The 72089-nt window shown below is 38.3% G+C and overlaps 3 protein-coding genes across 6 annotated transcripts; 2 read left to right on the forward strand and 1 right to left on the reverse strand.

The window, feature by feature from the left end:
• Positions 1–482: 482 nt before the first annotated feature.
• srfbp1 (serum response factor binding protein 1) lies at positions 483–11259 on the reverse strand. The gene is made up of 3 exons (XM_028461334.1): positions 11165–11259; positions 7653–8075; positions 483–2221 (listed from the first exon to the last, which is right to left on the reverse strand). The coding sequence occupies exons 2-3, from the start codon at positions 8049–8051 to the stop codon at positions 968–970; spliced, it is 1653 nt and encodes a 550-aa protein (XP_028317135.1). The 5' UTR covers positions 8052–8075; positions 11165–11259; the 3' UTR covers positions 483–967.
• A 31-nt stretch (positions 11260–11290) lies between these two features.
• Positions 11291–33396, forward strand: maco1a (macoilin 1a). Of its 4 annotated transcripts, none has more exons than XM_028461702.1 (11): positions 11291–11547; positions 12800–13007; positions 13995–14121; positions 16180–16303; positions 16423–16601; positions 18889–19426; positions 20631–20789; positions 23536–23718; positions 25915–26035; positions 28578–28752; positions 31104–33396. In XM_028461702.1, exons 1-11 carry the CDS (start codon positions 11468–11470, stop codon positions 31304–31306), a joined length of 2097 nt encoding a protein of 698 aa, XP_028317503.1. In that variant the 5' UTR covers positions 11291–11467; the 3' UTR covers positions 31307–33396. The 4 variants fall into 4 exon arrangements, with proteins under 4 accessions (XP_028317503.1, XP_028317505.1, XP_028317504.1 ...); XM_028461704.1 differs by having other exon boundaries at positions 12800–12962; positions 31104–31306; XM_028461703.1 differs by having other exon boundaries at positions 12821–13007; positions 31104–31306.
• A 1579-nt stretch (positions 33397–34975) lies between these two features.
• Positions 34976–59677, forward strand: ldlrap1a (low density lipoprotein receptor adaptor protein 1a). The gene is made up of 9 exons (XM_028461920.1): positions 34976–35136; positions 46923–47065; positions 48558–48670; positions 48843–48957; positions 49158–49230; positions 49374–49469; positions 51281–51390; positions 56123–56157; positions 58948–59677. Exons 1-9 carry the CDS (start codon positions 35052–35054, stop codon positions 59093–59095), a joined length of 918 nt encoding a protein of 305 aa, XP_028317721.1. The 5' UTR covers positions 34976–35051; the 3' UTR covers positions 59096–59677.
• The last annotated feature ends 12412 nt before the right edge of the window (positions 59678–72089 follow it).

A 72089-nucleotide genomic window follows, 5' to 3' on the forward strand; every position in this document is an offset into this window, starting at 1 on the left:
ATGCAGTGGCATGAAGACAATCCATCCTGAAGCATTGCAGGTGTTTTCACCAGGGTCGGTGTCAATTATAATTGTAATTGGGTATAATTGTAATTTTAAAAATGTGTTGCAATTGACTTCAGATAATTGACTAATTGCCATGCAAATTCTGTAAAAAAATTGTCAATTATAATTTCACGCAAAACTGAGGAACCATGTTACAGTTCTATACATCTGTAATTACCAATTATTAAAATGTTTCATATCAAGCTTTCCCACATTTTACCATTTAAATTTTTTTTTAAATCTAGTTGTATACTGACACAAAAAAGGCTGAGACGCCCACACCAAGAATATTAAAACCTATATTTTCATTGATTAGGAAGCCTAACATGGTAATCAATAGATAGGAAAGACATTAGATGATAGATATTTGTTTTTAGTGTGTTTTACAGCTGATTTAGGACCCGTTATCATAAGAGATGCTAACAGAAAGCTAACACAAGAGGAAGGTTAACTTTTATTAGGTTAATTATTTCAGTAATTGTGATTAATTGTAATTGAACTTTAGAAATTGAGAATGTAATTGTAATTGACTTTCTGAGAATAAAAAACAGTTGTAATTAAATCGTAATGAAGTTGTAATTGAACATGACTAATTGAAAAAATAATTGTAATTGAAAAATGTAATTGACCCCAACCCTAGTTTCCACAGAAGGTTCACATAGTATGTGTATGTTTTATGTTTATTTGTATTTCTGATGAGTTATTGTATCGTTTTCTGCTTTAGTTTTTCACGATGTGAAACCAAAATTATCGATAAGAAACCGGAGAAAAAAATCCTGGCAATCATCAGTTGGAGCGTGACTTTTATCTGTCAAACAAGGAAACTTTGGGAGCAGTTACAAAACTCTTGCTATAAAGGAACAACAAACCCATCCACATCACATTTTGTAACCTTTAAGAAAAAAAAAAAAATCATATTATTTCAGTCATCGTCAAACTTGATCTTCTTTCCCTGGAAGGCCAGGATTTGTCCCTGCTGCTCCTTCTTTTTCTTACTGGCCTCCCAGGATGGATGCAGCGTCTCCTGGGGGGCCCTTTGGGTAAAGACACCCCTACCTCTCGGGCCCCTTTGCCTTAAGCCTCCCCCCCTTCCTCTCCTGGCTGAGGCAAGGCCCTTCTCTCCAGATTCAGACGTCGTCTCCTTGTGTCTGAACCCTGAAGTCATTTCAATTCCTTTTTCCTGCTTTTGATAATCAGATTGTTTACTAAACTCTCTGTTAACACTGAACGCACCCCTTGGTTTTCCGCGGCCCCTGAATCTATCGGCACCCCTCCCTCGGCCCCCACCTGTTTTGTTCCCACGCAGTGAGGAGCAGAACGCAGACTGAAGCGGTCTTGCTTTAGACTTGAGCCTGGACTCCAGCTCGTCCAGTTCACCCTGCAGTTTGTCTGATGGCTTTTTGTCCTCTGGAGAACTTTTCTTTACACTTTGCTCTACGTTTACTTTCTTCTTTTTCTTGTATTTTCTCACTTTTCCCACAAAGAAGTCGTCCTCTTCGCTCTCGTCTGATTGGGAGGAGAGTTTGAGGAAACGCTCCTCTGTGCTGTCATCAAAGTACTCCTTCTCTTCATCCTCAGACGACTCTGAACCACTGTGGTCATCATGTGTGGGTCCGTGGCCCTCCACAGGGTCACACTTAAGACTGGGCTTCTTTTTCACTGCTTTACTTTGAGGTTGACTCTTAGTGGTAACGGTGGCATTAATGTTTTCTTCCACTGTTGGTCTGACAATATTAAAGTCTGATGCAATGTTAATTTTTCTAGCATCAACCACCTCAGCTGTAGATGTTTCTTTAGTTTCTTCTACATCACCTTCAACAACCGGTGGATCCTCCAGACTTTTAAAGGCTTCGGCTCCGTCTGTACTCTCCCTACCTTTGTTCTGGATCACAGCAGCAGGATCTGACCTTTTCTCACAGGTTCTGCTTCCTCCTTTCTCTGGCATCTGTGGAGTTTGCTTTTCAGCCTGTTGTTGCCCCCTCTCTCTCACTCCCTGCCTTCCAGTCTTCATTCGCTCAATTTTGAAGGCTTTCACAGCAGCTTTAATGCTGCTGATCTTCTTCTGGAATTGTGGGTGTGTGGCGATGCGAGCGGTGGCCCGATCGGCGATGGTTGACTTTGGGTTTTTACACACAGCTTCAAAGTTGAGGTTTGTCTGGAGGGCTGTTTTGGTCACCTGTCACAGGAAGATATCAAATCAGATACATAGATGATTAAAGCTGTGCAATAATTCATCACATTTTAATCGTGATCACAGTTTTGGCCTCCATGATTAAATTAACCTGATCTTCTGCAATTTTTACGTGTAAAATGAGGCCTCTGATTGATATAAAACTGGAGTTTTAGGAATTTTTTTAGGGTGGGCGCTCGTGTTGAACGTCGACACACCCCCATGAGTTGATTGACATAAGTACTTAATTAATTAGTATTAATTAATCCGGCAGACACCGAAGCAAGAAAATGCTGACAGGCTGGTGTTTCTTGCTCAAAATCTGAAGGCTAAACCTAATGTTTTTACCTTTTCTTTATAAGCTGTAATTGCTTTGAAGTAGTTGTACTGTGTAACAGTCAGGGATGTAACGATTAATTGTAAGGCAGTTAAAAATCGATTCATAGGTATCACTGTTCACATCGATGCTGTGAAAATTGAATCGCAGTACTTTTTTTAAACAGCAGTGTTTATCCAGAAGTGTTGGAAGTGATGAATCTGCTTCTGCCCGCCTTCTACTCTCAAACATGTTCATAAATGATTCCTTACCCCTTTAGCACCGAAAGAATATCTGTAATATTACGTGAATATCTGTAAAAGTCACGTTTTTCTATTAGCTCTGTCTGCCAGCATAGCATCTCCTCTTCACTGCAGGATATCTGCATGCCAACTGACCACTGGGTTACCAGCGCCCTCTGATGGTCCAAACAAATATCTGAACTAAATACAGTGAAATTACTGTTTTTTTTTTTAAAGTCCAATTGTTAAGGCACAAAATACATTTTTAGTTGCATCTTAAAAAGAAAAATAACTTTTATGAAGTTTTGCATTGTTTACTATAGAACCAGAATTTAAATTAATAGGCTTCTTCTTCATTTGTATTATTCCTTTATTTATTTCATTCAAGATTTATTTTTAGTTACATTGCATTGTTTTGAATAGTTTATCAAATGATTATTTTGACCATGAAAAATAAAAAAAATAACAGTATAGTTTTGAACCCAAAAAAAATAAAAGAATATTTTTCAGTCATTTGTCTACAGTCCCATTATGTAAAATAAATCGTGAGAGAATCGTATCATGAACCCAGTATCGTGAATCGAATCGTATCGGGAGTTGAGTGAATCGTCACATCCCTAGTAACAGTGTATTTATATTTAGCCCATAGTACATTTAGGCAAATTCTTGGGTACATTTGAGTATTTATCAATATTCTTGTGTAAAGCTTTTCTTTTGCACTTTAAACTGTTCACATATTGTTTGTTAAAAAGTAGTTAAAAATACTAAAATTTTCCTTAAAATTGTGAATAACCGTGATTAAGATATTGATCCAAATAATGGTGATAATCATTTTGGCCATAATCGTGCAGTCCTATTAGATTAGTTCAATTTTAATTCTTTAAATACGTTTTTTTAAATCTGAAAAATAGTTTTATATAGGAGTCAATCACCCATTTCTTTTTTCTAACTGATGGCATACACCAGAGATAAGCAAGATGATCCATCACAGCAGGGGCCACAAAAATGTGATGGTCTGATCCGAGGTCCACATTATCAACACTTATGTCAGCACTTAGAAAAATGACCATTCTGAGCTTTAATACAGGAAACTACAAAGGGGTTTGTCTTAGTTGTCCTTTTGTGTGGTTTCCCCAGTGTTTTAAAAAAAATAGTTTTCAGATGTTTTGTGTATTTAAATTCATTTGATCTATTTTCTTGTCAATATGGCACAATTTTCTTGTCTTTTTGTGTTTTTCTTATTTTTTTTGTGTTATTGTATTCATTTTGTGTATTTTTCCCATCATTTTGTGTAATTTTGTTGGCATTTGGTGTGTCTTTGAAGTTGTTTTGTATATGTTGTTTTTGTAGTCATTAGTGGTTGTTTAGTACATCTTTTTTGTCATTTTGTGTGTTTTATGAATCATTTTTTGTATTGTTTTTAACCTTTTTGTGTTTTTGTTGCTACTGTGTGTACTTTTGTTGACATTTCATGCACTTTGCTGTTTTGTGTATTATGTTGGGCTTCAAATAACTTCATGAATTACAATTTTGTTTCGGGGACTGAACCAAATTTAACCGAGGGGTACATGTGGCCCCCGAGCCGCCAGTTGCCTATGTCTGTCATACACCTCCAATGTTCCAAACTTATTTTATTGTTAAACATTAAACAATACCCGTGAAACCATACAAACTTGTTTTAACTACACATGAGATCGATTTAGCGCATTGTTGTCCAAAATACTAAATTATATCAGTTCCTTTCGTCTTTCATTTTTACATAAAAAAAAACAAACATAAAACAAGTTAAACTACAGACCTGTTTTGAACTCTTTGCCAAAAAAAATCAAGTGCACAGCAGTGTTTTGGTTTTACAAATAAAGAAAATCACACTGAGGTAGATGTAAAAACAATCTACAGGACCTGAGTTTTAAGTTTTTGTAGAGCAAAAAATTAAAAAAAAAAAAAAAAGGCCTGATTTAAGCATAAAAATATAAACCTAAAAATTTGTCAAATATTCTACAAAAAAATGAAGTGTAGCATGTGTAACATTTTTTTAACATTAACATGGCACAGGCAAATTGTCCCACTAGCTTTAGCATTAGCTTGATTGCTAGCTTCAAATGCTGCATACTCAGCGGTGTGGTGGCATCATATTTGATACATGAGTTATGGAGCTCTCTACATGATCAGTGTGATGTTTATTTCCTGAAAAACCCGATGTATATGATTATATACATGCAATACAAGGATAATCCACCATGGGGCAGTAATTAGTTCAGCAGAGGCCTTTCCAGCAACTCTACAAGATTGTTATTTATGAGGAAAGATGCACATGTGGGTTTAGAAGAACAACTTTTCCAATTTGGAAAAGATTAAAGTAAGAAAGACGTTGACGCAGTGTGATATTAGTTTATATTTCATAATCTCCGTTTTAGTAAAACCGAGTTGAAAATGGTGCATCAGACTTGATTCAGCAGGTATCGGAGATCATGGAACTCTAAATCAGTCAATGTGTCATTTTATTACATTTTACATGTCATCAAGCAACAAAAAGTCTGAAATTGCATAAATGTAAATATAGACCATTAATTAAAATAACATACTTTGCAAAGAAATGTATACTTTTAATCTGGAAGGATGACTCTCCTCCAATTTTTAAAGACATTTCTGTCCAAAATATCAGAATTTTTACCAATAAAGTTTTATGATTTATGAAACCCAATACTTTCAAGCATGGACGTTTTCTCAAAAATGTAATCATAAATAGACCTTGGTGTTCCTGGTACTGAAAGTGATGATAATAGAGATGAGTCTGGTGTCTAATAAACACAGCTATAATATGAATGTTTTGGACCCCAAGTTATGATGTGAAACTTTTGTAATCATCCCTATTATTATTACGATTACTATGATTATGGTTATTATAATTATATCTACCTAATTTGTAATATTTGCATTAACATATTGATTGTATTTGACTCTTTTTATTATTTTTATTTATTTTAATTTATTTTCTTCCATTTTTTTATGTATTACGTTAAAATATATGTACATTTCATCATTACATATGATTGTTGAGGGGGAGAGGGAGGGATATGAGGGAAAATGCATGTTTTATCTGTATATCTTTTTGGCAACTGTAAAAAAAAGAACAGAGGGAAAAAAAAAATTTAAAAAAAAAATTGCAATAACCAACATGGGAAACAGACAGATGTAAGACCAAGGACAGGAACTGTGAATTTGATTTTTTTTTTTGGTTGTTTATAGAGACAAATAAAGACTCTAGTTTCAAAATATTGGAATTTTCCGTCTATGAATGAATGATTCAGGCTTTACAGGGTTAAATGATGAATGAGGTCGTGTTTTGTTTGCAGCACAATCAACTCATTTCCATGTTACACAAGTTACAAATTGTGCTGCTTTGCTTTATTTTTATGTGCAATACTGTGAAATCTGTCGACATGCTAGGTTAGCCGTACTACAGGTGACTGTTGTTATCCATCAGCGCAGATTTCCCTCATTCATAATTTTATATATATTTATTATTTTAGCAAAAATGTTGTAGCCCTTTTATATAAAGCGAATACATTTAGTTGGCACATATATGGGCTGAGATTTGTGCCACTAGAAAATTAAATTTGAATAGTTGGTATTGAATTTGAAATTAACAACTTGAAAATTATTTCACTGTTTTGAAACTGAATTAGAAAAAAAAAAAAAAAAAAACCCTCATCATATTTCTGCTTCTCAAATTCAATTTCACTATACGAAGACACACTTCCTGTCCACAAGACTGAGCAATCAATCACTGATTCATGGAACTCTGTTTACTCTAAGTCCACAAAAACTCCTTTATGGCCCGTCGAGGGAGTGACCATATATATTTATTGAATCTTTTCAAAAATACAAACTCTCAAGGACGATAGTAAACTCAACTTCTAACTTCTTCAAAAGCAAAGAACAAAAAACAAAACAAAAGGGCAACATTAAAGGAAAATTAAAAAAACTAAATATTGCAAATTGACAAATAATGTGCATTAGGGCTCCCATATGAATTGAGCATACAATAAATATATAGGAATATAAATTGGAGCATAGGCAAATTAGGAGATGATCATTAAATAAAGCAACAAATGGTCAGTCTGTAAACACATACTGATAAATCTGGGACATTTCAATTAAAGTGTCTTTGTGGGTTTTGCCAGATTACTAGTCTGACCTTTATTCAGACTACTAAGGGCCTTTATTGTAGATATGGTAAATGGACTTGATTTATATAGCGCTTTATCACCACACTGAAGCAGTCTCAAAGCGCTTTACATATCAGCTCATTCACCCATTCACTCTCACATTCACACACCAGTGGGACAGGACTGCCATGCAAGGCGCTAGTCGACCACTGGGAGCAACTTAGGGTTTAGTGTCTTGCCCAAGGACACTTCGACACATAGTCAGGTACTGATCGAACCCCCAACCTCTCGATCAGAAGACGACCCACTACCACCTGAGCCACGGTCGCCCCAATATCTATAGTCACACCCTTAACGGGCCGTAAAGGTGTCTTTCTAGACGTAAACAGGAGTTTGATGAATCAGTGATTGATTGCTCAACCTCGCGGACGCAAAATGTGTCTCTGTGTAGTGAAATTAAATAGCGTGCAGTGAATCTGAATTTGAGAAGCAGAAATATATTGAATTTTTGGAATGTACTAAGTTTTATTTTTTTATTTTTAACAGGAAAAAATACAAATTTCAAGTTAGTCATTCAGTTTCGAAAACAGTAATTTAAATTTCAAGTTTCAAATTCAGTTTGTAGTGGCACAAATCTCAGTGCACTGAAAGGAACACCCTACCCACTCAGGGAGAACATGCAAACTCCAGGTGAGGATGACACCCACCAGGTCAGGTGAGAGGTTCTTCATGGCGTGGACCTCCTCCAACAGTCTGGCAGCTCTCCTCTGATTCCTCTCCACTTCTGCCTCTTTTCCCTTCTTCTTCCTCAGCGCGGCGATCTGACGCGTCACTTTCCTGATGATCAAAGCCCTCAAACGCTTCACTTCCTTCCTCATCCTCACCACCTCGTTGTTGAGGTTCAGAACACCAGCGTCCTTTCTGGCTTCATCGGGAGCAGGTGCAGGTGGTGGAACCCTTTCTTCTGACTCGGCGTTCTCGTCCGTTCTGTCGCTACACTCTTCCTCTTCATCCTCTCCCTCACTCTCAGATTTATCTTCCTCCATTTCCACACTTTCATCCAGGACTTTTTCCTCTTCTTCAGGAGAAGGTGCAGTTTGCTCCATCTTGTCCTGAGTGCACGTCTTCTGCTGCAGAAGGAATAGAAACCCCCCAAAAAAGGCAATAAAATATGTTAAAATGACACCAAAACAACAAAGTTGAATGAAAACTATAGATTATCAGTCTAGTAATAATACCATTTAAGACTTTAATCATTAGGAGCACCAGTGCATCAACCTAGAGTACACATTTACCCAGGATAAACCATAGGGGTGTCCCAACCCGATATTGATATCGGTCCGATATCAGCCAGAAAACGAATATTGGATTTTAATACACTGCATCTAAAATCTCCAATATAATATATATTGTTTTTTTGGATTTATTTATCCAATATCTTATTTTATTTTTTTATTTATTTTATTCAATCACGTAATATTGTTATTCTAAAAGGTTAATTATATGTAATCATTTATATATGATAAATGGGTCTGTTTTTTTTAATAATCAAGCCTTTTCTAGCATTCCACACTACAAAATAAATATTAAAAGTATGTATGATTTGTGCTGTTATTGTATCGGATAGATATTGGTATCGGCCAATACTCAAGGCTGCCATATCGGTATCGTATCTGAAGTGAAAAAGTTGTATCGGGACATCCCTAATGAACCAACAAAATGGCACAGAAAAATTACATTATTTCACAATAAAGGAAATAATTTGTTTAAACAAATACTGTGTTGCACTGCAAATTATGACAATTCTAACAGTAACTGCAAGTCTATTAATGGGTCATTCCATGTCATTTCAACATATTTTCAGGACATCTCATACTTTGGTCTCAAAAATTTCTGAATTTTTCCCCCAATTATTCTGTAATTATTAAATATAGGCACACTGTAATTTTTTTTAGTTTGATTGGATGAATACTTTTTGGTTTATTAATACAGCTTCACCTACTCTCTCAGAATATGTAGAAATATCTGCTATACATCATATCTGGTGGATGTGACAGCACCTCAAAATTGGAAAAAAGTTAGTTTGGGGTTCTCACATGTTTGGGTCTTCAGTAAACAACTCAGCATATGTCTCAGCTCCCTGTAATTTAATCAGCTTTGAGCTATGAACATAGACTGTTCACATCAATAATGATTAGTCACATATATGCATTAGTACTTGGGTGACAGTCTATTAAAATCCAAAAAAAATACTGTTTTCAATGGTCCATAACTACATGTGGGAATGTAAGAAAAAAATCTGATCTGTTTTAAGCCATAGTATAAAAGTTACTCTTTCTAAAACACGTTTTATTCATGCAACTTTTTCATTCTTGTATTTGGATCACAGCTTTGGGGTTATTTCACCACTCGCAAATGTTTAAAATCCTTTAAATGAGGTTATTGTAGCTCGCCTCTGTATCTTATGATTCATAATTTATTGTTTATTAGTTTTTCACTCAGTTGTGGTGTAGTTCCTGAGATATTGAATATATTTAAATAAGGGCGCTAGGGCTGCATGATTATGGCCAAAATGATGATCACAATTATTTTTTCTCAATATTGTAATCACGATTATAATCACAATTATTTATCATGTTGGGGGGGAAAAAAACAATCAGTTTTTAATTACACTATTTTTAAACAAACAATATACAGTGCGAAAATGAAGTTTTAATAAGTTATTAGACTACAAAAAATATTTTAAACTAACAAGAATTTAAAATATGCCAAAGCCTAACAAAACAAATGCATTATTACAGAGTGCAGAGCCCGTATTATAAATGTAAATATTTAAATAAATTTAAATAAATGTAAATAAGATTTATTTAATCGTTTCAACCTAAATCCTGATCACAATTAAAATTTGATTAATCGTGCAGCCCTAAAGGAACCACAAAAATTGACACATACCCCTCACTACATTGGCCATAACTTAAAAAGTATTAATCTGATTTAAACTAAAAAATGTACAGTGTGCCTATTGAATTATTAAGGAATAATTAGTAAAAATGTCAGAATTTTTTTTTAGACCAATGACGCTAAAAAAAAAAGAAGGGAACAACTCCTATAAAACAGTTAACTTCACATTGCTGTGCCTGTAACAACTACCATTATAAGTAGGGGTGAGTATTGGCAAGGACGTTGCAATACGATATGTATCACGATACAATATTATCACGACATATCACAATATTCTATCCAGTTAATATCAAAATTAATTGTAGAAGTGAAAAATCAAGTTGCTGTATATATTCATCAGAAGATATTGATCATTCAGAGGACAAATTGAGTTAAAACTATTTGGTTCAAAACATCCTATTTATTATTATCAATTGTTAGTGTTTTTGCACATTTTCACTGAAAAAAAGAAAATGCAGTGTTACACACTGCCATCATAAAATAAAGTGCAACAATTTTCTTTTCACTGAAACCACTGTGTAGAAGTCTAAAAAAGTAACCATGACAACATAATGACAGCATTGTAACAACTGTAAATGAGAACATTAAGGATAAATCACCCTGAGTTACTGACAAATGCACAAAAATAAGAAAAAAAAATCCACAAAAATATTTATTAAATGTAAAAAAAAATTGAATATATATAGTTTTTTAAATAGATAAAATCTATTTCAAATCGGCACTCAAAAAAATATATAGTGATATATTGTGAAATCGAGGTTTTTCTTTTACAGCTCTAGTTATAAATCAAAGAATATCACAAATAATCCTGAAGGAGCTTTGGGCCTGTCCCTCTCCAGGACCTGACCACGTCCCACATTTTGAGAATCACTTTTATAAATACTCTATACTTTGATACGGAACTGAGATTCTTCATAACCATTAGTTTAATATTTATTTTTGGTTTTTATTCTATTGATTCTCTTAATAATCTTTTAACATGCTGTTGTAGAATTCATTAACTTTAGTGTCGAAACGGTGACAACGGCTTCATGCTTAATCCACCAAACCCTAATATTGTTTAAAAATGTATATAATAATAAAGTGTAAGTAAAGCTACACTGATAAGGAAAACATAACTTTTTTAGGGACAAAAACACACATGGACGAGCGCCACGTGCATTCAGACACGTCACTACGTTACAAAAAAAAGCCACAAAACGAGTTACGATAACAGCAGTTAGTGCGTGGCTATTACACGTGTTAGTGAATCACTTACCGTACACAAAAAGCGATTTAAAACTAAAAACGGAGAGGAACGCTATCACCAGGAGGCATCCGCCATCTTTTCCCTAGTACGCTGGAGACGTATGGGTGACGTCAGACGTCAGCGCGAGCACGCAGTGCGTCGTGCACGGGGGGAGGGCCTTCTGTGGACTGTTTTTATTTATTTCTTTGTTTCATGTGCATTTAACAACAACAACGGTACATAATTTCAACACGCGTGACCACTAGGATGCTCGGATGACATTTCCAGTCACGGTTACCGGAGCCTCGCGACGACTGAATCAACAGGGGGAGGATGAAGCGGCGCAATGCGGACTGCAGCAAACTCCGGCGGCCGTTAAAACGGAACCGAATCACCGAGGGTATATATAGCAGGTACTGAAGGGGCCGGAGAGGGACGGTGTTGTATAACAATGGCGCCTCTTTGCATATGTCACACAGGCTCTGCTGCGCTCACGTTGGAGCTCATTTTCGCTTTGTTGTGCTTTATCCAGAGCCGAGCTTTGTCACAATAATGGGCCTGTACACAATGTCTATGTGGTGGAAAATATGAAAATTATTGATATATAATGAATAATTTATGGTTCTGTGTTCGGTCACTAGGACTAGGACTGAGTGGATAGATGTATGTGTGTAGATAAGAAGGATAAAGATAGTGTGAACTTGAGAAAAAGATCCGGAGCTGCTGACAGCGACAGGCGCGCTCGTTTTAAAGCCCGGCGAGTGCCGACGTCTGCTCTCACCTGTGCTTTGTCTGGCAAACACATCAATGAACCATAGACTGGAGCTATCACCGCCTGTAACACTACACTCTGTCTGAGCAGCAACAGTAAAACCAGCTGTGCTTTATGTATGACTTACTATAAGATATCTGCTCATTTACATGATAGAATATTCATCATCAAGGTTCAACAACTTTTCTAAAACTTTTAATGTAATTAATAGATATTATAAAAGTTGCATTGCAGTTTTAAAGGTGTTGTTCTGCATGACATTTTTTATTTATTTATTTGCATTTAAATAATATCATATCTTGATATTTTTATTTCAAGTGAAGTCTGAGCAGAAAGACAATTCTGGATTAAATTTGCTGATGCAAAATGCCACAAAGGCTCATTTATTAACAAACCGCTGCACAATATGTGCCACTTTTGGCTTTTTCTCCTGTAAGAGACAGCACGTGTGAGTGAGTTCTGTAGTGTAGCTTGTTATGGGGAAGGTCTGGGTTAGAATGCACTCTTTAATCCATCTAACTGAGATTTACATGCTGTTCTGAGAAGTAAAAGCAGCGACTCCTAAAACAAGTATTTTGATACAAAAAAAAAGCTATATATATTGTTTTTTTAGTCTGTTTTTTTGTGTATTCTACTCTCATTTTGTGTATTTCCGTGTGTTTACTTTGGGGGGCCGCCAGTTGCACGTCTGCACTAGACACTAGAAAAACATAGACCCTAATCATATGCTATCGATGTGGTGTTTTTTTGCCCCAATTATGCTTACTGTGAAGTTGGTCTTGAATTTAATTTCAAATGTCAATAAAAATTCTTGAATGCCTAATGACTAAAGCTGTAGGAACCCTTTCTCCCCGTGACGTTCTGAGTCATACTGTTTTCTTCTGTCTTTGCATGTGTGTGTCTCATTTTTGCAGCACTTTCCTGTATCTGAAGTTCCTGGTGGTGTGGGTCCTGGTCCTGTTGGCTGACTTTGTGCTGGAGTTCAGGTTTGAGTACCTGTGGCCGTTCTGGCTGTTCATCCGCAGCGTCTACGACTCCTTCAGATACCAGGGGCTGGTAGGAGCTCAGCTGTATGCTCAACATTCAACAGCTACTGCCAGGGTTGGGCTCAATTACATTTTTTCACTTACAATTACCTTTTCAATTACCCATGTTCAGTTACAATTCAATTACGATTACAGTGACCCGCAATTTTTCCGATTACAGTTCAATTGCAATTATTTTTGATCCTCAGACAGACAATTACGTTTTCAATTACTAAAGTTTAATTACAATTAATCACAAAAAATTACAGTATCGCCTATATCGATATATATATTTTTTTCATAGTTTATTTTGTATTAAAATACTTGTTTTAGGAGTCGCTGCTTTCACTACTTCTCAGAACAGCATAAAAGACACATTTGAATGGATTTCTAAACAAGCCACACAACAGTCACGTACACTCACACGTGCTGTCCCTTAGAGGAGAAACAGACTAAATTGGAACATATTGATCAGATGTTTGTTCATAAATGTACCCAGAATGATCTTTCTGATCAGATTTCATTTAAGATAAAATTATCGAGATTTATATCGTATATCGCTAATTTGAGAAAAAATATTGAGATATGAGTTTTTGGTCCATATCACTCAGCTCTACTTGATAAGCTTCCTGATAAATTAAAATATTGGTTTTACTATTTTTGGTGTGGGCGTCTGAGCCTTTTTTGTGTCACTATACGCCTCAATTTAATTTTTTTAATGGTAAAATGTGGGAAAGCTTGATATGGAACATATTTTAATAATTGTTAACTACATATGTGTAGAACTGTATATAGAACTGTAACATGGTTCCCCAGTTTAGTGTTAATTTTTAATTGACAATTTTTCTAGAATTTTCATGGCAATTACAATCTAAACTCAATTACCAGTACAATTTCATTACAATTACAACAGCAACATATTTTAAAAATTACAATTAAAAATGCACCATATTTGTAATTAATTTATCAATTTACGCGATTACAATTATAATTGACCCCAACCCTGACAGCTACGGTACATACATAACCAATAATGTGTGTTTTTCTCCCCCTCTCGCTTTAGGCGTTCTCTGTCTTCTTTGTGTGTGTGGCGTTCACATCAGACATCATTTGCCTCCTCTTTATCCCAGTTCAGTGGTTGTTTTTCGCTGCCAGCACTTACGTCTGGGTCCAGTATGTGTGGCATACAGGTCAGTCCACGTTTTATAACTGACTTCTTTTTTTACCATGTTTGATGATCTAAATTCACGTCTTTCTTTCTTTTTACTTTTTTTGTAACATCAGGGTTGAGGTCAATTACATTTTTAAACTACAATTCCGTCTTCAATTATCCATGTTTAATTACAACTCAATTATGAGTACGGTCACTGGCATTTTTTTCAATTACAATTAAAAATACAGTACAATTATTATTTTTTCCCTGTAAGTCAATTACAATTATGTTTTCAATTACTAAAGTTCAAATTAAATTAACTAAACTAAAAGATATTTTCTATCATCTAATTCAGTGTTTCTCAAATGGGGGTATGTGTACCCCTAGGGGTACACGATGGCACTACAGGGGGTACTTGAGAGGTGGAGAGAGTGGAAAATTAACAAATAAAGTGTCAGTCTTGGTCCCACCCCAGGGACAGGTTTTTTCAACCTTGGGGTTGGGTCCCTAGTGGGGTCGCCTGGAGTTTAAATAGGGTTGCCTGAAATTTCAGAAAAATTTGAATGGATTTTTGAATTATTCTTTAAAAAAAAATCCTAACTGTATTTCTATACTTTCACTTTATGAAATATAAATCTAGTTCAATTAACAATATATATATATATATCTGAGCTAAAACATGATAAACAAGTTCTGATGAACTACGGTTGGGCCCGTAGTTCACGTTCTACGTTCCTGACTCTGTTCCACCCAGTAAAAAAATTATCTGAGGCTCTTGACATCCACTCTTAAAATATCCATGTCAAATTACAGCCTGATTCCACGAGCATTAACAGAGGAATAGTCATTTGAAAAATGGGGCCCCCGGGGTCCTCGTGGCACATACAGAGTAATGGGCCCCATTAATGGTATGTGTCAATGATTCGGTACCACCAACTGTCACAACATTTGACTCACAAATGAATCAGAAATTTACTTTATTAGAAATTGCAGAAAAAAGCCCCTCGGGCCCCTAATCGATGTGTGTGAGGCATAATTGTAATCTATGTGGAATTACCTTTGAAACGATATATCACACGACTATGTTCCCATAAATTTGGGAATTACCGGAAATGCGAGTATTCATACCAAACTGCATTCCGATATAACGAGAACTAATAGAGGGGTAGTCATTTGAACAATGGGGCCCCCGGGTGATCCCCTGGTGCCCCCGTGACATGTGCGGGTTAATAGGCCCTATTTATATATTGGTATGTGCCAGTGATTCGGTACCACCAACCGTCGGAATATTTGACTTGCAAATAAATGATAAATAAACTTTCGGGGGTTTTTTTTTAAATTATGGGGCCCCAAATTGAAAATCGGGCTCTGAGTGTTGATGCGTACACATCCATAGATTATAGCTACCAAATTTCAGCGCAATCTGTTCAGTAATAACAGAGGAGTAGTGATTATAACTAATCTACACAACAAGAAGAAGAAGAACAAGAACAAAGTGAGCAGTGTTTTGAGTCCCGTAGCCCGGCTTAAACTAATTTTAGAAAAAAATGTCTTTGGTGTTGCCAGAAATTCTTGATATCAGAAAACGATACAAAAAAGGGTGAAAACCACTGAACTAAATACTGATATTTTTTCCACTTATTTACAAAATGACATTTTAAAAATGTGTGTTGTCACTCATTTATTCCGTCATTATGACCAATAGTTGTTTCTAAATAGTATTCTAAGCAAAAATGTTGTGGTAAAATTATCCTTAAGATAACGGACAGGTAGAGGAAAAAGTTGATGTGAAACATATTTTATTGAATGTTAACTATGTATGTGACATAGAGCCATAGAACTGTGGTTTGCTTTTACTTAAATTGTAATTGATAGTTTTTTATGGAGTTTCCATGCCATTTACAACGACAAAGTCAATTATCTGTACTCAATTACAATTACAACAGCGGCATATTTTTACAATCACAATTATATTCACGTCGTAATTGTAATTAATGATCAATTACGCGATCACAATTATAATTGACCCCAACCCTGGATGCAGTACTGCTCCTCTTTTAACAATTATTAATTTCTCGTTCCTTTTTGCCCACAGAAAGAGGGGTGTGTCTTCCTACGGTATCGCTCTGGATCCTGTTTGTTTACATCGAAGCGGCCATAAGATTTAAAGATTTGAAAAACTTTCACGTTGACCTGTGTCGCCCGTTTGCTGCTCATTGGTAACTGTTTTATTACTACTGTTTATGTGTTGTTTCCCTATATAACGTTTTAGGAATCTATCATTGCAAAATCCATTATTCACTTACATGTTTGTATGTTTGTTTACTTTACTCTCCAGTATTGGATATCCAGTGGTAACGCTGGGCTTCGGCTTTAAAAGCTACGTTAGCTACAAGATGCGACTGAGGAAACAGAAGGAGGTACAGAAAGAGAACGAGTTCTACATGCAGCTCCTACAACAGGCTCTGCCTCCAGAGCAACAGATGCTGCAGAGACAAGAGCGAGAGGCAGAAGAGGGTAAGACACCATTGTAACAGATACACATCCAGGGTTCTCACCAGGAAGTTCTCACAGCATGGGGGATCCCATGGTGTGCGAGCGAGCGCCACGGCGTGGAACATTTTAAAATGTACAACTCTCTTTTTTTTTGTTTTTTTTTAATCCACGTCTGCATATCAGTCCATTTACAGCTTTTTATGGTCCGTTTTTACTGGAAACAGACTGATACACTGCTCCCTCTGTTCTTCTTTCGGTGAACTACCACAGAGCGATCACGCCGAGTTCGGACTCTTCAGTCAGAATACGAACGCGACCGCTTTTGAACAAACTAAACGTGCTGATTTGGTAACGTTATGCTGTTAATCGTTATTTTTTCTTCGGTCTATAATGCGCTACTTTTACTGTAAAGCGGCGGACCCCAGCCTGACCTACCCAGCCCTCAGAGCACCAATCACTCCTGAACAAGACTAACGCGGTGATTTGTTCCCTTCTATTACAAACTGGCTGACTTTTACTTTATTTCTTTATACACCGCTCTCTCTCTCTCTTTCTCTCTCTCTTCCATGATGAGGGAGTGTGTATCATGACAAAATGACTGAATGATTCAATGGGAGTGCAAACATTTTAATGTAAACAGTTTCATTGTTCCACCTGGTCTAATGTGACGGAGCTCAATTTTTTGGCATCATGAAGCTTGAAAACTGGAAAAATCTAAAATTTTAAGCCACAGGGTTAAAAAAGGAGCAGCTTATAGACCGGAAATTACGGTACAAAAATAAATTCAGTCTGATACAGTTGAAAGATGAAAAATGTGACACTTGTTCATTATTCGATCATGAGACAATGTAACTGGCACGTCACATTATTTCCCATTGTCGTCTTTGGTTCCACAAAATGACACACAATACATTTAGTTTGGGTTTTGAAAAACAAAGTTGGACACAGCAAAAACACCATCAAACACTGTTACTGTTAAAGCTGCAGGACTTTCTAAGGAATACTGGATGTAGGAATATATGAGCATGACACAATGATTAGAAATATAAATTTGATCCACTGCTTGATTAAAATTGCATTATTTGTGCATATAAAGTAAGCCCTCTGATCACAATGAGTTTAGTTTGGCACTGTCTTCCTTATTTATGTTTAACAGATGCACTATTCTTTAATGTGCTTGTTCTCCTTTTTATTTTATTATTCTATTGAAGACTTACACAGTTCTTCCTTTATTTAAACATTCCATGAAGATAAAAATCAACTTTGTTTTACTAACCTAATTCAGTTTTAGGTAAGTTATTGAAACTCCCGGTATCCCAAAGTTATTACATATGACTATGTTTGCGTTTTTTTTTACAACAAAGTTCCCCGTGACCCTAAAAAGCAACCAACAGGTTGGAAAATGTATGAATGATACAACAAAGTTGTATAATAAAGTTTAAGTTTTTAAGGTTAATTTTTGTTTTGTCCTGCATGCCCAAGGTGATTTATTCCACAAGATCTCATTTACAACAGTAGCTCTGTATACATAGTAAATGCACACACTTGCCGTTTTTACCTATTAGAGCACACGTGTCAAACTCAAGGCCTGGGGGCCAAATTCATCCCTTAAGAGCATCCAATTCAGGCAGCAAATGCAAGCAGAAAAAGTCATAGAAATGACCAACTAATTCAGTTTTAGATATCTCCAAATTAATTCAATGAAACTCCACAATATTAGCATATTACATTTTCCCCACTCATAACACAATCTCAGTCATTTATAATCTAAAATTGATAAAAACAACTCTCAATTTTTCCCAACTTCCCTCAATTTTCTACAATTTTCTTCAAATTATTTCATAAAATGTTCCCAAATTACAAAATCAAATCAAATCAATTGAAAGTGAAGATCTTGCAAGAAGTGATATGTCACTTATCGCTTTGAATTTACCAGTGCCGTACATATTTTATAATTTATTTATACATGGAAGTGCATACTACAGCACAATAATGAATGAATTACTAATTTTCCTGCCTAAAATCTGCAGCCCACTTATGATAAACTGCGTAGTATTTGGCCCCTGAACTAAAATGAGTTTGACACCCCTGTATTAGAAGCTTAGCTAATGATAATTACATCATGTGTGGGAAGGACAAAGTGAATACCATTATTCCTCTCTGACCGCCTCAGGTCAGGTCAAACTCTATTATTTTAAGAGTTGCTAGTCAAAACAGTTCCTCAGTTCCCTCTCGGTCAGTGAAAAGTGTAATTCTGACAACTGACTGTTGACACTAATAAATAACACGTGTAACAAATGTTTTTCAGCTGCTTCGACCAAAGGGATCTCAGAGGTAGAACCTACAGCAGTGTCCCAAAACGGAGCTCCTCCAGGAAAGAAAAGCTCCTCAGTCCCATTACCAGAGCTGGAATACCGAGAAAAAGGGAAGGACGGCACCACAAAGGAGCGCGAAGGCCGAAAACAAAACACAATTGGAATCAACAACAACAGTATTATACATTCACTGGACTCCAAACTGCAGGAGGCAGAATATATAGAGAACTACGTCGGGGCAAAAAGACTGAATAACGACTTAGCAGGAGAGAACACACACACCGATAGCAACACACACATGGCTTCCAAAGAGGAAGCGGGGAGCACGGGGAAGAACTACAAAAATGCCAGTGGAGGTGGGGGGAACAACTCGTCTCCACGGAATCACAGCTCAGCCAATGGCAGCGTGCCCTCGGGCTCTGCAGCCAATAAGAATGACAAGAAGCAGAAAGGGGTGGGGAAGGGGCAGAAGGACCCAGTGGAAAACTGCATCCCTAACAACCAGCTGGGCAAACCTGATGCTCTGCTACGGTAGGAGATAATCCACCATGTCTGACCCCAATAGGTCGCTCACACCAGGGTTGGGGACTATTATAATTTGAATGGCGAAATTGATAATTCATTACAATTATGATGTAATTATTATAATTGTAATTGTATTTGAAAAACTCTCTGGCTGTTGTGATCATAGCTAATGTGTAATTGAGTTCAGATAATTGACTTTGTATTTGTAATTGTCATGGAAATTCTATAAAAACTGGCACGAAAACCAAATTATGAACATTTTAAGATAAGGCTATACTGTAGTAAGGCATACAAATGGGGGGACGTTTATTTTTTTTCTGAATTAAGGTTATAGTAAAGCGTAGAAATAGAAAAAATTCTGGATATTTTTTTCTAAGGCTTTCATAAGAACATAAAAACTAGCTAATTATCATGAGCACACTTAAACTGGGGTGAAAATCCAGTAAGGCATGAAAAATGTGGAAAAACACCCACATTTCAGAGTCAAGGCAAAATAAAAAAAAAATGGATTTTTTTTCTATCGATGCACAAAAAATGTTTCATGGGGTTTTTTATTTCAGGCTCAGTAATTGTGGTTAATTAAATTTGAACTTTAGTAATTAGGAATATAATGGTAATTGAATTTCAGGGGCAAAATAATAATTGTAATTTCAATTGTAATTGGAAAAAATGTAATTATAATTGAGTTGTAATTAAACATGGACAATTGAAGACGTAATTGCAATTGAAAAATGTAATTGGCCCCAGCCCTGACTCACACTCACAGTCTCAAATGTTGTTCGTGTGTAAAGAATCAGATACACCAGTAGTTTCCAAACTTTTTCTGTCACGCCCCCCTTTGAAGTATAAAAAATGTTCAGGGACCGTCCTTCGCAAACAAACTTTATAAAAAAAAAAAAAAAGGGTAAAAAATGTAACCGTAATTGGAAAAAGGTCAAAATTCAGATTTTTCTTCTTCAAAACTCATATAATGTGCAATCACATCTTTTAAAACAGTAATAATAAAGGTCTTTGAGTGCAAATATTTTTTTGCTCAATGCTCAATTACCCCTGCGCGCCCCCTAGTTTAGGAACCACTGATATACACTATCCAAAGTTAATCAACTTTTATCAGCTCTTTAGTTTTTTTATTTGGATTCCAATGTCTATGTCTATAGTAAAGTTGCTGAGTAAAATCATGACTCATGTCTCCCCCTGTGTTTTGTCCAAGGCTTGAGCAGGACGTGAAGCGTCTGAAGGCAGACCTGCAAGCCAACAGGCAGCTGGAGTCGGAGCTGCGCAGTCAGCTCTCCTCCATGAGCAGCCAGGACCGCAGTCTGCGCTCTGAGCTGGGCCAGCTGCGCCAGGACAATGAGCTGCTGCAGAACAAGTACGTGCTAGATCTCAGTCTGGGACTAAATGTAGAGATATTCACCAAACACCAAACAAGGATTTAAACATCCACAGGCATGAAGGCCTGCTGGCCAATGGGAGGCAAAAGAAGCCTCCTTCATTTTTGCTCTATTATATGGTAAATGGTGAATGGACTTGATTTTATACAGCGCTTTATCACCACACTGAAGCAGTCTCAAAGCGCTTTACATATCAGCTCATTCACCCAATCACTCTCACATTCACACACCAGTGGGACAGGACTGCCATGCAAGGCGCTAGTCAACCACTGGGAGCAACTTAGGGTTCAGTGTCTTGCCCAAGGACACTTCGACACATAGTCAAGTACTGGGATCGAACCCCCAACCTCTCGATAAGAAGACGACCCACTACCACCTGAGCCACGGTCGCTCGTATGTTGTACTTCAGTAAGGGTGCAGCAATGATTTGACTTTGTCAACAAAAATCAATAACAGAATTAGTCACTGACAATTGTCGGGTTACGTCATCACCCATTTTTTACCCTCGGCCTCTGCCAAAGGGTATTGTCATCAGTTCATTGTCCGTTTGTCTGTCTGTGTGTGTAGAGTGGTGTAGGTATTTTAATGCAATACCCACCGACCATTCTCACACCAAAACATTGGTACTAATGGGGGGGATTCTAGGTAAATTCCAGTTAGTCAATTTTTGGCAAAAATAAAACAGCATTTTTGAGGATTTTGAAAAAAACTTTGTCGTGGACTGATTTTAAAGAAGGAAAGGAGGCGGACCATTGATACCTTGCTGTAAGGTGACATTCACTCAGGGCTTTTGATTAGTGGCAATTTTTTTAATCTTTGTGTTTGTCACAGAAACTACTACGTAATAAAATTATATGCATAAACAGGTGAGTAATCATATTTAATAATGTTTTATTCCCCTACTGGTATTACTAATGTAATGGATTAACCATTTCCAACTATAAATTGACTGAAGTGCTTAGCTTGGTCACAATAAATCTATGTAAATTGTTTTTCGTGACAGTTAATATTTTGAGGATTTTTCAAATGTCCATCCACAGTTTTCAAGCTGTGGATGGAGCTGAACATTGTTTTTTATGAGGAGTGGCTCATCTCGAGCTGTATGAACATTACGGACGTGATTAGCGGGAAATATATTGTCAAAAACATTCCCACTGGTAAGAATATGTCATCCCACGATAGGAATAATAAATTCTCATGTCGAAAATTAGCAAGGGCCACGGACCATATAGCCAAGAAGGCCCCTAAAAACCTTGTTCCACGGGCCAAAATTGCCTCCAAGTATTTTGTACACACACACACACACACACGCTGCTCGTCACAGCCAGAAGCTGCCGTGCATTGATACATCATGGACCCACCCAACAAAGGGAACCAGTCCAAGTTCCTCCACCATATCCACTCAAAGTTCCCACAAACACATTGACAGAGATGAACCTACAGCAATCTCTATATATATATTTGCCTTATTTGCATTTTTTTTTAATGAGATTTTTTCACTGTCACCACTAGGGTTGTCTTACAGAGGCCAATGTGTAATTTGTGGCAATGCATGGAGGCTCCAGACTTCTGCTCTATTTGTATTCACTTTTCCAATGTTGTCACGCTGTTTTTAATTTTTATTCACGTACCCCCTATGACAATTTGTGTATCCCACTTTGGGAATCCAGGATTTAGTGAAATTAACATACATTACATAATTATTCTACAGACTCTTTACGCAATTAAAAAATGCAGACAGAAGACAAAGCTGAAAATGATGTAACATTCGTAATCATTCCTTGTGCAAAATAAGAAAATTACTTTATCTTACTTCATTATGTAAAACATGTCATATTCATTCATGACAATTGTTATTAAACTAAATATTGAAGATACTTACAGCCTATTCTACTTAAAACCATTACCACATACTTACCTACTCATTTTCTGTATTTGAGTGGTAATAACATTTTTACAATATCCAAGCATTCTGTGTCAAAGTTGTACATCAATAAAACCTTTTGGAAATCAGTAAATTCAGTGAATAATTCTACTTTTTGTTTGTTGATTGTCTCTAACCTCTATTGATTTACAAGCTTTACTGCCGTCTGCTCCCCAAACACTTAACCACGCCTCTGCATGGGCTACGAGGCGTTTACGTATATGATGTCTATGGGTTGATCAAAGAAGGAAGCATTCACACTCATTCACATTCATTTTTTTTAGCCCAAACCTAAAGTATGGGGACGTTTTTTTTAAAAAAAATTTTTTAGCATAAATACCATATTTTTTTTTTTTTTTTAAGTATAGTTACTTTTTAATGACACTACGTCTTTCACATATTATAAACCCACTGGTCAATTAACCAGTGCCTTATACAAAACCACATTTCGCAGAAGAAGCACATAGTTTTTAATTTGTCTTCTTTCACTAGTATGAAATGGTTTTTTAATGTTTTTATCAATTGAAATGTTACAGCACCAAAGCTACATTTTTTTTCTTTTTCCGAAAAGGTATTTAATGTCGTGTTTAAATGTGTTTTTTATTATTATTATTTGTGTTCAAATTCAAAATAAAACTTCAATTAATTAAAAAAATCATTCAAAATAGTGTCAAAATAAAATATTTTGCGACTACACAGTGGTGATTTTCAAAGGAATCATCCCCTGCCCATTGTAGTGATAAATTTCATGTATTGGGGTTAAATGGTGTTTGTTGACTGTTCTCTCCTCTACACTTCAGGCTCCACAGTGCGGTCCAGGCCAAGCAGAAGGACAAGCAGACCATCTCCCAGCTGGAGAAGAGGCTAAAAGCAGAACAGGAGGCTCGAGCAGTGGTGGAGAAACAGCTGGCTGAGGAGAGGAAGAGGAAGAAGATGGAGGAAGCCACGGCTGCCAGAGCTGTAGCTTTAGCCGCTGCAAACAGGTACAGGTGTTTTTAGCCTTGGCTGCTTCAGACTATGATAGTTCAAGGGACTCGGCCTAAGTTGTAATTTCATCATCTCTATTTTGCTCAGTTTTCTTTCACATTGCTCCTTTTGAAGTACTCAAAACAACAAGAAAACACTGTGTAGGGAGTAGAGCTTCCTGTTTGGGGCCTAAAGTGTGCACTTATACTGTAGGTAAACAGTGTTGAAAAGAAGATTTTTCAGCCATTCAACATTTATCCCACACTGTGGCTTAGTGAGTCACAGGCCTTTTTTTTTTTATTTGCTGTTGAAGTAATTTTATAGGGACTCCTGGTTTTCCATTTCAAAAACTCCTTGATTCCGTTTCATAGATTACACAATTCTGCTGTAGTTTAACCATTTCCGTTTCCTCTTCAGATGAATTTAGTGGCTAATAAAGTTCCCGTAATCATACAGATATTCATATTTGTGCACTTCAGATGACTTACGGAAAAATTATTTGCACTGAAATCACTCAAGAATATGTAGTGAGAAATGTGACATGTCCGTTTGCTACGCTTAGCCATTCATTTTACGGGGAAAATACCATGGAAATGTGTGATATTGTCTCAAAACATTTAAGTGATGGTTTAATCTTATTCAGAGAAACACCGCCAACCTGTGAATCAACCTCAAGTTTTGCACAAAATTCAGCGCAGCCGTGTGATTACATAGCACGCATTTTTTCATGATATTTGATATTCTTTGTTTCCTCCACTTGCTAGACATTCAGTCACCCGTTTTCCAACTGAAAATAGCGTGTAAATGCATGATAATGTCCCAACCTGTGTGAGGTATTTCCATGTCGTATGATGACATTATGGATTATTATGACTCAAAAATACTTAACTCTAGTCTGGTATGCTAACTTAAAGACATTTCTGTCTCAAAATGACTCTTTCTAATCTCAATTCAAGACGGAATTCTTAAATCTAGAACAACTTCTCAATACTAGGACTTAAAATGAGTTAAAAACACATGCTGGTACCAATGGTACCAAAACACATGCTTCCTTTCAGGAGAAAAATACTACTTTCAAGCTTCACAACCCTATTGTGAGACACAAAATGTATCCAGTCCAAGTGAAATATCTATAACGACAACAGAAAAAGGCTCCAAAAACACACAAAATGACTCCAAAAAACATACATTACAGAAAAATACACCAAACGACAACAAAAATATAAAAATGACTCAAAATACAGAAAACGAAATATTTATACAAAAAAATACACTAAAATAAATAAAACAGAAATGCACAAAACTACACCAAAAAAGACACAAAAATACACAAAATGACTCCAGAATCACACTACAATGGCAACAAAAAAACTATAAGTATACAAAAAATGCACAAAAATACAACTGAAAGATACAAAAATATACATAATGACTCCAAAAAACATACATTACAGAAAAATACACCAAACGAAAAAAATATGAAAATGAGTAAAAAAAAAACCAACACATTTATCATGCACATGTCCCATAGAATTAAACCAGGGAAATTGCACCCGCTATTTTACTTTGCATCTGCAAATATACCCCTATATACTGTATATAGCTACAGAGTATGTTGTTATCATTTTGCCCATAATTGACAACTCTACTTAAGCTCCCACTATATGAATACATACGTCCGATGGGCACTGTACTAGTCTATCTATAATTTAAGGAAGGTATATATATATTTATTTTTTTTAATGGTTCAGATTGCTTTTTCCATTTCAGAATGTTGGTTTCACATTTTCCATGACCAAGGAAACTGTGAGACCCTAGTTTTTTGTTGTTGTGTTGCTCTTTGCTGTTAAACTAATAGATCCATGGCCAATTCTCTATTTCTTAAACCCTGGGGGGTTATTGCTTTTATTGTGCTTCATACCCAGAATGCACTATGCTCTACATTATATTTGGTTCAATTTCCAAGTTTGTGCTGCTCTAGAGTGTGTTTCTGTTCAAACTGGGCATGAGCTCCTGCAGGATGTTTTTGCAACCGCTCCAAGATCTCAATCTGTAAGCGAACAAGTGTCCCTTGTCATAGTCTGAGGGCGAGTTCAGACCACAAAGCGAGGTCTATGAGGAAACAAACTTTTCCACAACATTATTTCACTTGATTCTCTGCTTTTCTGGTTCATTCTTTTATTTTTAAGAATGTTATTTTGTGTGTGCTGCAGGGTGGAGTCCACTGATTCTCTACGAGGACGCATCAGAGAGCTCGAGACCGAGTGTAAGAAGCTCAGCATGGACATGAAGCTGAAGGAGGACCAGATAAGGGATCTGGAGGGCAAGCGTCAGGTAAAACTGGTTCACTAAAAGTTTAATTTCATAACAGCAGAAAGAAATCATGCTTTTTACAGTTTGTGAATGACAAAGATCATTACTTCTTATTTGCAGTATCTGCTTCAATCATGTACAGTATGTGTTTATTAAGGCTGCAACAAAAAATTGATAAGAAATCAATTATTAAAAGTGTTGGCAATAGGGATGTAACGATTAATCGTAAGGCAGTTAAATATCGATTAATAGGTATCACGATTCACATCGATACTGTGAAAATTGAATCGCAGTACTTTTTTTAACCAGCAGAAGGCGCTATCCAGAAGTGTTGGCGGCGGGCGGAATCTGCTAATACTTTCTTTCTGGCCGTCTTCTACTTTTAAACATGTTCATTAGGGATGTAACGATTAATCGTAAGGCAGTTAAAAATCGATTCATAGGTATCACGGTTGATATCGATTTTCTGAAAATTGAATCGCAGTACTTTTTTTTTAACCAGCAGAGGGTGCTATCCACAAGTGTAGGCGGCGGACGGAGTCTGCTAATACTTTCTTTCTGGCCGCCTTCTACTCTTAAATATGTTAATAAATGATTCATTGCCCCTTTAGCACCAAAAGAATATCTGTAATATTACTTGAACATCTGTAAAAGTCACGTTTTTCTATTAGCTCTGTCTGCTAGCATAGCTTCTCTTCTTCACTGCAAGAATTTCTGCATGCCAACCGACCACTGTGTTACCAGCGCCCTCTGCTGGTCCAAACAAATATGGCGTAAATCACGTTTTTTTTTTTTTTTTTAAAGTCCAATTGTTAAGGCACAAAATACATTTTCAGTTGCACTTTTAAAAAGAAAAAGAACTATTATGCAGTTTTGCATTGTTTATTATAGAACCAGAATTTAAATTAATAGGCTTCATTTTCATTTGTATTATTCCTTTATTTATTTCATTCAAGATTTATTTTTAGTTAAATTGCATTGTTTTGAATAGTTTATCAAGGGATTCTTTTGACAATGAAATATAAAAGGAAAATAATACAGTATTTTCTAGTTTTTTTCCCAAAAAAAAATTTGTCTACAGTCCCATTTTGTAAGTGAAAAAACCGTGAGAGAATCGTATCGTGAACCCAGTATCGTGAATCGAATCGTATCGGGAGTTGAGTGAATCGTTACATCCCTAATGTTCATAAATGATTCCGTACCCCTTTAGCACCAAAAAAATATCTGTAATATTACGTGAATATCTGTAAAAATCAAGTTTTTCTATTAGCTCTGTCTGCTAGCATAGCATCTCTTCTTCACTGCAAGATATCTGCATGCCAACCGACCACTGGGTTACCAGCGCCCTCTGCTGGTCCAAACAAATATCTGACCTAAATACAGTGAAATGACTGTTTTTTTTTTTTTTTTTTAAGTCCAATTGTTAAGGCACAAAATACATTTTCAGTTGCACTTTTAAAAAGAACTATTATGCAGTTTTGCATTGTTTACTATAGAACAAGAATTTAAATTAATAGGCTTCTTCTTCATTTGTAATATTCCTTTATTTATTTCATTCAAGATTTATTTTAGTTAAATTGCATTGTTTTGAATACTTTATCAAGGGATTCTTTTGACAATGAAAAATAAAAGGAAAACAGTAGAGATTTTTATAGTTTTTTACCCCCAAAAAATAAAGGAATATTTTTCAGTCATCATTTTTCTACAGTCCCATTTTGTAAAATAAATTGCGAGAGAATCGTATCATGAATCGAATCGTATCGGGTGTTGAGTAAATCGTTACATCCCTAGTTGGCAATGATTTGCCAAATGAATGATTTGTTGCGTTGTGCGATTTATGTGTCACTGACTGTGACGCAGAGCCGTTTGCTTCCCCTGGAGAGATTTGTGTGCGCGCACAAGTGTTTATGTGTGCGAGCACGATTGTTTGTGTGTGTGCACGAGTGTTTATGTGTGTGTACGAGTGTTTATGTGTGCGCGCACGAGTGTTTATTTGTGCATGCACAAGTGTTTGTGTGTGCGCACGAGTGTTAATGTGTGCGAGCATGAGTGTTTGCACGCACAAGTGTTTATGTGTGCGTGCACGAACAGGGCTCTACACAAACTTTTTGCACCCTTTTTTTGCGGGGGGGATTACAGCATAACCATGCATGCTGATGAATAGTTGACTTAGCTGGCGTATCATAGTTTTGTTGTATGAAGTAAAGTTTGACAGTGACTCGAGATATGATATTTGCAAAATGTGTTAATGTTTTAGTGTCATTATTAAGTTTTTCTGCAACAAGCAGAGGCTGAAGTAACAGGGCTTTTTTATATATATCATTTTAAAAGTGTAATTTTTTTTTAAATAACAGCAAAGCATGTAGCCAATGAAGTCTACCTTAGGGTTAGCTGCCACTCTATTCACAGTGGGATGAATAAAGAGGCTGAAATGAAAATGTGTGTTTTTTTTTTTGTTGTTTTTTTTTTTCATTGATTGATTGATTAAGACATCATAATGTAACTGAAATTCCCTTAGGAGATTGTTTACTCATATTCTGTCATATGTGCGGTCTCTGTGAAGGAGCTACGGAAGTATAAAGAGAACGAGAAGGACACAGAGGTGCTGATGTCAGCGCTGTCAGCCATGCAGGAAAAGACCCAGCACCTGGAGAACAGCCTCAGCGCCGAGACCAGGATCAAACTGGACCTGTTCTCTGCACTGGGAGACGCCAAGAGGCAGCTGGAGATAGCACAAGGTAAACCATCAAGGACTTTTACTTTCTGCTTTTGTTTAACACGTGTGTGAGTCAACTTTTTTAATATTTTAAATTAAAGGTTGTCATATTAGAGTTAACTGGTGATTGTATGCTGACCTCAAAGGTTTGGTATCACTGCAAATAATACAGGAGTGAAATGAGTATCCGGTACGGATAAAGCACTTTTGCCGAGTACAAGTTCTATACGAATAATACGAGTCAGTATCTGTGCTCGAATTGAATGAAAATCCTCATTGGTGCTGACTGTGTCTGCGTTCTGCAGGCTAATCAGAGCGCTCCTCCCCTACACACACACTGACACACACAAGCTCTGCTCACTGACACACGCACAACAGCTCTGTCTCTGCTCAGTCACTCAGGTTTGCGGGTCTTTTCCATTAACGTGTAGGGTTTCTTCAGCTTCAGGTTTGGTTTTTTTTTTTGGTTTTTACTTACTTATAACCAGTAGAGTTCTGGTAAACGTGCGTTTGTTAAGACGTGGTGCTTCGTAGGGCACATTGTGTCTCTGCCTGTTGTAGATTTTTTTTTTCTTTTTCTTTTTATAACCATCAGCGACTTCACTGAGTGTCTGACACTTTCATTAAAAATTAGAGGTAGTTGTGCTATAAATATTACAAATTATTTAAGCTACACACACTCACACACTCTCTCTCTCTCTTCCTCTCCCTCATTGGTCGTTGGAGTTTTTTTATATTTTATATTTCACACACTAAGTGTCTGACACTTTTTTGCTGTATTTCATTAAAAAGTTATGTTGAGTGTGAAAACTCTTGTTCATTACATTTCACTTCATAATTGCAACCGCATGTGTTGTATTCATTGTTGCAAAATAAAACTTGTTCTGTAAATAGTTAGTTTGCTATTGTGATCAAAACCATTGATCTGAAGCTTAATGCTGATTCTGCAGTCACCTTATAGATTACCACTCTCCAAATTAGTGATGCAATGATTAGAAGTATTAGCTAGACATATTTAACCTGGGATCTCTTTTTTATAATCGCTATGTTAAGCTAACAGAAAAACAAACAAATAAACAAACAGCAGGTAAAATATGACCGCGTTGGCGGAGGTTATTAGTTACTGCCAGATTTGTGACTACCTGAACATTTAAATAAAATACATCTGTGAGGGTTCTTAGTCATATAGTAATATACTTTACAGGGCTGGGACTTTATTGCATTAATTGTGATTAATTAATTACAGAAAAACAATGCAGTTAATCACTTTTTTTTTACATAGCTCGGAAACTTTCTCATTTCATGAGTTCCTGGTGTCACGTACTGAGTTTACCTCCGTACTGAGATTATAACCCTAACCCAATAAACAAATAAAACACGTGTCCGTTCACTTTGAAAACAAGAATAAACAAAAAATTTTTTTTTGCAAAAATTCATTTTCTGGTAGTGCGCATGCGCATATACAATCTCAGTATGATGCAAACTCAGTACATGAGTTCCGGGTATACCCATAATACTGATGCACAGACTTTAACATAGGAGATGGGTGAACCCGAGGAGAAGTCGTTGTGTTTCGTGCACGTTAATTTTAGTTTATAATTAACACTGGATGATCACCGGAGCTTTGCAGCCTTTGCTACCACCTTAATGCTAAACATGTAGCAGCTAGCACGGAAAGCTCAGAGCTCCCACACCTGTCAAGATCACAGGGTTCAGAGCCAAAATTAAGTCCATGAGTGACAAATGAACAAAGTCAGTGGATAAATGATTGTAGTGGACAATCGACCACTGTCAATAGTAGAGGCTGTGGGCGGAGCTACAAGCGCTTCTGCAGATAGCATTGTGTGGCTTATCAACTGCTTATGTAGAAAGACTATTTCAAACAAAATTCATCAGCTTCATCAGATGCTCTGTTTATTTCATGCCAACTGTTTTTCAAAGTGCTGTTTTTTTTTTTTAATACACAAAAACCAATTTGTTTTAGAAAGTTTTCAAAAAATCATCAGTATAGCTTTGTGAACAATGCAATCATAATATTCTTTATTCATATTGCACTTTATGTTAGCACTCAGTGGTGAAAATAATAAACACAATTTTGTTGTTTAAGCCCATTTCTTGTTTTCGTTGATTTAGTCATATACTGAAATTCATTTAAATTGGAAAAACATTGCTTCTTGTGTCAAATATTGTTATGGAATTAATTTAGATTAATCAAGTTTAATTAATCACAAAGTCTGTAAGTAATTTGATTTTTTTTTTTTTTTTTTTCTTCTTCAATCGAGTCCCACCACGAATAAGATATTAATGTTGTGTGATGATAAGATGTTCTACAGGGTAAAAGGCATGACTGGTTTCTGACCGTGTGTGTTCCAGGTCAGATCCACCAGAGGGAGCAGGAGATCGCTGAGCTGAAGCAGAAGATAGCGGAGGTGATGGCGGTGATGCCCAGCCTGTCCTACTCGTCAGACAGCAACAGCCTCAGCCCCGTCACCCCACACTACTCCTCCAAGTTCATGGACAATAGTCCCTCGTCCCTGGACCCCAACGCCTCCGTCTACCAGCCCCTCAAAAAGTGACTGACGTCCACACATTTCTTTACCAGAACTTTCCCTCCGTTCTTAATTTTTTTGTTCGATTGTTTGAGTTTGCAAGCCCTTCTTTTATTTTATTTTTTTTTGCACTCCAGCAAACAATACACAGTGCACTCAACCCCTCCAAATGTTTGTTTATTTGGGAATTTTATTTTGGTTTTCTTGTTTTTATTTCAGTTATGAGAACTTTGCTGGTTTATTTTTTCGCTGGAGTTTGATATTGAGCCATCAGACTGCTTGATGAGTTTGAAAGGGAGATAAAAGGAAACGTCATTGTTTACTGAATAACCATCATACATTGCTTTTGGTCAGTCTTTTTAGTTTACATAGTAATCTCCTGTTCACAGCAATATTTGATGCCCAGGATTCTTATTTCAAACAACACTGTTGGCTGTTTGTAATGGTTTGTTTAATTAGAAAGAAAGCACGTTTTTTTGTTTTTCCTGTAAAGCCCCTTGAGAGATACATGAATGTAATCATTTTTCATGTTTTCATATCAGCATTAACAAACCAGTGATTGTTTGTTTTCTAATCCGTCTGTTTACAATGTATATTTTATCTGAAATAATGGTATTGAACAGATGAACATTTTGCTGTTCCGTTAAAACGTACTCTCTTTATGCTGGAACAGTCGATTCTCCAGGGTTTTCCAACAATGAAGGCAATATCGTTTTCTTCTTAATCTGTTTGGATCACGACTGCCAAAATAACAAATTTTCCTTGTTTGCTGCAGACACTCTCTCTCTCCCTCTGGACCAAATTAGAAACTAAACTGTCACATTTTTCATCCGATTTAAATGATGTCGAGGTAACTGACCCGTTACCGTTATTTGCTGATGATTACAGTGCCTTGCAGTTTCTTATGGAAGATGCAGAAGTTACTTTCTTTGCAATTCTGAGATCTAAAATCATCAAATTTCAAAGCCCTCCCTCTGGCTATAATAATTTTTGTAAATGGTACAAAGGTAAGGGACTTATCCTGCTTATTTCAGTGTGTATCCATCAATTTTCCTCAAGATTTTGATGAGATTCCCAGTTTTAAAAATGATCTCCATATCATAACCAGTATCTATTTCTAAGCCCGATAGTATATATAATATATATATATATCACTGATCCTGTTTCTGAATGACTAAACCTGGTTGAATTTTTACTATCAGCAGCTCTGTTTTTAATATGTTGACTTTTTTTCATGTAATTTGACACCAGCTTCATTCATTTTTGTGCTGCTGCAGTGGCTGGAACAGAAATCTGGAGCCATTTCAAATCCTTTCCATGTTTAACTTGGTAAGGCTTCATTATAGACCTACAATTACAACATTACCGTTAAAGGATCACTTCAACATGACTATATCAGTATTTAAAGGATAAAAAACAATTCAGTGTCCGACACCGTGGATCTTTGTGCAGCTAACTGACAGACCTACTGCAGACCTAAAGGGAATTCATATCAGTGGATGTTGTACCAGTGGCTTTAATGGTGCAACAGTCTTGGTATGCCAAACACCAACCAAACTGATTGTCTATAATAATCGTGCCCTTTGGATGGCATCGTGTTGTTTACAACAATGTACATGAACATACTGAGGAATGTGTTATTTTTTTTTTTTGTTTTGTTCTGAAGTGCCAAGTGTTGATGTTTGGTTCCCACTCATTCTTTGGTCTGTGTAGTTAGAATAATGTTTGCAGAAGAGTGCTGATATTTGGTTTTGTGTCATTAGAAAATTTTTTCAGGTGATGTTGTGTTTACAAGACTTCAAGCTGCAGACGCTCATTTTGGACTTGATTGTGTTGTTCACGTATCTATTTATTTGTTCGAACATTTCGACTGATAGGAAGTCATTTTGATATTTCCCCCCATCCCATTCACTTGCTTTTCTTGATATATTTTTTTTTATTTTATTTTATTTTTTTATTCGTCAGGAAGGATTCTGTGAATGTGTTGTGTTGGGAAAAGGTTCAACACCGTGTTGTGCTGTCATGTCACCTACCTGAGAGAAAAAAAAAAGAAAAAAAAGTATTGTTTGTGGATCGCTCTGGCATTTGTGAATTCAGTTTAGACGTTTTTGTAGAAGGACGAGAAATTTCTAAACAAGTGCTTTATTTTATCTTCATAATGTTGCATCATGGTTTTTTTTTTTCTTTATTCAAAGAGAATGTGGCAATGTCACATGTTTCACTTTGACCATCATGATTAAAGAAATTCTTACTGGTGGCAATGAACGCTGTGCATTGTTGTGATATTCATGTATATGTGTGTGGAAAAAGGACTTTATAGCAGAGATGGGCAACTGTTATCACAGTGGGGCCACATTATCAACATTTATGTCAGCATTTGTGAGAATTAATACAGGAAATGACATGGTTTTTTTGTCAGTTTTTGGTGTAATTTTCTCGTTGTTTCTTCACTCATTTTTGTGCATTTTAGTTACCCTGAATACACATGTTGGTATTTTGTGTTTTTGAAGTCATTTTTGTGTATATTTGCTGTTGTTGCTGTGTTTTTGTAAATTCCTCAGTCATTTTTTAAAATGTTTTCTCATTTTGTGCTTTTTTTTTTGTTGTACTGTGTAAATATGTTGACATTTTGTGTGTGTGTGTGTGTGTGTGTTTTTAAGACATTTTTGCGCATGTTTGCTTGTTTTGTGTGTTTTTGTTGTCAATTTGTAAATTTCCCTGTCATTTTGTATAATTTTGTGTTTTTTTGTTGTTGTTTTTTGTGTGCTCACTTTAAGGGCCACACTAAATTAGAGCGAGGGCCACATGTGGCCTCTGGGCAACCAATTGCCTATGTCTGCTTTAAAGTCTGGTGCGGTATGTCAAAAATATGCCTAAAATCAAAAGTTCTTACCAAAATTGATTTTAGTTTTATTTATTTTTTTTTTTTTACTTGTTTATGGGTCAAAAAAGCTTGAAATATCGAAGTTGATTTTTTTTCCCACCTCTAACTCTTGTTAGGACACCATTTTCAAAATGGTTGAATATGCCACATAATGACCCTTCTAAGTTACATATAATCATAAACTTGGTGTCTGCACCTATGTTTTGCATATAAGTAATATTATGGTATATATTAAAATGTTTATGGAGTGGCTGTCATCTTCAAAATCCAATATGGCCGCCAGAAAATATGACATTTTTCATTGTTTTTAATTAACGAGTGCTGTGATGAATATATATTTGTCTAGAATTTTTTCTTTTTTTTTTTTTAAACCATTCCTGGGGCTCCATACCATACATATGTGAAAACTGATTTATTTTTTTTCTAAACGCCATTTTTGCATTGACTCCGATTGTTAGTATGAGAGCAATGTTCAAAATGCTGTAAAAAGAAAAAAAAAATATATATATTTTTTTTTATCATGCACTATAGTATTTATATAGTATCTTTCAGTGTTTATTATCTTATCACTCAGCGAGAGTGTGGTGCTGCTTTTAGGAGCGGTGTGGAAATACTACAATGCAGGATTTTTGTACGTCTAAATTAGTTCTACTTTACCACCTAATAAATATTAAATCGGGCACCTGAAGCGAACATGTAATAAAGTTCTGTTCACGGCAACTATATTTAACTGTGTAAATAATTAAATGCTATCGTAGTGATGTGTGTTGGTGGCCCCCCGGGCTCATAAGTGTGGGATGTCGGAGTGTACGTGAAGGCAGCATTAGTCCATCCTTCATCCCCGGACAACAACAGACCCACACCAAACTTCAGCGACTTTAGACCGACATGGATGCACTGAGGTCGGCAGGGAGAGCCCTCACCAGGAGCCCCAGTGTGGCCAAACAGTCACTGACCGCTGGCAAACACAGAAGTAAGAGAAAGTTTGTTTTCCTCCAGAGAAAAGCCTCTACTAAAGTTGTCTGTACGCTACGTTATGTCAATATCACCGCGATAAAGCGGTTTTTCGCCCCCGGTTTGACACAGACAATGAATGTTTGAGTGAACTTCGTCTAAATTTGACTAGTAGTTCATAAAGTAATAATTAATCCCAGCTGTTGACGCTCAGTGAGGGGAGTTCAAGTCTGGCTTGTTTAAGTTAGTTTTTCTTTTCAGGAAAACACAAAAACAGTGTTTTGTAAAGCGGTTTCTCTATTTTACACTGTTATGTGTTGGAGGTTTACTCAATGCTTTTTGTTTTTTTTTTTGTCCCCTTTGTCCAAGAAAAGTAGAAAAAAAATCGTTTTGAGTTTACAGTAACTTTCCCCGGTTTCATGGTTTGAGTTTAAATCCGTACTGAGATTATTTTACAATCTCAGTACGTGACTGCTACGTACTAAAAGCACACATTGCTGTACTGATTTAAAAAAAAAAAAAAAAAAAATGTTTAAAACATCACATCAGTCGATCATCGATTAAAAAAAAAAAAAAAAATCGACCAAAATTAAAGAAATGATTGTCATTATCAGATTTATATGAATACAACAGTTTATTAGGTTAACTATTATTTATAACAGTGTATATTATAATCGTGTTTTTTTTTTTTTTTTTTGTAAAATAAATTATTTTGTATAAAGTTGTATTATAATCATGTTTTTTTTGGAGAATAAACTATTCCTATTCATATTGACATTGCTTCATGAGACACTATTACTTTACTGAAGTTGTTGACTGAGATTGTCACTCAGATAGCCGTACTGAGTTTGCCATGGGAAATTAGTGAAAGGAAGAATACATTCTTAAAAAGTATATTCCCCAAGAAAAGGAGCCATTCAACATTAGCTTTGAAATTTAATTTTCAACCTCAGTACGACGGAAGTAGCAAAACTCACAGCGGAACTAGCAAAAATTCATTTTCTTATAGTGCGCATGCTAGGAGTGTGACGATATCTCGATACGGCCGATATATCACGATCTTTTCCGCACGATCGATTATTGATATGGTCCCGCTCAGTATCGTTTTTTTTTTTTTTTTGACTTTTTGACTTTATTTTTGTTTTTCAAGGTTCCTTCAACTAATATATTGGTTGAAGGAACCAATATATTGTTTACTGGAATATTGCACTATAAAGGTGTCACTGGTAAGAAAGACCCTATTTTTTGTTTACAGAAATCACTATTGGAGATACTTATTCATTTACATTGGTTTGTTGACACTTATTTACAGAAATGTTGCACTAGTATCACTGTTCATAGGACACTTTTTCAATTTATTGTCTTTCAGAGATATAAAATAAAAATTGTAATTGTAAATTACAATTTGTCAATTATAAACTTTTTTCTTGTTATGTCATAGATTATCGTAGATTGATCGATTTTTTTATTTTAAAAATCTTTTTTTTATTTTTTGGATATTTAATCAATATTTTTGTGTGTTTGTGCAATATTTCAGTGATGGTTACAATGCTTTCAATGTGTTGCAATGGTTATTTGATGCACCTGATTTTATGATGGCAGTGTGTGATGCCTGTAATATTTATGTATGCACAGACATTTTAATTTCATATAAGTGTTTAAACTGACACAATAGGATGAATCAGTTTTTCTTATTTTTGTGCATTGTCAGTAACTCCTTTATCCTTAATGTTCTCACTTACAATTGTTACAATGCCGTCATTATGTTGTCATGGTTACTTTGAGACTTCTACACACTAGTTTCAGTGAAAAGAAACTTGTTGCACTTTATTTTATGATGGCAGTGTGTAACACTGCATTTTCTTTTTCTCAGTGAAAATGTGTAAAAACACTAATAATAAATAGGATGTTTTGAAGCAAATTGTTTTAACTCAATTTATCCTCTGAATGATCAATATTGTCTGAACATATACAGCAACTTGATTTTTCATCTCTATGTTTAATTTTGTTATTAACTGGGTAGAATATTGAGATAATATTGTAACCCGCGTATCGCATTATGACATCCTTGCTAATACTCACCCTGAGCTAGGGTTGGGCCGTATACAGGTTCATATCGATTACTGGTATATATTTTTGTTATGATATGAATTTTTAATATACCGCCGTACCGGTGTATTTGATTACACAACTTTCGGAAAGCTGCATTGCGTTTCAGACCGGACCCTTTTCAACATTGCACTTGTAAATAGGAAGGTAAACAATAGCACTCTGGTGTTAGTTGCGGTGTAAATCACACGCGTAAATTGATAAAGACACAGTTAAAAGCTCTGAAGCTGCATGTGCCTGCGTGCGCATGCCTACACTACAGGAGTACAACACTCACGGACACGGAAGCACAGTTAGCTAAGGATGTCGGCAGTATTACAATTTGTAATTCCTATTACACGGAAATAAGTCCCGGTGGAGCTGCAAACAAAACGCTACTTTATTCACCATAGAAAGCCACCACACCACTGAGTATGCAGCATCTAAAGCTAGAAATCAAACTAATGCTAAAGCTAAGCTAGCACGGCAAAGAGCCATTGGGCTGCTGTTGCAAGCTTGTATAACTACTAGTGTGGAATTATTCTACAATATTCACTCATCAAGTCAATCTACTGCAGTAATTCCTCTCTCAACCAGTCGAAAATGCTGTGAACACCTAATTATGCATGGAAAAAAAAATATCGTCATATACAGTGAAACCATTAGAATTTTCAAAAGTACCGTGATATACATTTTTGGTCATACTGCCCAGCCCTACGAGTAGCTTCATATGCCGCTACATGCTATGTCTGGTTAAAGCTCACTGTTTATTTTGGACAATGATTACGGTTACCAAGCGAAGGATCACACAGGCAGCATCGGGGGCAGCTGAGTGGCGGCAGGGGACCTCAGGTGAAGACTAGAGCATCTGAGCATATCGCCTGTATTAAATAGACAGTGCGGCTGATGTATTGTTTCTGGGTTGTGCACATTAAAGAGTTAAACAACCCCGTGCATGCCTGAAAGTCCTTTTTGTGTTTAAGTGTGCTGAAAACGCACCGTAGGGGGCGACATCACTCCGTAGGGGATCAAAATTACAACGTCTTGACAGCGTTGGCGAGAACCCTGAAACATGATCAAAAAACTAATTTTAGAGAGAGAAAGTCTCTGGGGTCGCCAGAAATTTGTGATATAAAAATGGGGTCACGACAAGGAATATGTTGGGAATCACTTTGGAACCACTCCTTAGGAAGTGCAGAGGTCAGGGTCAACATTACTGTCTTTACCAAAGCAGACTCAGATTCAAGAATTAAAGCCCCCACATTAACATGGATTTCTCTAAGTCTGCTCCTGTGCCTGTTGTGTGACTCAAGGACCACTTTGTGGCCTAAACCTCACTTGATCCGGTCATTGAGTTAGAAAGGGGACAATGACCGGGGGGGAGTATTTGAAAGTTTCTCTTGCCTGTGCTGTAACCAAGAGGACTGGCTAGGAATGGGAAAGGTCAGCTGGTGCTTAGCTCCCAGTTTGCTCTAATTAAAGCTGGTTCTTTTGAAATCCCAGTGAGCCATTGTCTGATCAAAGTTCCTGAAAGAAAATAGTGCATTGTTTCATATTGACTTTATCCTACTTCCTATGTGGGTGCAGAGCATGAGCTGAAAAGTAAAATAAGCAGGGTACCACAACAGTTTATAGATAATTTAGTAGTTTAGTAGATGATACTTTATTCAGTTTTAGGTGTATAGCCTAAATTTGTAATTTGACTTGTGAGAAGTCAAGTTTATTTTATTTATAGAGCACATTTAAAAACAATAGACGTTAACCAAAGTGCTGTACAGAGGTTATAAAAGTTTACACAAGTAAAATAAAATGAGATAAATTCAATAAAAATACAAAACCAAAAATGCCAGTTCATGGAACGAACTGTGGGATTAAATAATAAAATGAATAACTTTAGTGGTCAATCTAGGAGAAACGGCAGTTCTTCGGTCATGTGACACATTTGTATATTTGTGACTACATGTAGCTCTCAGAAGGTGATCTACTTGCTATACAGTATCTTAGCTAACTTAAACACTCAGTTGTAAACCATGGTGCTGTTTGGTCTAATCATTGTTAAATCATTTACATTAATGTGCATTTTAAACACAGACGTTACAGCGAGACAAGGGAGGTAATGCTAGTTAAACATTGTAATGTAGCAGCAGCACATGAATTTAACATGTTTGGCCTTTACTATTTATTTAATTATTTAGTTTATAGGCCATAGTTAAGAATAGCTTTTTTTTAAATTTAATTTTATTTCTTTTAAATCGTCAATGATTAGTTGGACTATAAAAACAACAAAATTAAAAGTGAAAGTGCACCACTAAAAAGGTCATTCAAATGAGGACAAAGGTCGGGTTTTCTCTTTATAGTTTAGGTCTAAACTATAATATTTCATATGAAAGGATAAAAAGGTTAAAAAAAAACAAGTTTTTTTTGTTGAAAGATAATTGAATAAATATGGGTTATATTTGCTATCCTTAAAGGTTTGGTTACATTTTCACCTCCCTTATTCAGATTTGACTGCACTTGGCTTTTGTGCTTGTCAGTCGACCTATCAGCTTCCTGTGCATTCAGCTACTGAGCCGTTGGTATCCATTGTGGTGTGTTTGAGAGTAGATTTGCACGTCGTCTCCTGGCTGCTGGGAACGCATTCCTCACTGACGCTGACCCGTATCAGACCTCCAGGTCTTACTCTGGAATCAGCCCACTTTTTCTTGTATTTAGGTCATTCCTTACTAGTAGAATGTTGAGTCAATGAATTTAAAGCGATACAAAACTATCACATGAATGCACTTTAGATGGTAGGTGTAAAGCTTAATAATAAAACATTTATATCAACTTTTAGCCTTCAAATACATGTATATCACTTAATATGTGGGCATTGCCATTGTAGACATCGATCAGAGTATGCATACTATCTTGTTACATCAGGCTAATGCTTCATATTTTTGGTGAAAAAAATATGGTGAAATGGCATTTTATTCTGATGTTTTACACATGGAATACCCAAAAAATAGTACAATAAAGGAGATGAAATAAACAGTACAGTTAGGTGTGTTTTTGCCATTCTTTGTTGGTATCAGTCAGAATATGCCTGTAGGCAAAGAAAGTGATAAGATGGATGGATACTTTTTCTCAGAAAAGAGTTCAGATCCTTTAGAAACTCTTAACACATGTTGTTTGATCCACGGTTCAGACAGCAGGATTCACACTTCCTGATGAAGTTCAAACTGTAAAACTTTGATTTATTTTTCACCCCTAGGGCAGCAAACTATGCAGTATTTTCCTTTGACCTACTGACTGAAAGAGATTGTTTTTTTTTTTTCTCTCTCTCTCTGCCACCAAATGATGAGAACACCATTTGCGTTTAATTCCAAAAAAAACACAAGGCATAATGCTGTGGTTGAAAAACTCTGATCTCAGCAATCAACTTAAATGAAATGAAACCTGGCAGGGGAGGGAATGCTGCTACCTGCTGTGTGGTGTTCTTGCTGATTTTTCACTACATGTTGCTTTGCTAGCCCCGACTGTTTTCCTTTCATGAAAGAGGCATTGGGTTTATCTAGAGTCTGTTATCATATAGGGTACCTGTAGTGAACTTGAATAGTAAGCACTATCAAAGATAATACAGACCCTTTCCAAAAAATTAGAATATCATGCAAAAGTTGTTTAATTTCCAAAATTCCATTCAAAAAGTTAAACTTTAATAGATTATAGATTCAGGGACCACAATTTAAACAATTTCCAGTATTTATTTGTTTATTTTTACATAATTTGGGCTTCCATAAAACAGGAATTCAACTAGTTAGAAATCACCATTTACTTCTCAGTTTTTGCAGAAAAAAAAGAGAAGAAGCACTAGACTATTGGCCAGTGGTCCAAGGTCCTCTTTTCCGATGAAAGTAAAGTGTGCCTTTCATTCGTGAATCAAGGTCCAAGGGTTTAGAGGAAGATGGATGAGGAACAGAACTCAAGCTGCTTGGGGACATTGCACCCCAAATCTTGACTGACTGTGGATATTTCACACTGGACCTCAAGCAGCTTGGGTTCTGTTCCTCACCTTTCTTCCTCCAAACCCAAAGATCCGAACACTTATAAACCAGGGTTGTCTTCAGCTGTACACCAAGGCCCAGTCCCAAGGAAAGCAAACTGTTCCAATCCTTGGAGCATTGAAGACTGAAGTCATTAAAGACTGTTCAACTTCTGACTGAGGCTGGCAGCCCACCCATAGGGCTGTATGCTCATCTGTTAATCTGCTAGCCGATGAATAACCAAGTGAAGGCCATATAGTGGACTACAGGAGCCCACCGGCAGAAGAAACTTATAAATTCAATCGACGCCAGAAAAAAAAAACAGGATGGCTGCAGCAGAGGAGGAGCTGGAGGGGCTAAAGCATAAGCATTCAGCAGCCCTGACTGCATTCACAAAAAGGGTAAACCTTCTCACTTCCAGAGCTAATGCATTGGGCAAACATAAACTGAGAAGCGAGTGGGAAAAATTTAAGTTTGAGCATTCCAGAGTCCGAGATGCTGGGTTCGAGTATGCCACGGCCTTAAGGAAAGTGGACTGAAGAGGCGGAAAGGAAGGCGGACAACATCGACGAGGAAACAGCACAGTGTGACTGTAAGTTTGATGAGGTCAAACAAATTGTTCTGACAAGCTTCCGAGCCAGGTTTGCTGAAGAGGTATTAACTAAAATAGAATACTAATAAATAAAAAAACTCATAGATAAACAAAAATGTATGTCAAAATAAAGTACACACAATTTGTCCCTCACGACACGTCACGACGAAAGTAACACCATACAATACACTGAAGTTAAAAAACAAAACAAATTTTGGAAAAACAACAAAACAATGTTTTGGCTAATAAGCCATGCATTCTCTAATAGAAAAAAAATATTAATTAAAAAAATAAATAAATCAATTAAGTATAAACTTTGCTTTACGAAACAATGGACGGAGCTTCACAGGCACAGCAATGTTAAACTGGCACTAGAGGTTCTGTATTTAGGAGTCGGTGATGATTTGCGTTGTTTTAGAGGGTGTTTGTGGTGATTAAAGATGAGTTTAATGCAGCCAGGACAGGAGGAGAGAGGGTCGTGCGCCTAATAAGTGGTCCCCAGAATCATTTCCCCATAAAAAACGTTCTTTGCACCACGGTGACGGCGTTTCATGCAGATTTTGTCCATTTCCGCGTTTAAATGTTTTTATCGGTCGATTCCGTGATTCCGTCTGCGATTCCGTTAAAGCGGATTTTATAGGGCCCTAGAATTAACCCCACTTGCTAGAGAGGCTGAGTCAGCCATGGACCAAGCCAAAGCAGCCGACCACCACCAAGGGATTTCCAACACATAATAGAAAACGTGGAGCAGATGGAGCTGCACGTCAAAGTAGAGCAAGACCAGAACCAAGGGCACGCCGCAAACCCCGAGCGACCAGCTACCGTCCGTGCTCAGTTTGAACCTCACCAAAACTACTCTGCTGACTCTCGCCAACCAGTCAACCGCTTCCAGCCAAGTTCACCCCATGTACCTCAGGGAATCACCAGAGAAGTGGAAAATCTCTTGAAGGCAGGAGGCTTCTCCCTTAAACTGTGGGCCCTATCAGACCAAAGTGGGAGGTCTGGGGCCGAAGACTCTGATGTTGCCCAACCAGATGCAAGACAAGAAAAGCTCTAGGAGTTGATCGCGAACCAGAGGCAGACCGACTTTGTATGATGACGTCAATGCATTTCTCCAAAATGAGAGGAAAGACGTGGACTGGATTGGATTTGTGCGAAGGGGAAGTCAGGAGTAACACTCAAAATCCTTTGACCCGTCGGGTACCACTGAGCCAGAATGCTGGATTCTGCGGCCCCATTGGCCTTGGTACACCTGAAAGACAGAAGGGGGAAATCTGCAAGGACAGTTATGGCTACCAGACCTTCCTTGCCAACCGCATTGGCGAGATCCAGAAGGCTGGACCAGTAGAAGACTGGAGGTAGGTTGAGGGCAGTCCCGATATAGCAGCCATCATTACAAAGGGAACAACTCCCAAAGAGCTCAACAAAGGGTCAGTGTGGCAACAAGGCCCAGAGTTTCAAGGATGGCCTGAAGTTGACTGGCCTGTAAAAATGCCCAAGGAGTCACGGGTCAGAGGGAGAGCTCGAGACCCCATGGCGCGACAAGAGTGAGGGCCGGTGCGAGCTGCCTGACATGGGACCCTGGAAAGAGAGACGTGCTTGGGACTAACGTCAAGGGCTACCCCTGGCGCAGGCTGAGAGCTGTCCAGGCCAAAGTCGACAAACCCTGGATGGAGTGGGCTGGCAAGACCAACTCGTTCATCATCACAAACGGAGAGAGGCCTCAAGGCTGAAGACATGGCCTGGATTGCAGTCCGCAATGCTTTTATCGGACGGGGTTTGAGACAGAGACATAAGGACCTGCTCGGCCATTCCCGCCCCCTTCATCGCCAGGGCTTGACGGAGGAACGCCAACACGCCCACCACCACCGTCATAGAGAGATGTTCGGAGTCTGGTGGTCCTGATTCCTGCTGAAGACCTACAGGAGGTGCTCGCCAGGTGTACCCAAGGACTCTCTGATGCGTTACTTAGATGGTAACCCGGGGAGACAGCTGAGTGATTTAAGGGAAACCCTATACTCAGTAGGAGGAAAAGGCGATGGGGCCTACCTCCTTAGTTAGCTTGTACATGAGGCTGTTGGTTTATAACCTGTGGTCTACTGCTACCGTAAACTATGGTCAATAAAGTTAGAGTAAGAACCAACAAAGACAAACATGACTTGTAAAATCTGTGTGACGTCTGGCTAGCCTTTTCAGAGGGCTGGAACCAAAGATCCACCAAAATCTGGTCCTTAAAATGCAGGAAATAGTTATCACATCTTAATGGTACTTTAGTTCACCACAAGAATGGAAGCCACAGTCATTAGCATTTAAAATTCTGATGGTATCCAAGAGTGCTGCTGCTTTTGTTGTTACAGAGTCATTAGTAGGAGTTTGAAGCCTGGCTGAATATGAAGGTCACCTGTTTATCTTTTGGTGGGTCATGGTGTGCTGGTGCATATTTTGGCTTGCTCAGGGAACAGGGTGGGTTGCCTTCTAAATAGTTTGCCAATCAAGTATAAACACTGTTGGTTCATCTTAGCCTCAGTACAGTTGAACAAAAAACGTGTTTCTCTCACATGGGCACTTTACAAGACCTGAAGGAATGATTTGGGAAGGTACAACTTTTGCCTGCAATGTTAAAGAATGTTGCTGTTTGGCATGTCTCGTGTGCGATAAGTGAACATTGGTTTCTGAATTTCTTGTACGCGTGTATCTTTTTATCTTCAGAACCTCTGAACAAGTCGTTATCTCAATTGTTTACATTTCTGCTCATCGGTAAAGGCCCTCACGTTGATGTGTTCTATGTATACTGCAAAGTCAGGTCAGCAGTTTGGTTGTGTTAAAACAAAACGTCTGGCAGGAACTCTGAGAGGGCTTGGAAGTGGCAGAGCAGCAGTTAGTGGTTTCCCCAGTGATCCAGTGTCTGAATGTAAGCTGCCGGTCAGCTCAACCTTTTTCCATCAGTCTTTGTTGTCTGTGTCCAATAAGAACCTTCTTTGTATCTAAATACAGAAGAATGACACTCCTCTATCAGCCTTGGCTAAATGAACCAAAAAGCTCCTCTGAGACAGTTTTACAATTACTACAGTCAGAAAATTTGTTTTTTTTTTGTGCACCTTATGATTATACCTTAACACTAGCTGCTGTGTTTGCATCGTAATTTCACTCTGAAAGGGGTTCATCTGTGTTTACTTAATCTAAGGCCCCGTTTAGCTCACACATGAGCACAGCTGTTTCCTCTCACGTGTAGTCGTTGCTGACCTTTGATCCCAGAGCTTTTGGTGCCGTAGAGCTGAGCCGTTCCTGGTACCTGCAGCGCTGCTTATTTCTTACAGTGCTTAAGTTAAAAACTGATGCCATTAGAGCGGTTTTAAAACACTGTCTGACCACTGTAAGAGTGCAGTCTGTAAACCCTGCATGTGGCAGCATTAAAGACTTGTTAAAAGAGGCTTTGCGTGTTTAGTTTTAAATGTGCTGTAGCTAAGCTATAGATGAATCACACTTGGTAAAACCTTTTAATCACTAGACAGAGCCACATATTTGTTTTTGGTTTTTGAAATGTGTATATATATATATATATATATATATATATATATATATATATATATATATATATATATATGGTTGTTGGGTCTCTGGTTCAAGAATAACACCTATTTTAAGTTAAAAATGGTCAAATATTTTAGAAAACAAGGAGTGTTTTGATTGGTAATTATGTAAACTTTCAGTCTGTAAGTTTAGGTTTTAGAAAAAGGGTCAGAGTAGAATTTTTTTGAAACCTGTACGTTTCTTTGGTGTGGACAATACAATATGGTTAATCGGGTTTGACATAATACTTAAAATACATGCTTGTATAGAGGAATACATTTGCTAGTTAAGATTAAATAAGCCTAACTTGTCCATATGCTTGAATATTTCAGGGAAGGGTCACTCAGTGGTTAAGGGTCGTGCTATGATTTTTTATTATTCTCCCAGAGAAGCATTGATAAGGCCATGCACCACTTTTTGTCAAGAAAGCCTTACTCGCATTAATTAATTCAGAAAAGGAAATCTGGGGTTGTATTTTGGACAAATATTGCTGTAAATCTGGTAAAAATTAACATTAAAAAAATAACATACTTTTTTAAACGTGGTTTGTTGCAAAAAATTGCCGTTTATTTTAACATGGGCAACTTTTGAATCGGCACCTCATAGATTAGGTCTTCATTTTGACTTTTTTTTCAATTAATTTGTATTATTTGATTATTTATTATTTGTTATTAGAAATATGCAAATGGCAGCTAAAGCAGACAAAGAAATAAAAGACATCAGTGAGGCTGCAGTTGGTGGTCACATTCTAAACATTTTGTCCTTTTATTTTCTTGTTTCTCAAAGATCAGATTTCCTTTAGACAATGTTTCACACAAGTCTTTCTGAATTCCAGCTCTGAATAGTTTTCAGTGTATTAGAGCCTGTTTGGCTCGCTCTGTGTCGATGGTGTATGAACATGTGTCTGTGGTATGCAGCGCATCCCACGGGAGGTGAATGCTGGCAGGAAGACTTTCTAGTAATGGGGATGTTTTCCCGGCGCCTGCTCCCTTTTTTTTTCCCTGAAGAAATGTGTGTAAACAGTTCTATGAGGTCAGGGTCAGCCTGGCACAGCACGGCACAAACCCTGATAGTGTACACAAACAGTTCTTCAGAAGCTACAGCGATAACACTCCTCCAGCTATTTACTGAAAACTCACTGTAACTTTTTTTGTGTTTTTCTTCATCGAAGGTTGAAAACTATAACAGTGAATACATTCACTAAGACATCTGTGACCTAGTTTTCCTCCTATCACTGGATGTCACAGTCCATGTAGACTCAGTCCTTATTCTTTTACTTTGTCTTTTTTGTGCCCTTTAACTCATTTTGGAAGGGAAATATTTACTTAACATACTCAGTACCTCTGACCTACATTCCCAGTTGTGCTTGTTGAAGTTCAGAGAGAGATGAAATGACCCGACTATAAGATAACACAGGCTGTTTACATATCACTGACTCGTTTCCCCTCAGTTCTTTGAATGTTCTCATGGCCGATGCTCTTACTTTGTTGAAAACAACATCATTGGATTGACTTTTCTCTCTTTCCTACCAATCAGAGCTTCCAGAGAACTGGACTGACACACGAGAAACCATCTTGGAGGGAATGACCTTCAACCTTCGTCACCTTGGTATGACACTGGTGGACCAGCCCAAAGGGGAGGAACTGTCAACTGCTGCAGTGAAGAGGATCATTGCCACGGTGAGAGTTTTAGTCAACAACACAGTCCTGGATGTTTCCCTTTACGCTGCAGCTTTCCATGCATGCTGCAGATTTTAGGACATGTGCTACGATCCTGGTCAGAACACTTCATGGCTTTGAAGAGATGTAATAAATGAACTCATCACCACTAAAAAACAAAAAAACTAAACCAAGATTTGACATTGCAACATAAACGGAAAGAACACGACAGGATCACAGCCAGCATAAGCTCAGTCAGATGAGATCATACTGACCTTTAATTGCAGGACAAAAATATAGTTTGCGTAAAAGCTCGAAAGACAGATTGTAGTAATAGGTGATTACTGTCGACTGAATATCTGATTTTGGCTGCATTGTATTTCTTTTCCCATGCCATTAAAATATCAAAAGCGCCATGTTGTACATGCTTATCCACACCAGTAATGTCGTGCCAATACCGATACTAGTAACGGGAGGTGCCCCGATACGGCACAAAAAGGTTGGTATTGGCAAGTACTAACTATTAACTCATCAATGTCATTTACAGCATGAAACTCTTCTTAAAACACAGCGCCTTGTGTTGTTCTCTCTCCTGACTCTCACTGCTGCTCTGACTACTGATCACAGAAACATGGTTACGTATTCATTGCATGCCAAGGCAAGTTACCGCTATTGGCCCAGAGCAACCACTCTGAACCAATCGGGGGCCGCATATTCATGTTGCCAAAAAACAAACCGTGGTATCTGTCATTGTGTCTTTGGGCAAGACACTTTGCCCACATTGCCTAGTATGAATGTAGTGTGTGAGTGAGTGTTGGTGGTGGTTGGAGGGGCCAATGGCGCACTATGGTAGCCTCGCTTCCGACAGTCTGCCCCAGGGTATCTGTGGCTACAATAGTAGTTTACCACCACTAAGTGTGGAGTGAAAGTATAATGCCTTAATTCTGTAAAGCGACTTTGAGTTCCCAAAAAAAGCTATATAAAAGTGATGTATTATTATTATTATAAACAAACATCCCTACTAACGAGAGAAAATGTCGGTGATTTCGAGGATACCGTTGTATCGGCATGTATCTTTATCGGTCGATATCTGTGGAATGAGCTTCCTTTACATGTAAGAAATGCCCCATCACTGTCCATTTCTTTGGCTTTTAACCCAGTATGAGACTCTGCTCTTGTTTTAGTGTCTGTGGTTTGTCTTTATTTACTGTTGTGCTTAATGATTATATCAGTTTTTATTTATGTTTTACTTAGTTTGGTTTATTATTTTGCTGTTGTTTCTGTTTATCGTGTACAGCAGTTTGTGCCAGCTGTGTCTGCATTAAAGGGCTCTATAAATAAAGTTGAGTTGAGATACTTTTTAACTGGGCATCGGTATCTGGATGGAAACTCTACAAATTGTACAAATATAGATAAGAAATATAAAAAAAAAACGATAGGAAATGTTACTGATCTCAAAAAAGAGTGAGTGAAAAAGAACCCCCCTCCTAATTCTGAATTGTTACTGCTGCAGGCTAAAGCCAGTGGAAAGAAGTCCCAGAAAGTTGCCCTCAAAATATCTCCGCAAGGCATCGTCCTGTCTGACAGGTTGACCAACAAACTCCTGGAAAGTGTCTCCATATACAGGTATTCCCAGAACAGCAGAGGACAGCTGTGAAGTCACCAAAATTAGTATTAGTATATCTTTTTACGTCATGTAAAGCACTGTGACTTGCCTTCTGTATGAAAAGCGCTCCACAAATAAATGTTCCTTGCCTGTATCCGTTTAATCAGATCTCTGCTCTTCTCTGACCTGCAGGATATCCTACTGCACAGTGGACAAACTGCACAACAAAGTGTTTGCATATATTGCACAAAACACTCTGAATGGGACCCTGGAGTGCCACGCCTACCTCTGTTCTAAGAGGAAAGTGGTAAGACTAGTGACATCACAGATCAATAACCTTTTCCAAAGCCTCTCTATTGGTTTTAATAGCCAACGTTAGACTCTACCAGTGCACATTTATGTTATGTAAATTCTCTGTAGCATTTCTTCATTTTGTCTGTCTGAAAAAAGAGTGAATATGTTGGGTGTGTGATCAGTGACATGCTGCATGTGTGTCCTTGTCTCCAGGCTCAGGCGGTGGCTCTGACAGTAGCTCAGGCCTTCACAGTAGCCTTTGAGCTCTGGCAAGTGGCCAAAGAAGGTAAACACACAACGGCTTTGTTCGCGAATGGAAGTGACTCACATATATAAACAGACATCACCCATTGACAGTCTTTAAACGAGGAGAAGCTGATATGTTTGACACAGATTACACCAAACGTTTGTTTCTTTTTTTTCTTGTAGAAAAAGGGAAGAGAGCAAAGTCAGGGTCAGCAGGAGATACGAGCAGCAGCTCCCACTCAGAGAGATCCAACAGCCTGGGCAGTCTGAAAGGCACAGGTGAAGAACAAGCAACAACAAACAATGGCTGGAACATATTTATACACACATTTATCATATCATATATACACTTCTGACCAAGTCTCTCTGTGCAGAGGTTGCATGTTCTCCTAGACTGGTGGGTGCTCACTAAAGGTGTGCGGATCGATCCAAAAATGTTGATAGTATCGATACCAAACGTGTAGCTGCACCTGTATCTTTTTTAATTTAAAATTCTGAGAAATTACAATAAAGGCAATAATGTTTGTGTGATTAAAGCTATGATTATGGCAGTTTTATATTGGCCCAACAAAGCAAGGCTACATTATGTAGAATATTTCAGCAACAAGGTATTTAAAGTGATTCATGTAAGACTTTAAAAACATGACAGGGCTCGTAAGGCAAGTAAAAAAAAAAAAACAAAATTTAAATGCATTTTAAAATCATAAAACTCTGGCTCTCATAGAACTTTGTGTGTTTAAATGAGGGCAAATCTGAACTAATTATTTTTGGCTCTCAAAACCCACTCAGTACTGTTCTGGTCTCCAATCTCTCGTCCCCCACACTGTTATCAGAAACCTTGGTGTACATTTGGACACAAACCTGAGCTTTCACAAGCAACGTAACTCTGTAGTTAAGGCAAGCTTTTTTCAGCTTCGCCTTCTCGCAAAAGGGAAACCTTTCCTGAGCTGCTTCGACCTGGGAAAAACTATTCATGCATTCGTCAGCTCAGGATTGGATTACTACAATGCACTGTATTTTGGACTCAATCAGACCTCCATACACAGATTACAGCTTGTTCAAAATGCTGCTGCCCTGCTCCTCACCAACTCTCACAAACATGACCATATCACACCTGTCCTTTACTCCCTGCATTGGCTCCAGGTCTTTTTCAGAATCCAGTACAAACTTTTGCTTTTTGTTTTCAGTTCCATCCATGGCCTCGCACCTGTGTATTTATGTGAGACTTTGACCCCTCATCATCCAAGCAGAGCCCTACGTTCTGCCCAACACCACCTGGTGGAGGTGCCCAGGCCACGTTACAAACAGTGGGGTGATCGTGCTTTTGCAGGCCCAAAACTCTGGAACTCATTGCTGCTTAAGTTACATGTCATCAAAGACCTGCCCCTGTTCAAAGCAAAACGAAAGACTTACCTGTTTAGAAAGGCTTTTGATACTTAGTTCGGTGGCACTTCTTTTAAATGTGGTAATGGTGTGTGTTTTTAATTATATATTATGCTGTTTTTAAAATATTTTTTATTGTGTACAGCGCTTTGGTCAATTTTAGTTGTTGTAAAGCAATTTAGAAATGAAACGTGATTTGATTTGACATAAATAAAGCCTGCATTACTGTGTTCCAGTGAATATTATCTATTATTTCTTAAGGTTTTTGGCATTAAAATGCATTTAATTACTGTTTAAGCACTGACGTGGTTCTTCAATGGATGCCATTGTTGTTATGAGACATCAGACAAATGATTTTCTAGAGGAAGTTTGAATTTACCATGTAGGAGTTCTGACTCCAGGTAGCGACCCCGGTTGATAAACTCAGAGTCCTGAGGTGCATTGAATGCATCATGAGGACAGTGACTTCCTGGTTACCACTGATTGGCTGGAAACCTTTCCCTCAAACTTGTCTTGGGCTGGTTATTGGATGAACAGTGGTGACTCGGTGCTCAGCATCTCCGTGTGTGCTCGGACCCCAAAGCACCCACTGAATCTGCCTTTAATAAACTAAAGGCTGTTGTATTTAATGAGCTGAACTCACTGCTGTTGTGCAATTTAGAATGAGTTTGTGTCCTAAAATCTTCCTTTTTTTCCACATTGTGCAGATGTTGCCACGGACAACCTCCTGGACTTTGAGAACGATGTGAATGTGACTCTAGAGGAGGATCAGCTGGATAACCTCAAGCCCTCTGAGGCCAACAACAACCCAGATCTGGTACAAACCTCTGTGGCTCTTCGCACCTTGTTTCTGTGTCAAACATAAGATGTGGGCAGACATTTGCTGTTTATCGTTTAGATATGGAGTCAGGCAGATTATCATTACCTAATCCAGTGCTGAAACATTTTTTGTGTCTCAGCACTGTTAGGATTAAAATGTTACATGTTTGTTAGATACCTTTTTTAAGATTTTATCAAATTTCAATGTAATGATAAGACTTGAGCCTGATTTACAAAGTGTGAATAGTTTTTACTTTTACAAGTTAGTTTCTTTTTATGGATTCATCAGAATTATTTTTGTCGTATAATTTAGTATAGTACTACTACATTTTAAAATGACAAACTTACTTCCAGCTACATAATTAACCAGTATCATCCTCTGTGTCTGACTTCACACACACACTGCTTCTGATTAGTTTAACTTCATGCCCCACCCCTTTTTCAGCTACTGACTAAAATAATTTTTGTCAGTTTAATTTTTTTCTAACAAGAAATGTTTAAATCCTACCATTTTATTAGTATATAGTTGGATAAACAAGCAAGGAAAACTATAACAGGAATATTCTTTTTAGAACTCTAACAGTGATCCTGGCTGCTTGAAGTGTGTAATTCCTGTGTTATAACTAAACACGTCCCAAGGCTTTAACACTGCTTCTGTCATTTCATAAGAGGTGATGTGTAAAATATTTGAAAATGTTTAGGGAACTATTGTTCCTCCCATTACTAAAGCATGTGTACGTAGTTCTATTTCATAATATTTTGTGAGATGTTTCACTATGGGATGCAACCTCTGTCTGCGTTCCTCAGAAGCATTTATTTCAATCTGCCTATCCTGATTGGCCGGTGAAGCGCATCCATCCGCTAGGGGGAGACCCACCTCCTATATAAGGAGGACGCGGACAGACGCGCACCATTCAAACACCTCTTCTCCTCTTAGCTATCTCGCGTTTTCTTTTACCAGCTTAACTGTCCACAGGTGGATTTTCTTTATTCCAGTCGCTGGATGCTGGCAAGAATAGCGCCTGCTCTGGACCACAACAGGTCGAGAGGTGGGTGATATACAGCTCTTACCTTGATTTGCTTGGTAGGTGCTGTCCTTTGCTGCCAAAAGGTAGTGAACCCCCGAGCACCGGCTGACGGCTCCTTCCATCGTGTTGCTCCGGCACATGTTGGTCACCAGCGGCTCTTTCACTCCGGTGTTAGCCCCGCTGCACGCTTCTTGCCACAAGGCCGGTGCATTGACCTCAGCACACCTTGCTGTTGTCTTGGTCCCACTTCCCTCGGCGCCTACGGGCCCGTGTGCATGTCGGTCCTCCCCCTGGGCTCTCATGAAAGTGTGTAGCCTGGCTCCAGCTCCTAATACTACGGTATCCGAGCATTGGACTAAAGCGAAAGCTGCCGTCTTGAAAGAAACCAACGCTGTCCTCGACATCTCAGACGGTTCAGCACACATTTGCCTGCATCCCTGCTAGCACCTGTGCTAGCTACCTCGTGGTAGCACTAGCTAAGCAACCTGCTCTCCTGACTGCGTCATGCGGTGATGGAGACTAAAGCTCTTCTCACCGAGGGAGCGGGATGCTCTGGGGCTCGCCTCTGTCCATGTGGGGGTAAAATCTCCGCCAAAGACAAGCACGAAGTCTACCTCAGCTGCCTGGGTCTAGAACATGCCTGTATAGTGGTCGAGTCTCCGGGCTTGTGGTGACACTGCGCCGCATTCAACACACGGAGCCTCCACAGGAGACTGGCACTCCAGGTTGGCCTGTCCCTGTAGAGGCCATTGAGGTAGAGGCTCCGCTGATGGACACTGCGGATGCTCAGGTTTCCAGCTGGGGTACCCAGCTCGACCTGGCGACCCCCTCCCCACTTCACGAAGATGTCTTCATAATTGACTTTGGAGAGTTTGATGGGTTTAGAGCGGCAAGACCTTCCATTCCCCGGCCAGCTCCGCCACAGCCTCATCGAGGCCCACCCACCTGGCCTGGGAACCCTGCAGTTTCGACGGCTGCTGCTGCGCAGGCACAACCTGCTCAGCGCACGCAATCAAGGAGGAAGAAAAGAACTGTCTGACCACTCTCTTCTCCTCTAAATACAAAGCTAATGTTTCCTCGTTTTCTAGCTTTGTGTCTTTTGCTTTCCCTCGTGCGTTTTTGGGCTGTTCCTGCCCCGTCCTCTCCTCTGCCAAGGCTCGGCCCTCTGCTGTTCGGGTGAGACAGACTGCCTTTCCCTGTTCCACCGGCAGGGGGCACCTCTTCTATGCAGGAGGTTCCTCAATTGTTGGTCGGGCGGCCGCCAGCAAAGGGCTCCACCGCCTATCCTGGATGTACGGGCCCTGAACAAGTGCCTCAGGAAATACACCTTTAGGATGCTCACGCATTCCTTCCTACTGCATCTGGTGCAACAGGGCGATTGGTTTACGTTCGTCGACTTCAAAGACGCGTATTACCACGTTTAAATATCTCGCCCTCACAGAAAGTTTCCGAGGATTGTGGTACGAGTACCGCATTCTCCCGTTTGGACTCTCTGAGGGTGTTTGTGTGCTGCTCGGATGCCTCACATGAGTTCCTCTCGCTGAGAGCAACGCACGTCCCGGAGATCATGAACGTGGGTGCTGACCTGTTATCCAGGGGCCCCTGTTTTCTGTGGCCGGCCATGCATTGGCTGGCGGAGATTTACCAGCTGCTGTGTGCACGTCCCTGGCAGCTCCCGCTGCGCAGGGACCTGCTGTCACAGGGGAGCGGCACAGTTTTCCACCCGCGTCCAGACCGTCTGGCACTGTGGGCTTGGCCCCAGGGTGGCTCAATCTGTCAGATGTGGGATTATCACAGTGTAATTTCCACCATACAGAGTGCTCGAGCCCCATCCACTAGGTCTCTTTATGACTCTAGGTGGAGGCTATTTGAGGGGTGGTGCCACCAGAGGAACCACATCCCTTTTCATTGCCCGGTGATTTTGTCATTTCTGCAGGACCTGATTGAAAAAACAAAGCCTTTTCCACTGTGAAAGTGTATTTGGCAGCAATCGCCACCTGTCACATTGGCTTTGGGAATAAGTCGGCCAGTCGGCACCCGCTGATCTGCCGGTTTATGAAGGGAGCATGTAGGCTCCTCCCCGTGTCCAGACCACTGGTGCCGCGGTGGTTTTGGAGGGACTTAAACGACCTCCTTTGGAACAACTGGAGTAGGCGGGCCTAAAGTTTGCCTCTCTTAAGGCTGTCTTGTTACTGACTCTGGCCTCGGCCAAGAGAGTCAGTGACATCCATGCGCTCTCGGTTCATCAGTTGTGCGCTCAGCTTTTCCTGGGTGATACAAGGATCATCCTGAGACCTAACCCGACCTTTGTGCCGAAGGTTGTGGGCTCGTGTTCTCCCATTACCCTTTTGGCCTTTTTTGCCTCACAGGGTGAGCAGCGGCCGAATGTGTTCTGTCCAGTTCGTGCGATTCGCACTTATATGGGTATGACGAGGAGCCTCAGAAGGAGCGATTAGCTGTTCGTCTCCTGGGCCAATCCCCGCAAGGGGAAGCCTGTTACTAAACAACGCCTGTCTTGGTGGAGGCTATTGCTTTGGCTTACTTGTGTCAGGGTCTGCAGCAGCTTACGGTTCTGCGTGTACACTCGACTCGGGGTCTTGCCACGTCCTGGGCTTTGTTTAGGGGAGTGTCTGTTCAAGACATCTGTCCGGCTGCGCGTTGGACCTCGCCCTTCATGTTTGTCCGCTTTTACCTGCTGGACGTTTCATACTTTTTAATACTGTCCTGATGTGATCTGCCCTGGAGGCTGGTACCGCTCGATAAGCATATCTGCACTACAGGAGTTTCCATATCCTATAGTGTAGGGGTGTCAAACTCCAGTCCTCGAGGGCCAGATTCCTGAGACTTTTAGATGTGTCCCTACTCAAACACTCCTCGTGGAGACCAATGTGTTGTGATCAAGCTCTGCAGAAGCATGATGACGAGTCATTCATTTGATTCAGGTGTGTTAGAGCAGGGACACATCTAAAAGTCTGAGGAATCCGGCCCTCGAGGACTGCAGTTCGACACCCGTGCTATAGAGAGACATCTCCCAAAATATTATGAAATAGAACTTTAGATTATGTATATAACCGCGGTTCTATGAGTAATATGAGTGAGATGTCTCACCAGACAACCGTTCTTGCCGAACGAGGTGCTTAATTTGAATGGTGCCCGTCTGTCCATGTCCTCTTTTTATAGGAGGTGAGTCTCCCCCTTGCGGACGGACGCACTTCACCGGCCAATTAGGATTGGCAATTTGAAATAAATGCTTCTGAGGAATGCAGACAGAGGTTGCATGTCATAGTGAGACATCTCACTCATATTACTCTTAAAACCGGGGTTATATACATAACCTAAAGATTTAATCACACTGATGATCCTTCCTTCCATGCTTTGATACTGACCGCCATGTTGCCAGAATGAACATTTTGGACATATTAGCAAATATTCTTCACTCTATGTTCCTACAATAGTTTACTTCAAATATTAATCAATTTTAGATTTAGAAGATCTTTTTTAAATTCTTTATCAAATTTAAAAGCAACCTTTTTGTCTGAAGGCCTAAAATGGTCCTGATAAAACAAACTCTTACATTTTTTATTTAGAGGAAGAAAATATTTTATTGTTTAAAAAGTTCAAAGATTTAAATACATTGAAGATAAAAACGCCTATGTATTTTTTTATTTGTGTGTGTGTGATTTCTTGTTTCTGTAATTTCAGGGATTGGATGATAGGCTGAATGAAGCCTTCTCTAGGTAAGATAACTGTGACAAATATTTTAATTAATATAAATTTAAACCATGTTGATTTTGTATACTGCTTGTCTACCACAAATAATTACCCTCAGCTCCATCATCTTCCTCTCAAATTGTTTTTCTGTTCCATAGATAGTTGACTCTGCTTGGCTCTGTGCTGCCCCCTACCCATTTTCTCTGTGTACTACAGATTTCACAACTTTAATGTGTGATCATTGGCAGATGTTAAAAAAAATGCTGCAGAGTGAGAAATAGTTTCAATCTGCTGTGTTTGTGTCTCCAGCTGTGCTCTGGATAGCTATGGTTCATATCCAGGTAAAGTTGAGTAATAGTGTAGCAACCATTAAAATTCTCCTTTAGCCTGGTAGTGCTAACCCACTAACCAAAGCATCACCGTATAACATTTAATCACTGCTTAAGCACATAACCTAGTGTACACATCAGTGTGCTTGGACCAGTGTTAGAGATTTGGCTCATTTTTGTCATGAGTTACACTAACACTGGGCTATGATACATGGAATAGAAGGTCAGGGACCCTTGGCTTTTAACCACTTTTCAAATACTTGCTCTTTAAAGTGTTAAGCAAATTCAGTCATTTTCTTCTAAACACATTAAATAGGTCATAAATGTACAAAGCCATTCAACCATTTAGAATTTAATTGGCTTCACAAACTGTGATTCAAATTTCTGTGATCAGGAATTAATGGGCGGGTCAGAAATCATAGCCGCGTTACATAACGGCGCCATCATTAGCATTATCCCGACCCTGCTGCTGAAGCACACCAAACTTCCACGGCCTCCAGCGGGCGCAATTAGGTCCCTAGCCGAAAACACACCACATATTCGGACTCTGGGGAATAAAACGCATCCGCTGGCGCCACATATTCCATAAAATTAGCACTTTTTTTGCACTGCGATTTTGTTTTTTGCCTCTAGCGGGCGCAGTTCTGACTCTACCCGGGAGAGATGCACATATTCGGACTCGGACGGAGCAGACCTTTTAGCGTCCACATTCTGATGTATGGAAGTGCATCTGCTTATCTCATATCATTCCTCGTCCAACAAGTTATTTACCAATTACATTTGCGTTTGGCCCGATCCGAGCACTTATGGAAGCACTATCGACGCTGGAGCCACTTTCACACTGCTCTCTCATAGACACAGTGCACGGAGGCGGCGCCCTTCCCGCGCATGGGCATGGTTCCAGCACCTCTGACACGCACCCAGCAGCTCAAAGCAGACAGAAGTGCTTGTTTTTCAATGATTGTGAGATCTAATTTTATATACTTATATACTTTTTTTCGTCTTTCAAATTTGGCTCAGTGGTCAATGACACATGTTTCTGTGGCGTGACAAACTCATAACACACATTTATTTCTGCTTTACTCAGACTTTAATGAGTCAGAGTGGACTGATGGACAGTGAGTAATGGAAGGTTTGGGTAAACTCACTGATGGATTAACACACATGACCGTCGTAAACTGTTGTTGAGGATTATACGGAACCAATCAGAGGGAGTTTATTAAGAACAGCCTGAGGTTTTCCACAATCCTTTTGTACTGAGGCTGAAACTGTGAACAACATAATCAGAATAACAAGCCTCATACAGGCTCATGCTACGCTACACGAGGATGTTCATGTTTATGAATTTCCAATGGAATAAAATCCACATTAAATCATCTGCACAACTGAAGGGGGTGCAGCTCCACCCATTAGTGGAACACAGAAGAAGTCTCAGCCTGTCATTGCTAATGAGGTGGTGGTAAATTGGAAAATTCAAATTTTAAAAATTGTCTTTTGTCCCTTGAATATATAATAAAATTATAATTAACAATATTTAATTCTGATCTGAGAGGTTCCAATCCTTCTGTGAGTGTCCTTATTGAAAAGCAAGTGCTTAACATCTACTTCCAGGAGAGTGTAGACCAGACATAGGCAACTGGTGGCCCAGGGGCAACATGTGGCCCTCGATCTAATTTTGTGCGGCCCCTAAAACAAATCCCCAAAAATTGTGTTTCAAGAAGTTGGAAGGAATATAAAGCCCAACATAATATCCAAAATAACTCCCAAAAGACACAAATTGACAACAAAATGCACAAAGTACAACCACTTAAACAAACAAAATTACTATGAAAACACAAAAAACAACAACATATTACAGAACAGCACCAAAGACACACTGTCAACAAAATTACACAAAATGACAGGAAAATACAGAAACAAACAACCAAAATACAGAAAGTGACCCCAAAAACACACAAAATGACTAAAAAAGAGCAAAGCCACCAACAAAAACAAAAAAGATCTAATTTTGTTACTCATTACAATATTAATATAAATAATATTCAACATCCAAGAAGGATTGTCAAGAATGTTTGATGGTTGTTTGTTTCCAGAGATGGTCTAGTTCAGCTCTGCTGTAAATAGGCTTATACTCACCCAACCTGTGGAAAATAGGTACTACTGGTTGGCCAGGCCAGCAATATTTATTAATGTATATATAACTATGAAATCTAAAAAAATCACATATGGCATGACAGCTAAGGACATGTTTATTAACGCTCAAATTTTTATTTCATGTATTTAAGACCTATTTAAAAGTTTAAAATTCTAGACATTGCACCTTTAAAATACAACAGTATTTATGATTCAGTAATCACGATTTTAGTGTTGATCACAGACTAACTGCAGAATAATTTGTATCTTTTATTTGAAATCCTCTGTAAATGAATCCTCTGTGTCTCAGATGTGAACTATTAAGGTCACTTTTGTCCCCCATGTTGTCCTCAGACTGGCAGTGTCGCGTGCTAACCCCCAGGTCCTGGACAATGGGTTGATGCCCCACGACTGGTTCATTGAACCGGACTGGGACGGAACCAATGGAAACACTCCCAGCAACAGCCGCAGCCCGTTTGGAGACGACATGTTGGGCTTCTGACCAAAGCAACCACAACACGTCTTCCACTCAGTTAAAACATTAATGTGGATTCAAGAAGTTACTGGTAGTTCATCAGGGAATCCCAGACTGGGAAACCAGACTAGGAACCCCTAAGCACCAAAGCCGCCATTATTATCAGTGTTATCCACACATCTGCCAAATCATTCTCTGTTTGTTTACTCCATCATACATCTTTCCTAGTTTAGTCTGTAAATATAGTGTTTATGATGGTACTACCTGTTTTTATTTGAGAAATAACCTAATTTAGCAGGCCTTAATCAGAGCTTGACAATCACTTTATGAAAGCCTCTCAGAGAAGACATGACGTACAGTGAAGTGGGTTTAGGTTGGGTTAACCGTGAAGGATAAATATTTTTTTAAAACAAAGGATTGTCAGCAATGGAATAAAGAAAAGAAACTTGGGTTTCTATAAGGTTGGGTTACACGTATTATGTTAATAGAATAAAGCTAATTATTTTATGTTTATGCTGCTGTAGTAGAAGAATAAATGAAGCCATTTGATTGTAGTTTTTGCATCACCAGCATTGTACAGAAAATAAAGGATATTCATGTATACAAAAAGGCTGATTTTAGTATGTTCTTGTGAAAAAAAAAAAAAAAAAAAAAAATATATATATATATATATATATATATATATATATATATATATATATATATATATATATATATATATATATATTTAGCTCAAGTACCATCTTTGTCCAAAAAACATTTTGTAAATAAGTGGAATGAAACATGCCTCCTGAATAGATTCATTTCTTTTTCTGGACATCTCTCTCCTGGTGTGGGACCAAGGCTGACTCTTGAATTGAAGTTAGAGATCATTTCCATCATTCTTATGATTATCATTTTTAAAAGTAAACACAAAACCCCATAATTTTAATGCTTTCATTTGTTAATTTTCCACTCTCTAACTCAAATGCCCCCTGTAGTGCCATCTCGTACCGCCATTTGAGAAACTCTGGTCTAGAGTAGATCACAGCGTCTCAATGATCTACTTGAATTTCACACCAAAAAGTGAGTAAAACAACATCCTGTCTCGTCTAACAAACTATTACTCGATGATAACAAGCTGATGGATCTCAGCAATGCTGCCTTTTAGCTGAAGGTAGAGGTTACTCAAGTACAAGTAAAAAGTAGCCCAATTTAATAGTACTCAAAGTCAAAGTTCCTACGAGTTACTTTCACCCCGATGTTTATTTTTGGTGATAAATTTGTGACGGTTCCCTTGCATACAGTAAATGTTGTTTTGGAGCCGTACATTACATTTAATTGGATTGGTCAGCTACGATGTAATGCATTTGATTGTCTGGTCATTTCATTTTTTTGTAGTTTCACAATGTCCGTTGATCATTTTAGTACTCACTCAAAACAGAATTATTGTGTGAAGACGAGCTGCAGATTTTACAGGGAAAGCTGACTCTTCATACCAACAGCAGATGGCAGCTCTGGACTATAAAACAGTATTTGTTGAGTCAGTTTTCAGCTCTGCTTCCATTTCAGCTTTAGACCAGGACACACATTTGTTTCCCACACTGTGAGTCTAAAGTGTGTGACAACCTCACCCTGTTAATGCTCTGCTTCCTTAACCCTCCTATTATCCTCAAATATTACTAACACATTTTACCCTTGGGGTCAGTTTGACCACAGGAATATTTGCCTCCAGAAAATTCTTGCCTAGTGACAATGCCCCCAAAAATGTACCTCTACCGGAAGTAGAACAAAACTATAGGTTATTTTTGTAACCCCGGTTCTATGAGGAATATGAGTGAGATGTCTCACCATGGGATGTCGCTTCTGCTACATTTTTCAGAATACCTATTTCACTTTGCCAATCCTGATTGGCCGGTGAAGCGCATCAGTTCAATGGGAGAACCTCCCACCTCTTTTAAAAGGAGGGGATGAACAGGTGCGCGTCATTCTTAAACCTCTTCTCCTCTCAGCTACCTCACATTTGCTTAGCTCTGACCAGAGAAAGAAGGGCAGTCTGGTGAGACATCTCACTCATATTACTCATAGAACCGGGGGTTTGTGAGATGTCTTACTATGGGATATGGAAACTCCCGTGGTGCAGACATGCTTACCGAGCGTCACCAGCCCAGGGGGCAGGAAATTGCTTACATCAAGACAATAAGACTGCCCGTGCCATACACGAGGCGAATACATCCATCAAGTAAAAGTGGACAAACTTGAGGGGAAAGGCCCAGCTCGCCGCCGCACAGATATCCTGAACAGACACTAACCTGAACAAAGCCCAGGATGTGGCAAGTCCCTGAGTCGAGTGTGCATGCAGACTCTTAGGCGGCTGCAGACCCTGACACGAGTAAACCAAAGCAATAGCCTCCACCACCCAGTGGATGGAGGCATAGGCGTAGAGCCTCATCGTTCCTTTTCTTTGCTTTGCAGCGCCACTGCATGGAAGACAGGGGGGAGCCAAAAATTCCCTCAAGAACGATGGGAGCATCCAGGATGTTTCATCTTTCAGCATACATCCGCTTTGCAAGGTCCAGCCAGCGAGCATGCTCCTGGATGACCATATTACCCATAACCCTCCTCATAGTCTGTAGTGCGCAGGCTTGGGTACGGAGGCACACATCCGTCACTGTGGACATCTCCTTCACAATCGCTGGGTCCTGGAACAAAGCAAAATCCTCACAAAGTTTAGCCTGGTAGGCGGTGAGGAGGGAGTGGACATTCATGGTCCTGATCGAGAGGGCAGCAGCCGCATAGATCCTGTAGGACAGGTCTGACTAGAGACGGTCCGGTTTTGACGGCAACATGGGTCTCTGTAGAGCAGGCTGGTGTGAGAGCAGGTGCGCTGCGACGTGCGGTTCCACCTGCGGCATCCTGAGCTGTACGTGGGCCTCCATGGCCGCACAGTCAAGGATGGAGGAGCCTGCAACCGGTGAACGGGAGGGTCTGCCAAGGACGAGCCACTTCCTCGAGCAGCTCGGGGAAGAAGGGGAGAGTTTGTCTCAGAGCACCTCTGGAAAGAGGGGTTATTTACTCTTTAAAGAGTAAATAACCACCTTTAAAGAGTAAATAACCACCCAAACCACTTTTTTTTTGCTGAATACAAATGTATTTGGGTATGAAGTAGTGCTGTTGATTGATCCTGGTCTCACTCTCAAAATTTTAGTCAAAGTATTTTAATTTTGCGTATTTAGCTGTAAAATGTCCGGTATACTGGCCACTATGGGTTGAACGCTGGCTATTACAACTGAATTTTGCTATGAACATGACAAAATTTTCGCTGAAATGTCAGGAAGGCCGTTTACTTCTGGCGATCACTGAATGCTACTACTGTGCTATGCTAACGACCTCACCGCTCGGTTTAGTCACTAGTTGTCTTTTATTATCACGTATTTTAGTTGTTGTATTGTTTTACTATTTGTGTCTCCCCTCACGTGTAATGCCACATGTAAGCTAACAAAGCTTTGTCTTCAAAAATGCGTGTGCCGCTCTGCACCTCTTATTGTGTGTCCCACGTAACTTTACATTCAAGTTGAAAATACGATATGATACAAAAGTGTATAATGCACTCCATAATCATGTTTAGCCAGCTGTTAAATTTACTGTTTAGTGTCTTTAAATAGGTTTTGATTTTTTTTATTTTCCAGGCTACCTGTGAGCAGCTGTAAACTGTGGGATGTTGCGACTGTCAAAAGTGGGTCACCAGTTGACATGCTTTGTTCAGTTAAGATAAATATATTTCTCAATATATATATATATATATATATATATATATATATATATATATATATATAATCAAGCAGCTCAGCTCGTGGCAGCTTAGCAGAAGGCAGGGGTGTACTTACTCTTTAACTATTATCTATCTATAAATCAAGGAACGTCTGTCTGCGCGTGTGTGGGCGGAGCGCATATCTTGCTGACGCAGTGTCTGTTTGACCTGAAACTTTTAGAATAGCTTGCGCGTGGCCCCATCGTGTGCATTTATTTGGTGTTACAAAACATTTATTTTAGTTCTATTTTGAACGCGGGTTAGGCCGGACATGAGAGGTGGGAGGGGAGTCTGGATATTCTCTGGCTCGGCTCTGTACTGTGAGCACATGCCCGCTAAGTATGTCTAAACATGCACATTTCTATGCAAACACAGCATAGTAAATGCTGATATTTTCTCCACGTGTTCGTAACCTAATGCGCACATTGGATGTACAGGCCGCACACACACAGAGCCGGTTGGAGAGAGAATTATGACAACGGAAGTTTGAATTAGACTCAAATAGTTCTCGGAAGTTATTGGCGGGCAATGGCAGCGGCTGTGCTGTGCTAAAAGCGAACAGCGAAACATCCACATTTCTCTGCAAACACTGCCATTATAAACGCTGATATTTTCACCACGTGTTTATAATTTAATGCGCAACTTTGATGTACATGACATATTTGTGTATAATTAATTTTCCGACTGGGTTTTTTGAGTTTTTAGTCTTGCCGAAGGAGGGTCTAAGGACAGGGGATGACATTCATTATCTATTTGCTTAAGTCCAGTGAACATTGGTGCAAACTTTATTTATCAATTTATCTTGCACGTGTCCCATAGAATTAAACCAGGGAAATTGCACTCACTATTTTACTTTGCACCTGCAAATATACCCCTTTATAACACTACAGAGTACAGAGTATGTACACCTCTTTGTACATCCAACTTTAAAACACATACTCATTTGGCCGTAATTGACAACTCTACTTAAGCTCCACCCATTATATGAATACATACTTCTGACTAGTATTATGAATGATAAACATTGAATGGTGTCCCCAAGGATATAAGGAGGGTTACACTCCTACTGACAGCAGATCTATGTGTGTTATCTCTGACAGAGGATGCTATGAGCAGGAATGGATGCTTTGTGTCATCCTCTATAAACTAGACTTGGGCATCAGCCTGTCACATGCTGCTGGTGCCTCTGGAGCCTTGAGTCACGTGCTTCCTCCTGTCTCTAATGGGCTGTGGCTCAGTGAAGCAGAGGCTTTTTTACGATTCGTCCCGACAAGCTTACTTAACCACCTGCATTATTAAACAGCCTTTCCTCCTCCCAGGGAGCATCGACTCTAGTCTGCACTGTGTTTAAATTTGATGAAGGCGTCCACGATCACAAACGGCCTGCCACAAACCCTTCTGCACCCACAGAAAAGCTAACATAATGTGTTATTTACAGACTCTACAGACTTATTTAAAAAACAGCAAAACACCTCTAGAAATGCACAAGCCATAAAGTCTTCTTTTGCTTTTCACAGCCAATGATCGCCTCTCAAAACTGTATTTCTTTCCTGTTAATGCCAAAGGGAGAAGAAACCTTCTATAGAAGAAGCATGAGCATGATGGAGAACAAAACCCTAAACCTTTGGCAGAAACTAGATTTTTAGCTTTCAGTAATAGCAAAGCAACAAACTGCTTTTTTTGCATCATTATTCTAGAAATCACCAGTTATTGAACATAGACTGAGGTCTCTGTTAAATCCATTGCCGTTAGCTCATGTGAGTTTGTGAGCTAGAAATGATGCGAACATAAAAAAAATGGGATTGTTGTGACTCTACTTATGTGCAAAAAAGGACTTTGTCCTCATCCGACAAAGACCTTTAACTTTGGAAAGTACCATAGTGAGTATAAAAATTGTCGTGCATCAAATTACAATGTGTCGAAGAAACTAATGGCTTCTAAAGAAAGAAAGTTAATGCATGAATGAGCTGCATCTCTGTTCACTATATGCTTAGATGTAGCACAACACAAACAGATTATAGACACATTATATATCACACTATAAAAATAAAGTATTATTATAATTATTACTATAATCATTATTATGTCCTGGCAACACACATTAGCAGAAGCACTCAATGGGACAGGGGAGAGAGCACTAAGTATATTAAATAAAGCAATAAACTACGCTTACCTGTTATTACACCAATATGTCATCTCCACAACATTTTTAAAAGCCAGTGCTCAGAATAACAAGTAGAACCTAGGTTCCCAAAGTAGGGTACTCAAATAGCTAATTTGTTAAATGATAATGAATAAGATGTTTTATTGTGTGCCGACAGTCTTTTTTTTATTTATTTATTTTTATTATATACTATTCCTCAACGGAATACTGTAGGTCAAATTTAGAGACAAATTTTACTGTAGGGCTACAATATACTGGTACGTCAAAAAAAATGTGAATATCATGAAAAAGATTAATATTTTTGATCACTCATTTCAGATAGTTAAACATATGATATAGGCTCACGACACATAGTGAAATATTTCAAGCCTTTATTTATTGAAACTTTGATGATTATGGATTCCAAATAATGAAAACCCAAAATTCAGTGTCTTGGAAAATTAGAATATTACATAAGATCAAATTAATCAAAAAAATGTAAGGCTTCTGAAAAGTATGTTCATTTCTATCCACTCAATACTTCGTTGGGCCTCCTTTTGCATGAAAAACTGCATTAATGCAGCATGGCATGGAGGCAATCAACCTGTGGCACTGCTCAGGTGTAACAGAAGCCCAGGTTGCTTTGAGCAGCCTTCAGGTCATCTGCATTGTTGGGTCTGGTGTCTCTCACCTTCCTCTTGACAATACCCCATAGATTATCTATGGGGTTCAGGTCAGGCCAGTATGCTGGCCAATCAAGCACAGTGACACCATGGTCAATGAACAAGCTTTTGATACTTTTGGCAGCATGGGCAGGTGCCAAGTCCTGCTGGAAAATGAAATCAGCATCTCCATAAAGCTTGTCAGCAGAAAGAAGCATGAAGTGCTCTAAAATGTCCTGGTAGATGCTGCATTGACTGTGGACTTCAGAAAACACAATGGACTGACACCAGCAGATGACATGGCAGCCCAAATCATCACAGACTGGACTTCAAGCAATGTGGATTCTGAGCCTTTCCACTCTTCCTCCAGACTCTGGGACCTTGATTTCCGAATGATATGCAACATTTACGTTCATCTGAAAAAAGGACTTTGGACCACTGAGCAACAGTCCAGTTCTTTTTCTCCACAGCCCAGGTAAGACGCTTCTGACGCTGTCCCTTGTTCAGGAGTGGCTTGACACGAGGAATGAGACATTTGTATCCCATGTCTAGGATTCGTCTGTGCGTAGTGGCTCTTGATGGGACTGACTCCAGCCTCAGTCCACTCCCTGTGAAGCTCCCCCAAATTATTGAATGCATTTTGCTTAACAATCCTCTCAAGGCTGTGGTCATCCCTTTTGCTGGTGACCTTTTCCTACCACACCTTTTCCTTTAACTCAACTTTCTATGAATATGCTTGGATACAGCATTCTGTGAATAACCAGCTTCTTTAGCAATGACCCTTTGTGGCTTCCCCTCCTTGTGGAGGGTGTCAATGGCTGTCTTCTGGACATCTGTCAAGTCAGCAGTCTTCCCCATGATTGTGTAGTCTACTGACCCAAGCTGAGAGAGCATTTACAGGCTCGGGAAACCTTTGCTGGTGTTTTCCTATCCACTGTTTCTTCACCCGCGGAAGTGTTTAAGTGTTGGCCATGATAAAGAGCGTCTGAGTTATCTTTAAGCTCAGGAAAAGAGGCTCAATGCTTCCTTTTTTACCTCCTTTATCCTAGGAAACACTGATGCGTCCTTTACCAAAGGAGACAAGATAATGCTGACCCACAATTCCTTGCAGCGACAACATTTAAAGGGACACGCACACCCGAGCGCTGACAAGTAACGGAGATCATGTAAGTTTCCAATGCAATAATATGCCTTGAACAACTTTAAATAAATAATCTAAAAACCATATTTTATTATATGTAATATCTGTGGTCCAAAAATAAGAAATCAGACATTTTTAACATTATGTTTTATTCAACATAATTCATATTTCTGAGTGTAAGGTGAGTGTGAGCAACCATTCTCAATGTGACATTCATTTTTGTTCCTCGTAGCCTGGTAGCCTCTTTTCCTTTGATTTACCGGTACAATCAAACCTTGTGATATATCAGGGGAAAGTGTTATAAATGTGCTTTTAGTCCATTTTTGGAAATTTGTTGTTTTTTTTTACCACGGCAGACGTCACTAGCCTTCGCGGCCGTCAGATTATTACATCACCTAGTTGAAGTGCGTCTGATTGTCAAAATAAACGTGATTGCCTTTCCCTAACTCCTCTCCTAACACCTTACCTTAACCCCGTGACATCATCCATGGGGTTATGGAAAAGTGGATTGGAAAGGAGATAGGAGGGACTATTCGTACGCAGCCCGTGACTTTCCAAAACTGAACTTTTTCCACAATATTCAAATTTTCTGAGACTGATTTTTGGGTTTTCATTATCTGTAAGCCATAATCATCAAAGTGTCAAGAAAAAAAGGCTTTATTCTTTTTTAGATGTACCTTTATATGATGCTATAGTCAATGGTCATTCCTTTGAATCACAAAGGAGGCGTGGCTTTCAATACCAATAACTTAGTCCAGTGTCCAGTGGTTATTTTCTATCCACCGCAACCCCCCCCCGCCTTTTTTTTTTTTTATTTAAATGAAAAGAAGAAGAAGAAGAAAAAACTTTATATGACATTACATTATTATGTTTTTAAGTGTACAGGAGTAGAAGGTACATGACAGGACTGGGAAAAGTTTTGGAACCACCTGTATGATAAGTGGATGTGTGTGTGTGATTATATGATTTCAAATGTGTGTGTGTGTGAGTGTGTGCGGAGGTTATGTTGCTGCAGCATCTGGTGATTCAACCTTACAGAAGTTTGCCTCATTTTTAAAATCCCATCATCAATCACAATCTAACCTTGTCCCAGTCCGTCCGCCGGAGGCCGTCTGTGGTCACCTACACCCTTCATTAACATTTGGAGATAACATCTGCTCTGTCTCACCTAGCTCTGAGCTAATCACATAGATTTCTGGGCCACTGCTGCTGCGTTTTCATTAAGATCACACCAAGGCCCTGATAAAGTGCATCCTCTTTGATGAGCTTAAAGGCGTCCTACACTTTTTAACAAGCAGTATAGGATGGATGCAACCAAAATGTGCTTTCATCCTCATATTCAGGCATTTATCAGATTATTTAAACCAATAACTTCAGATATGAAGAAAAAAAAAGTCTATACTCCCACAGGGTGAAAAAAAAAAAAAATCAATTTGGCTTCTGCACAAATAGTGTATCATCTGCCCCGCAGCTCCTAATCTTGTCAGACTTTATTGAGTTCACAAGTGTAATGGAGTTTGGAAGGTATAATCACTGATTCAATTCACGGAGAAATCCTTTGCAAATACTTCCCTCAATAGAGCAACATTTCAGTGATTAATGACACATCTCATTTTAGATGGCTATTTTATCACAAAGCAGAAATAAATGAATTTAGTTCATGTGGGGAAAAGTATTGAAACAGCGAGTTATTCTGATTTCTCTTATGTCTGCTTTTCGAAATGCTGCAGTATGTAAAGCAAGGAAGTTGCCCTAAGTTACAATCTGCAGGGATCCAATGACTCACAGGCTGTGAAGTTAGTATTTCTTCTAAAGAGGAGCAAAAAAAAAAATGGGCAGCACAAAATCTGATAAAAAATAAGACTGAAAGTAGAAAAAGCTGCTGAAACTAAATTCCCAAGAACCTTTAAAGGAATGGTGCAATGAGATGACATGAGGAGAAAAAGAAATCTTATCAAAATATATTCAAATATGCATCATAAATAAACTAAATGTAAAATGATGTGATCACCTTTTGGCTCCTACACAAAGAAACCAATGCTTTTAATCAGGGGAACCCACATTATTTTCATTAAAGGGCCAAAAATGAATGGCAGTGGAGGGCCGGGGGCCAAAACTAAACATTCATGTTCCAGTGCATGAAATTCAATATGCCAATAACATAACTGTGCAAAATAAACACTTAAAGTATCGTTTTGAAATTGAAGAACACTTTTTTTAAATTGTGTTTTGTGGCATAAAATTATGAAACATCTAAATGTCTTCAAAGACATATACTGTATATATATAAATATAAATTCATCAAAATGGGACACGATCAAAACATTACATTTTCCCTGCCTTGAAAAATCCTTTAAAACTCGAGAAAAATTATGTAATTGGACCTCAGCTTTAATAATAATAATAATAATAATAATAATTAATCAGTTGTGTATAGCCCTTTTCAAAGAAAACTCAAAGCCGCTTTACAGGAACCTTTAGATTTTTTTTCTTATAAATCATTGTACTGTATTACTTCATTATTTATATTTTTATAAATTACAAAAAAAAATAAATAAAAAATTCAAATATGGGCAGCGGGCCCCAAACTGGACGGCCATGCTTTAAATTCTTGGTCCTATAAGCAAAGGTGAAAGTAATGGATTACATGTACTTATGTTACTGTAATGTACTGTTGGTTTCATGAATACTTTTTTTTTGTATATTTCTAATCAATAATTTGTCTTGTACTTAAGTAATTTTTAAAAGAAGTAAAGTAATTAATTACATTTCTACACCCAGTTGTTACTGAGTAAATTATTATTTTTTTATTATTATTTGTTTTAAAATGATTAACAAACATTGCGAAACTACAAAAAACTAAATGACCAGACAACAATCAAATGCATCACATCATAGTCGACCAATCAGATTGAACGTAACGCACGGCGCCAAAACAGCATTGAATGGAGGTTATTTTCTCAGTTTTAGAGTTCATAAATGTTGCTATACATAGAGCCTGAAAATTATTTTATTTTGAAGACTATGCATTGGTAGTGTTCGATTTAAAAAATAACTTTACACTTTGACAAACCTTTTACTTCATACAGAAAATAAATTAAGTTACAATTGTGCAATATTTGGTCTCTTCCTTTTTAAGTTCATACATGAGAAGTTTACTGTATGCAAGGTAACCGTGGCAACATTTATTACCAAAAATAAACGTGGGGGATGAAAATAACTCATAACTTTTATTTTAAGTACTATTTAATTGAGCTACTTTTTACTTGTACTTGAATATTTTATGTATGACTTACTTGTACTTGTACTTGAGTACAATTTCAATCAAGTAACAGTACTTCTACTTGAGTAAAATACATCAGTACTCTTTACACCTCTAGTAGGGGCGGGACGATATATGACACTGTGCTCATTTTTGCAAGTTGTTTTTGACACTTTTATCCAATTTTGGTCCTTTCTTTCATTTCTTTTGGCCAATTTTCATCCCAATGAACCATCTTTTGCCCAATAAATACCACTTGATTCTCTACATTTTTCCTCTTTTTGTTCCATTATTTTTACTATTGTTTGCCACTTTCCTTTGAATCAGAAAGGGGGCGTGGCTTTCAATACTAATAACTCAATCCAGTGTTTCTCACCTTTTTTCTGTCCCCCCCCAACCTTGAAGAATGAAAAAAAGTCCAGGCCCCCCGCCCCATCCTATCACAACAGTATTTCAACAAAATGAGTAAAAAAATATAACCTTACCTAAAAAAATCTAAAAATTGTCACTATTCTTAAAATGATCAAGTGTACAATCACATTTTATTTTGAACATCAATAGAAAGTTCATTTTTTTCTTCTAATTTTCAAGCTTTTTTGTTGTTTTATTCCCCATGTAAAGTGTCTTTGAGTGTCCAAAAAATTACGTTAGTCAATACTATCTTTAAACACATAAAGAAGACAAGACACACACACATTGCATTGAAAATATTTATTTCTTTTCTGTTAATACATAATTAGACAGTTATATTTTTATAGAAATACTGTATATATATATTTATATATACACCATAGGTGTGAACAACAGCAGAGTCATGCTAGCCCTCATGATCATGGTTTTATCCCATAAACATCAAAATGGTTCAACACAGACGTGATTGTACATTAAACACTGATTTCATACTTCTGCTGTAAATTCATGCTTCTTGGTTATTTGCTTTGACACAAAATACAGATATATGCCATGAAGTTAAGGGCCCTGTTCTTTACTGCTTTATGGAGGGCCCATGGGTGGCTATTTCAGGTTCCCCACATACAGTACAGGGATGGATGAGTGATGTTTGAACAAGGGCGAAGGCTATTGATGACAACTATTGCAATACTGCCCGTTATCCTGTTAATATGTATTTAATCAGGAAAAATAAAATAAAATAAATCATTAGAATGTTTTATTTTGAAGAGGTAATTAGTCTCTGTCAAAATAAAAGTGTCCTGCAGCAGTTTTGAGGCATTTTTATAAATCAGGATAATTTTTAATGTCACATACACATTGTGTTCAGATATTCTGAAAGTGATGACACACACACACTAGGGCTGGGAAATATATCAAGATTCCCAGATATATTGAGTTTTCTATTTTGGCGATATAGAAAATTACAATATCGCGTATATCGATATATAATTTTATATATTCTTTTTGTAGCTTACTTTGTCTCGAAATACTTGGTTAAGGAGTCGCTGCTTTAGCTGTTTCACAGAACAGCATGAAAACCACAATACATGTGTCTGTGTAGCATTTTGCATCAGCAAATTAAATCTAGAGTAGTTTTTTTCTGGTAAGACTTTATTTCAATTAGAATTATCACGATTTATATCGTGTATCATCATTTTGAGAAAAAAATACTGAGATGTGAGTTTTGGTTCATATCGTCCAGCCCTTTGCCTGGTAACTTAAAACTGTTGAATAGCTTAGTTGTACTTCAAAGCATCTCATCTGGGTTGTAATTGAGGTTGTGACACCCTTTTGATCCCCTAATGCAGGGGTCACGAGACACTGGGAGGGGGTCATCATTTGCTTTCAAGAAACTAAAAATATATATTTTTATTAACCCATTTTTATTTATTTTCCCCCATTTTTCTGGAACTACACCAAACTTGCCATATTTTAACCCATTTTCACCACTTCTCCCACCTAATGTTACATATATAGACCCATTATTGTCACTTTTAACCTCTTTGATCATGCTTATTTTTGCCAATTTAACCACATTCACAATTTGTCTTGCCCATGACTTGCAAGTTTA

The sequence above is a fragment of the Gouania willdenowi genome, chromosome 11 (genome assembly GCF_900634775.1).
Source record: "Gouania willdenowi chromosome 11, fGouWil2.1, whole genome shotgun sequence".
Taxonomy (NCBI): domain Eukaryota; kingdom Metazoa; phylum Chordata; class Actinopteri; order Blenniiformes; family Gobiesocidae; genus Gouania; species Gouania willdenowi.

Excerpts from the sequence above, each read along its gene's own strand:
- maco1a (XM_028461702.1), top strand. The coding sequence starts at position 11,468 with ATGAAGCGGCGCAATGCGGACTGCAGCAAACTCCGGCGGCCGTTAAAA. Across the intron at positions 13,008-13,994 it reads ATTCAACAGCTACTGCCAGG|GCGTTCTCTGTCTTCTTTGT; the intron begins GTTGGGCTCAAT and ends CTCTCGCTTTAG. Across the intron at positions 14,122-16,179 it reads CCAGTATGTGTGGCATACAG|AAAGAGGGGTGTGTCTTCCT; the intron begins GTCAGTCCACGT and ends TTTTGCCCACAG.
- srfbp1 (XM_028461334.1), bottom strand. The coding sequence starts at position 8,051 with ATGGAGCAAACTGCACCTTCTCCTGAAGAAGAGGAAAAAGTCCTGGAT. Across the intron at positions 2,222-7,652 it reads AGAACCTCTCACCTGACCTG|GTGACCAAAACAGCCCTCCA; the intron begins GTGGGTGTCATC and ends TTCCTGTGACAG.
- ldlrap1a (XM_028461920.1), top strand. The coding sequence starts at position 35,052 with ATGGATGCACTGAGGTCGGCAGGGAGAGCCCTCACCAGGAGCCCCAGT. Across the intron at positions 48,671-48,842 it reads GAAAGTGTCTCCATATACAG|GATATCCTACTGCACAGTGG; the intron begins GTATTCCCAGAA and ends TCTGACCTGCAG. Across the intron at positions 49,470-51,280 it reads GGGCAGTCTGAAAGGCACAG|ATGTTGCCACGGACAACCTC; the intron begins GTGAAGAACAAG and ends CACATTGTGCAG.